The 66,327-nt window shown below is 42.0% G+C and overlaps 1 long non-coding RNA gene across 1 annotated transcript; it reads left to right on the top strand.

Moving 5' to 3' along the window:
- The first annotated feature begins 31,482 nt into the window (after positions 1 to 31,482).
- Positions 31,483 to 35,634, top strand: LOC143498875 (uncharacterized). The gene is made up of 3 exons (XR_013125973.1): positions 31,483 to 31,579; positions 34,864 to 35,010; positions 35,587 to 35,634. It is a non-coding gene; the product is annotated as an uncharacterized LOC143498875 (long non-coding RNA).
- The last annotated feature ends 30,693 nt before the right edge of the window (positions 35,635 to 66,327 follow it).

Raw genomic sequence — 66,327 nt, 5'->3', positions numbered from 1 at the left:
CCGTGCACCACAAAACCTAGTGGCACCCTCTACAGCCACCTACTTCTGAACAGGAAATGTTTTCTTACCCAAGACTGGAGCTCACGCGAGGCCGTTCACAGGAGAAAGCCATTTCCTGTCCTTAAACAACAATGTGGCTTTAGGTTAGCAAACATGACACGAGCAGGCTTCGGGGCTAGCATTCCATGGAGCAAAGGGGGGAAGCCTGTGTATGATGCATGTGTGTGAGGGCCCAGGTGTGGCGCTTTACCTGGCCAGGCGGCTGCGGTACGCTGGCGGGGTGAACTCAGGGCCCAGATTCCTGGGAGCTGCTAGATGGCACTATTGGTCTTTCAGATCTTTTAGTGGAACAAGATGAAATCTTTTTAGGCTGTGCAGAGCATTGCTGCTCCACACTGCATGCACATACGGCCTTGGGGCTTTATTCTCTCACACTGGACATGTCATAATATCCTAAACCATTAAAAAAAAATAGGTCTGCTTGCCTTAGTGCTTTAAGGCTTTACTTAGGTAGTCAGTACATGCATATGTTATGTTTATACATAAACATAGTTTCACTTCATTTTGTAAATCCATAAAGCTGAGGTAATTTGAGGCAAAGCTATAAATTTGAGTGTGTGAAACACACTGTTCTTAAACTCGGACACCCCAGTGCTATAGAATTTGACAGGGCCTTGAACACTGTGGGCTGGACAAATATTTCGCATCAGTCTGAGCAGCTACTGATGAAAAGGGTTTTTAGAACTAATCATTTTTCATGCTAATGAAAGAAGTCTGTCTGTCTGTCTGTCTGTCTGTCTGTCTCTCTCTCTCTCTCTCTCTCTCTCTCTCTCTCTCTCTCTCTCACATGCTCTCTCTATGAATCTGCCTGTCTGTCTGACTGTTTCTCTCACTAAGTCCTTCATGTCTCCCAGCTGAGAGTTACTTCAGCATGCGTTGGCCTGCTCTGCCTCATCAGTACTTCATGTCTTAATCAGACAGTACAGGAGATTGCAATTTAATTCACAGTCACATAATCACTAAGGTCAAATGTTCATGTTGACTGGCGTGTTTTACTAAAAAAAAAACAATGACAGTACCTGCCTGCATAGAGCAGACGCACACACGAGATTGGTCAAACGAATTTGGAAACTACATATGCTTGAAGCATTTACAATTTACAATAACACTTCAATGAAGCTAAATATTCAATTTTAAACAAACTAAATAGCTTCATTAATGAATAAAGATGATGTAAAATAATTATATTAACATAATAGCCTAAACACTGATGAATATTTACCATATATTTGACATTTTTTGCATAATTGGATGATACATCCCATTTTTTCAGCAAATTAATAAGTTAATATTAATATTCAACATTAACTTTATGTTCCCTAAGTTAGTTAAAAAAATAATTCATGAATTATATGAATTATGCACAAACATAAACATTTCACTCAGGGCTCATACACCTGTGGCTTTGGTACGATCGGGTTCATGTATTCAATTATAATTGTTTTATTTTATTGATTTAATTTATTTGATTGTAAATGTAATTGTTATATGCATGTGAGCCCATTATATGCATGGTTGAATGAAATGCTCGTCCTGATCAATTTGTGGAACATGGACTTCCTGTCACATGACTGAGTGCTCTAATCCATCCACTCACTAGCTGACTTACCTAGCTACTCTCAAAACAGTATAAGCCTTCAAACAGGTAAAGGTTTACTCAACCTGACATTACTTGTGCTATTTACGCTATCTAGATTGTTTAGTTAGTCTGTTTTCGATATCATGGTTAATTTATATTTAGAAACCAAAAGAAGAAACTGCGTATTATGTTTGCACCAGTTTGATGGGGTTTTTTGTTTGTTTGTTTGTTTGTTTCACTCTCTGAGGTTAGGAAAGACAAGAAACTGTCATGCATTTGAAACTCAGCTCAGTGAGTGTGTAGCATTTAATTCTGGTAAATATATAGTATCAATGTGAAAAGCATTATTTACCTGACTATTCATCAAAAGGCTTTCTGAAATATCACTATTAATCATATCTATTACAGTCTTAAACTCTTATAACTCTCTACATAACTCGGTATAACCCTTGCATTAACTATTACGGACATGATTAATATTAAGGCATACACTTTTATTAGCTATGTCCAGAGTATATTCTTTAATAGTTCTCTTTACAGCAAGGCTTGGTGAACAGTAATAAATATAATATGGACATATTTAAGTACCACATGGTTGAGCTTCCCTTTGTTCCCTGAGAATAAAATGTGAATGTTTTAAAATATTAAAATATTAAATATTAATAAAATATTAAAATTAAAAAAAGTATAGACGAACCATCACCGAGTTGTGTGTTTAATGCATAATATGACAGAATATGTCTGCATTAATAAAGATATTTAATGAAAATGTAGTAATTCTGAAATGTTCCAGTTACCATATTCTACTCGTATTAACGAAAGTTACTAATGAAGCTTTTTTGTGTGATTGTGACAGGATAACTGCTGGTCACATTGCTTTCATTCTGAATCAAGACATCAGAAGTGCTTGAAAGATATTGTTCCATTTTAAGCACACTTACAGAAATAGACACAAAATACAGGGGGTATGTTTTCACATCCTCATTCTTCATGTGATGACAACAACAGCAAAAATAATAATATGTGTAATTTTTATAATGCTTATCAATACCTTAAAGTTGCTTACAAAATTACAAATAAACAATGCATAGGGCATCATAAGGCCAAAATGAACGAGGCAGGAGTAGACAATGTTAAATAAGGAAAGACCACAGCAGACAAACACAGATTAGGCTTGAGGAATGTAGGCTATGTAAAAATTGGTTATGCGATTATATAGAGAACAGCAGACGTGAGGCGAGAGGGGTCTTCTGAGGCATGAAGCAAGTCTGGGGAACACAGGATCACTGCAGCATATGAAGTTGGGCTGTCGAAACACAGAGGAGCCCTGCTGAAGAAGACCTGAGAGAGCAAGTGGGTTAGTGGTGAAGAAGAAGATCAGGCAGATAAGGAGAAGGTGTGAGACTGTCGAGAGCTTCGCATGCGGATTTGGAAATGCATGTGGTACCTAACAGGAAGCCAGCGAAGATTTTGAAAAGTCGGTATAATGCGCTGGTCTGTCCACGCATGTGTGAGAAGAACAGCGCCAGAAGACCACCTGAAGCTTGTGAGGGAGAGGAGAGCTGATGAAGGCAAGCACGACAGGAGTCCAGGCAGTTCAAGATGAAAGCATGAATGAGAGATTCAGAATCAGATTGAGAGAGGCGTAGTTCGGTTTTAGTAGTAAGCACAAAAAAAAAGAAGAAAAGAAGAATCTTGAACAATAGAACAGGCATGGGTGTCAAAGCAGGAGTTGCGTCAGAGTCGATGTCTGGAATCCACCACGGCAATGGTGTTCTCTTTTCAGGTTTCTGCTCAGGTGCTGAACAGGTTGCAGTATGTGCAGAATTCAGCTGATATGGTTCTTACCCAAAGCAGACCATAGGAACATATGAGATGAACCTTCATGCTCATTCACTGGTTTCTTTTCCTGCCGATGTTCTTGTGGTCCTGCGTTTCTGCTGGTTTTCCTGACCCATGCGTGGTGTGACTGCTCACCCACTGTCCATCATACAGCCCGACGGCCCAGTTGCACTGGCTGGTCTTGACACCCACATGCTTTTTTCTTTTGTGTCTGGACCATGGACAGAGGGTGAGGGACCTTACTCATTCTTCCAGTAACAGTGTTCCTGCCTCTTCTAAATCTCACCTTAACCACACCCCCACCCGCCCCTTCTTATCAGAATCAGAATCACTTTATTTCGCCAACTATGTTGCACATACAATTTATTTACTACTTTACTACTGATTGACTGTCATTATACAGTGTTTCACATATATGTAGTGTAGACCTGGCCACTGAGCTGCCGCTACTCATGACAAACTGTGAACCTAATAACAAAGCTTTGTTTCATTGTCATAGTGCAGATGAAGGACCATCTAAAGGCAGGACAGAGCTGCTTACAATCTCTTCCTTCTCATTGTCTGCAGTAGAATAGGTCCATGCGAGTGTAGTGTGTATGTGTGTGTGTGTGTGTGAGTGTTTGCAGGCATGTACATAGCTCATTGTGGGCATCAAATGTACCTATGATGATAGGAAATGGATTTCCGTCTTGTGGGCACCTTTGGCAGGTCACGAGATTGTCTTCCAGATTGAATTAGTGAGGCAGGATAAGAGTAATGGTTAGCATTTTTAGCTACAGTAATCCATTTCAGTGGAAATGCCCCCAAAAGAAAGTAATACAAGAATGTGTGTGGATATCAGAATGAAAGACTGTCTCACTGACAGAGGCACTGCCTCACTTTCAGGAATGAAAGACACCATGTTCCCAGACAGCCTGTGTAGCAACTGTACAATAACGTTCAAGGGTAACGCAGATGTCTGCACCTCATACTGGAACTATGGCTGAGGGGGATATGGCTACACACAAGGTATTGCTTGCTCATTTGTGACAAGACGATAGCTGACATATCTTTAAAAAAGTACCCACATTTAGCGTCTATATTCACAACATGGCTCATATAACGGCTATTATTTGAAGTCAGGCCCTCGGTACACAAATCAGATTAAGATTTTCTAAGAAAATTAGGCCCCTTTGCATGTTGCCAGGTAGTTCCACGATCAGCTGTGGGAGTAACTGTACTGACATATTAATGTGATCCAAAACTAAACCAACCAAATGCAAATGGAGGATTTGGCTGTCTGGTCATCCAGAAGACCAGCAGGCACATCCAATGTGGAGAACATTGTCATTGTTCTAATATGGAGGTTGTGAGGGGGGCGGTGTAGTCCACACACGCCACCAGAATTGTGCTTCCTCTCTTTTCTATCCTACAGTCTTTCATTACACAGAGCATTCTGGGATAGGGGACTTCGCCAAACGCCACATGACACTTTCCAGTGTTCCCGAGAGCTTTTAAAGAGATCGATGTGCGCGCTGGATGGTGATCGTGAGTGGTTCATAAGGCGAGCGGCTACTGCAGGCAGGACATTACCCAGCCATGATGTGCACCACGGTGAGCGTCTTATTGGATTCATTTTCTAAGAAATTAAATGTCAATATGATGTCCAACAAAGCAGGAAACAGCAGCAGGTGGATTGTGGGTAATGTCTTTTAAAGCAGGTCTCTGATCGTCCTTCGCTTTTATTCGCGCTTTTGTATTAGTCTGAACCAGAGAGGAGGCCACGAGAGAAGACCGCAGGTCCACAAATGCAGTTTGGGAGTGAACAGGCAAGAAGCAAGACACTGTCTGGATCGGAACCAAAGCGGCTCCATTAAAACGCTGGGGGCAGGAAGACCGTGACGTGTGCCGTGATGCGGCTGGGAAGGTGGCAGCCAATGGCATGTTAATGCATCTCAGTGTGGTGCAATGTAGACAGGGAGTCTGACATTTCAGCAGCACACTTGCTGGTCTCGCTTGTCTACTGGGGCTTTCAGTTGTTACTGGGCTTTACCCCAAAACTTGTTTTATCTCTGTGACTGAATTCTATTATCACTGTTAACACAATATGACTCAGAGTTCAAGGCAGCTACTGTAGGTTCATCATGAGATATTAGGCAGACTTATGCATAGAGCGTATTTCAGTGATACCTTGCTGAACATTAGGACCATTTTGTTTCATCTCAAGTGGACAGGAGAAAATTTCTATACTGAAGCTTGTAGTTTTGTGAGCAGTTTAAATATCAAGATATTTGTCATAATATCCGGATAAATCTTAAGGTGAAACAAAAAATATTCCTTACAAACTCCAAAGCGAGACACATAAAACAAACAATTAATAAGAGCAAAATCAACTCATTGTTTTGTGTACAGGACATAAGTGAAATCTGTGGGCATCCTTCATTCCACAGTTTAATATGGCACTTTTATATATCTCCAGTACTGGCCAGAATTGATGGTCACTGTGGTCATCTCCTCTGAGGGCTACGGGGGGGAGAAGATTCCCGAGGTGTGGGACAGGCAGCAGTCATGTTTCCTTTGGACAGTTATTTCCAAGGTCAGAGCTTTCCTGTCTGCCTGATGAGAAGGAAAGAGAATTACTCCCTGGTGACCCATTCCCCGAATCCACAGAGCCTGCGTTAAGAGCTGGGGACGGTGCAAAGTGGGCCGCTGGGACACGGAGGGGCAGGAGACGACTAGCGTGGTTAACACAGATGATGATGACGCCATTCCAAGCTTAGCATATAACAGATTTGAAATGCATGAGGTCACAGCTGTGAAGGTTTTCTGGTAAGATACTACGACTTTTCTTTGGTTTGTTTTCCTTCACTTGAGTTTAAAGTATTGATTTTTCCATTATCATGACAAAAAGCTCCAGTAATGAGATAAATTCCAGATGTTATTATTTTTTAGCTTGGTATTGATAAAAATCATTAGTCACAACACAACTGACTACATGAAAACGAATTATTTCCTTTTTGTTCCTATTTTTGAAATTAATTCTACTTATTTTACACTGCATGTAAAATAACTTACACCAAATTACACTGATTTCATCATTATTACAGTTATCACTAAACAAAATCATTCCTGCATTTTTAGAGATTTTGTAGAGATATTTTTAGAGTTTTTGGTATCATGTTCTCAGACTTTTAATATGGAACGATACTTTAAATTTGGAATGTCTTAGACAGCCATGCCTTCAAAGTTCCTCTTTAATGTTGATCAGGTGTAGTCTGGTGATTTAAAGGATCTGTGCTACTACAGATGTTCTTCTGATGGGCACGCTGCCTCGTGTGAGTTCCCCGTAGTGACTCACAGTCACTCCCTACTTTGTTACTGCACAACATCAGACCAAACTGTATAGACCAAACTGTACAGGTGAAGCGGAGGAATACATCTGCTTCCTCCGCTTCACCTCTTCACCTTCCTCCGCTTCATCTCTTCACCTTCCTCCGCTTCATCTCTTCACCTTCCTCCGCTTCATCTCTTCACCTTCCTCCGCTTCATCTCTTCACCTTCCTCCGCTTCATCTCTTCACCTTCCTCCGCTTCACCTCCTCACATTCCTACACTTCACCTCCTCACTTTCTTTCGCTTCACCTCTTCACCTTCCTCCACTTCACCTCCTCACTTTCCTCCTCTTCACCTCCTCACTTTCCTTCGCTTCACCTCCTCACTTTCCTTCGCTTCACCTCCTCACCTTCCTCCGCTTCACCTCTTCACCTTCCTCCGCTTCACCTCCTCACCTTCTTCTGCTCCACTTTTCCTCACTAGTGGCAACATGGCAGCTGTCTGAGGTGCAGGCTTCACTGTCCTCTGAAAGGGTGGTCAAGCCAGCCTGGTTTTTACAGCTCTCCAGGCCTTTGACACACAATACGTGGTCGTGGTTTTCCTGAGCAAGCAGGGTGGACTGTGGACTGGGGTTGCTGAAGGAGAAGGAGATGTGAAAAGAGATGACGGTGAAGTCATGAATGCTAGCGGGTTCACAGTGAAGGTCCGGGAGGGGGGGGGGGGGCGTTCTGTATTTAAAGCAATCACACACACGCAGCGGAGATAAGAGGAGACAGAAGGCTGCGTCGCCTTGCCGGCTGGTCTGGGGTTGAGTCACGAGCCGTCTGTGCTCAGCCACACATCACATCGCTTTCTCCTCCCCCATGTGGTCCATCAAAGGAGAATGTCTGGGATAAGGTTGTATAATCTCACACAGCACTCACTGGCTAACACTCTGAATGATAATCAGAACGGTTTTTACCAAGAACACAGGGATGCAATGCCCCATAGTTCTAAATATCAGTGCTACTGTTCTGTGAAGTATACAGTAGGATTTAAACAATTAATTAACAATTAATTTGATATTTGTTTATGTTGATTTGGTATTTTAGTATTACAAAAACATTTAGAATTAATAAATAAACTTAATACATTATTAATGCATTATATTAATTTATATATGTTAAATATATAAAATTCCACTCTAACCTCCTAAAGACACTGAAGTGCTTTTGGTTTTCTGCACTTTTGTATTATGCTGTTCCTCTTACTAATTCAGTGTGACATCATAATTCAGTGTGAGAGCCAAAATCCAAAAAACAAAATGAGACCTTTATTCAACATTATTAATGATGCGTGTGAAAGACAATACAGACAGCACGATGCTTCAAGTGGTCTCTCTTAATGCAGGCATCTGTTACGACGCAAGGCTAAACACAAAGAGCTGGAGGTTGAGTCCTGCTGGCTTAAATACTGTCAGCAAACTAAGAGACAAGTTTGAGTGATTATTGATAAATTAATCATTGATTAATAGTTTTGGTGATTGTGATGGGGAGGTGCGGGGGTGGAGGGTGGGGTATACACACGTGTGTGTGTGAGCGTATGTGGGCGTTATATCTAGTACTCATTCCACCTAAAATGTAAACAAACAAATGGGCATGCAGTATTAAAAAAAGAAGTGTTAAAATGGTCTGTAATTGGTTTCATTTAAGCCCATTAAGTGGATTAGTGGCATTTAAAGGCCGATCTCCCAGTACTCGTTACGGAATTAATAAAAAGTTTTAATCATTATAACCTGAGCCCAACTGGCTTTTATTTATCATATGGCTTATATTTTCTTGACATATTTTTGTAAGCCCTTTTCATAGATGCCAGTTTCCAGCAGTGATTCTATCATCTTTCTCCCACCGTTCCCAAATGATGTCACATTTGACATTTGAGTTCTACACTGTAGAAGTAAAACTGTCAAGTTGGTGTCTGGATAAGAGGAGAAAGGACATGGAGCAGAAAATGTGGAGGGACACAAGGATGAACCACAATAACTACTGACTATTATCTGAATACATAACTAAAAAGGAACAAATATTCGAAGTAACTTACTCACTAAGCTATTGGGATATTGTCAAAAGACATTCCCACTGTCAGGAGCTCCCAGGAGTGAACACACCAGGTTCAGTAATTTGTTTTGTGTGGTTGTAAGCACCATGTGGAAGGACTCATTGTCATAGCTGTAATAATTTGTCTTGACCGTTGAAATTGAAAGAAAAGCATTGAATAATACATCTGCATCTCTGCTTTCCACTGCAATATGAACATATGCGTGAAAGTTACAACCAAAATGTTTCTTGTTCAAATGTTTAATGTAAAAGTATTTCTGCTTTATGTAACTGATACAGCACTGTGCTCAAATTTTTAATTCTAAATCAGTATTTGAATACTGTGTATGGCATCTAATCCTGAATGTGAAGATATGGGTGGATGTAATACCAAGAGATTTGAAATTATTAGTGTAGGAAGGTTTAGATTTATATGCTGTGGTAATTAACAGCAAGTTAAATAAAAGGAGACATTCTGCATTTTTATGTAAACACACACACACACACACACACACACACACAAAATAAAAATAATCACTGACACTCACCCTACTAATGTTTCCACTGTCTTTAAAGAGCCTTTCACTTTCATTTCTGAAAGCTCAGAATATCCAAAATAACAAATCCATACGTATTCGCCTCCAATTTCTGCTCTAGAGAGTTTTTCAAACATTTTCAGATTTATTTTTTTGTAGTTTCAGATACTCATGCAGAAAATATGTCACAGCCACTACAAAGCTAACTATTGTATGCTTGGGTGGTTACAGTTGTGTGACGCTATTGTCTAAAAGACTTTCTCTTGAGTTTAGTCAAATGGCGATTCCATCATGTATGAATCATTTCTAATGCTCTTTGCTTAATTGTGGTGCTCTGCGGAGCGTGATGCGTTACATATCACGCAATAAAATACAGATGATCTACAGGTTATTCAACTAAATTAACACTTCTGACAAATTTTTAAATATTAAAGCAAATTGAGGAAATTTCATTTAATTCATTTGAGTGAACTGGTTTAAAGTAAGATGCTTCAAACAAGAATGTAAGTGTAAATGTAAAGTTTTTGTTATACTGATGTAAAAACGAATTCAACATGGTCTGGGACCATGTGTTCAAAACCTGAAACCCATTCTGTTCTTTGGAATATTACAAAGGGTTTAATGTGCGTACTAGTAGACGTTTGAGTGAAGGACTTTTGTGCACCCGGAGACTAACCACAAATTTGACAGGGACACTTTGCTCCTTACATATATGAACTGACACCAGCTGCTCCAAACCACATTTTATTTCCAGTACACCCCCCGGAGTAGATTACAACCCCCCCCCTCTCCACCAATCGACAATGTGCGGTAAACCTACTTGTAGGAATGAGTCGTGGGCAGAGGAAAAACTATCACTCTTTCTCTACAGTTGTGATAGTGAGATAGGGTAAGTGTCGGTCTGGAGCTGGGTAGAACTTCCAGTATAGTGTAGGCGTCTTTACCATCAGACAGGTGAGTTATGAGTCTCTAATCCTCACATTACTGTACTCTTATCTGTACAAAACATACACTCATTTTCAGACTTTCTGTGACTCAAAATCGAATTAAAATGAGAAAAGAAAACACCAATTACTAAATTATCTAACTAAACCTACCGTACTTGACCTGCAGGGAAAAATCAGAACATTTGTTCCATAGTAAATGCTGAAGTATTGTCTTGAAAGTGTTGGCCAAGTCTTCAGTGCAGTAGGAGCTTCTGTAGGAGGTGTGGCTCAGTCATCTGGTATAGCCAACAAAACCTCCAGTACTCCTGGCATTCTGACTCTCATTTAAAATCACCATCACAAAAAAAGTCCAGCTAATCACCATAAGCTGACAAATCCATCACCTGGTGTCATTCTTTGTTTCAAGTTTCATTGAATACGGCTGGACAAAGTTAGAACACACTTAGATGCACGTATTCACACCTTTTACATGTTTCTCAGTAACAACGCTGGACCTGAAACGCTTATAGCAGTGTAACACTTCAACACTTGTCCTCTGAGCCACAGCCATGCTAGCGGTGGAGCCTTTCATCATTAAAGGGTCTCCATCCTAATATTGGGACCTCGGGTACAGCCATGTGATCATCAGCTGAAGGCTGAGGAATTGGGGAGAAGTCGACATGGAAATAGATCAGCTAATGTATTGTAACCGTCCACCAATAAAATGCACCTACAGGACAGGAGGCCAATGCATGGAACCGCAAAGTAGCTTAGTAAAGTATCTTAGTAAAGTAGCTTAGTAAAGTATCATAGTAAAGTAGCTTAATAAAGTATCTTAGTAAAGTAGTTTAGTAAAGTATCTTAGTAAAGTAGCATTAACTTAAACAAATGCCACACCATTTTAACACTCTATCAAAGCAAGTCACTGTTAGAGTATTAATGAAAGGTTTTACAGAAAGCCCCAAAAACACTGAAGAAATTATTTTTTTAAAGTCTCCTTGAAATTTTCTTTTCATTAGTTTCAACTGATTTGGAAACTATTTGCTGCATCCAAATTTGTAACACTGTAAAACTGAATTTGTGTAAAGTTCATTTTGGTCTTAAGGATGGGTTATGACATCTGACTGCAGCTTTAAGAGTGTTTTAAACAGCATTGCTAATGTAGTTAATCATTTATGCAACCATAGAGAAGCACAGTGCAAATATCGATATGATCATTTGTAGCCTCTAGCTACCTCTAATTTGCAGTGAAAACTATTAATTATTAACTAAAAATTAAGGTGCTATTGCACTGGTGCAATTTGAGACAAACCTTTGAGACAAATATCACAATTTTTGCCATCACCTTCTTTTCTAAATCTTAAATGTCATTTCTGTATCAGACAACATGAAACAAGTGAGTGCTATGTGTCTCCCCCATAAGCACACAGGGCACATTCCCAACTCGCACAAAAACTGCACATCTCATCACTTTTGTGCAATACATTTGACAGCTTGTGTTGGTGTGAGTGTGAGAATGTGCAATACTCCAAAGGTAACTTGAGGGTGGAGTGTGTGTGTGTGTGTGTGTGACATGACTCATTCAGTATTCACACCCTGAAGTGTGGTGCATTATGGAGACAGAGTTCTTATAAGACATCATAGAATTCTTATAAGACATCATAGGGTTCATACACAGATGAAGAATGACATCATGTGCACAAGCCCCCAGCTCTCATTCCTGCATGTTAATCACACCCTCCCCTGTCACAGACCCATTTAAAATCATCACACTGAATTAATCAATGGCTCTCCTATAAAAATACATCATATCTATCCATGCAATGCTATGACATGAATTTGCTACTTGCTCCCTGATATAGAAGTGCAGTTGGGTAAGTATGAAGGTAGGTAAGTAGATAGTTGGGTGGTTAGGTAGGTAAATAGGTTCACACTTACTAAGAGCTTCTGCTTCATGTGTTGCATCTGTGGATCCATCCACTCAAACAGGGAAAGCATGTGATGTAACCTGGATGGTCTCCAGCACTGAAACCTTCTCCACAGTCCAAAGATAAGCCCAATTTGTTGTAGCCCAATTTGTCTACTGCCATAAACAAACAAGTGAACACAGTGACGAACACAGTGATGCAGTGTTTATGTTTACGTGAGCATTAGCGTTAGCTAACAAACACTCGGCAGACACAAAGGCAGACTGGCAGAAGCCACGCAGGTCACACACACACACACTGTTTCCAGTAATCAGATAACACTCGTCTTGCCCAAACAGCTGAGCTGTCATGTCCATAACTTGCTCGAGGCTGAGTGCAGCGTCAGTGCCGAGTCGTCTCCTTTTCTTCAGGTCGGCTACAGTCTATGTGGAGGTTCAAGTACCTGTGAAGTGTAGAAGAGTGATGAGGCCTCCATGTGCTCCTCTGTGTCACAGCTGGGCAGCTCCGCTGAGCAGAGACCGGCTGAGCTGCCAGCTCTCCTGCTGCAGGCTGAGGAAGCAACACGGTTCTGGAGTGACGGAGAGTGACTTTCACAATATCCTTCACCAGCACCCAGGAGGGTGAATGTTCTTTTACACTAATAAGAATGAGAGTGGTGTGCGTTGCCTTCTGTGCATTGGTCTGTCACTTCATAAACTTCAAACTTTTGTACTTTTGTCACTGTGTGTTTCATGACAAACTTGTTGGCATATTAAAGGATCGATTAAAGAGCATGAAAATGCCCTACGGTTGTACTGACCTTGTACTGAGGAGAAGAGCGTGGCTATTACATTATTCTGCATTGAAGTGGTGCCCCCTGCTGGTAGATTAGGCTGTAGCCCTTTGCCCACTGATGCATCACAGTTACAGGAAAGGGTTTAGACGACAGAAATCAGTACAACGACAGCTGTCATCGGTTTCAGAATGTCACATTTGCCTGGTTATTTGAGACATAGTTGTTAGGAAACATTCATCAGGGGTTGTTGATACCTATGAACCATAGAGGGTTACTATAGCTACCCTAAATTGCGTCAAACCTTTGATTAAGTATTAATTAGTATTAATTTAGAATTTATTTATTACATGTAAACATACATAGGCCTATAGTAATTATTATCAGCTGGAAAATCATGTTTTTTTTCTTTTTCGTATCTTTTTATTTTTGCAATTTAAAGCAACTCTGTGGTTTTGTCAGCTGCATTAAAAACAAAACCACAGCATGAACAACGTGGTCCCCGAGTTATAAATCCAAATCTTAAAGTACAGCAGCAGCATCTGGGTAACGATCAGCTGCATTTTAAGCACAGCCAAAGGCAAAGGGGCCTTGTACAGATCATACATAATGCAGCACAAAGAACCTTCATTGGGAATAAGTGTGACTATCGAACAATGTCACTTTACACATGCTGCCATGGTGTTTCGGGGAGAGAGAGGGAGAGAGAGATCCTCCATTTTGGTCGTTTTATAAAGCCAGACACAGGAGTTTTAGCAGAATATGTCGGCAGGTGCTGTGTTCCACGTGGGGCTGTGTGGATGCTGAAAGAAGAATTTATATATCACATGCTTTTCTTTCTCTCAGACACAAGTGAATAGCAAGTCCCTTTGCCTTTGGTCGAATTAGAGTGTCAGGCCCGTTGGGGCGCTGACAGTGATCCATTCGGAGGAGCCGTGAGAGCGGAAGCCCAGTGTAATTGCGGAGGGAAGCCAGTACTGCTGGTGTCTCCTCCCTCAGTACGGACCAGGACATCTGCTGTTAAATTACAATGTCAAAGAAATTAAACCATTAGGAAGAATCCATCCACACACAAAGTTAGGCTAATTATTTTGAGGGTGCCATGTAGTAAAATGTCTTTGAAAGTAAAATGTCTTTGAAATATATATATATATTTTTATTGTGTCATTTGTAGAGAGGGCTGGACTGTTGTTCATCTACAGATACATGTCCCTCTAGAATGTGCGTATTTTGATCAATTGCTTCTTTAATCAATTGCTAGAAGGTACATGGACTATTCTTCAAGAAGCACAGTCCCATTAGCATGATCAATGCTGGAGAGGAAACAGAATGTATGTATTTGTATTTCTGTGTGTCAGAGAGAGAGAGCTTGCTTTGTCTTTCATAATAGACTTTTCAAAAATCAAAAAAAGAAAAATACTTGTATGGTTCAATTGCCTAACTAAATGAACACTTAAATATAATAGATTTAAACAATTGCAGTAAATGCTAAATTGATTCTGAAAATGTTGCAAATAATACATGATATTCCAATTTACCTGTGTGTTGTTATCATGGAACATGTGGTGTTTTGTTGGGAGTGGTAGTGTATGTATGTATGTGTGTGTGTGTGTGTGTGTGTGTGTGTGTGTGTGTGTGTGTGTGTGTGTGTGTCTGTCTGTCTGTCTGTGTGTCTGTGTGTGTGATTTAGTGTTTGTTTGTTATGGGAGTTTACAATGCCTGCAATCATTCATCACATTATGTTAGCCCCACAATTATTTAACAATTCAAATCTTTAAAAACACACACACACATGTGCACACACACAAATTATGTACAGTAAGGTTAGTGTGTAATTTTGTTGTATTCTTAAAGCTTAAGAATTCTTCTATATTGTTATACGCTATTGTATATAATGCAATAAGAAATGTTTATATATAGAACCACTAATGTTTTCAATTAAATTCAATAAAACCCACTTATTACATTTATTCATTTTCAATACTACAAATTCAGTACACCACTCAATAAAGGTGCCTATTGTACCGTATGTGTAGGAGGCAGGGAGAATGCAGAACTGGGTCTCAGTCCTTGAAGCAATTTATGATATGGATGCGTGCCAGTGTCAGAATGTAATATGTATTCCACATAGTGTTGAATTTCAATCAGTGCAAGACATGGTCTATCCTGCAGGAAGTGTCCCAAATGCCAAACCGTGCATCTCCTAATGAAGTATTGACCACTGCACACTCATGTTTAAGGCACTGTCACCCACATACCTCCTGAACCACCAGATGGGAATCCCGTGTTGTCATCCGGGGGTTGGGATGGCATGAGCCAAAATGAACGCCTGCTTCACTGATCACTCAGTTCATGGTTCTGGGCTGTCCCAGCAGGAGAGGCCCGACCAAAGCGCTGCGAGTGTCACAACTTCGCCGTCGCTCACTAATTAGAACTGATGAAGATCAAACCAACAGGCTCTAGCATCCCAGCCCCGTGCACAGAGACAGCTGCATGGTAATCGAGTTAGCTTAGGTGCCTGCACACTGACAGAAGGCCTGAGGCTCTTGCTTGATTAAAAAAAAAAAGAAAGTTGATCCAAGAAGAAAGTTGATACATTCCTTCAAACTCTTGGGGAAAAAAAAGACAGATTAAAAAACAGCCATTATTTACCAAGAACAGTAAGTTATACATACTGTGGTTTAAACGTGTCTCAGGAGAATGATGGAGATCCTATGGTCGAGGTATCTGCCTCTCAATCAACCCTCGCCCGTGTAAGGTTAATCAGAGAAAAGTACTCACTCTACTGTCCATATGTTCAAAGTAAAATAGATGTTCACCTGTTTGTGGATCAGGCATACTTTTTCTTGCTGACCAGTTAATCACATCAACGTAAACCCGCTGTCACTAATAAGTCCTGATTCACCTGGATTCTCAGTGTAGCCACGCGATCTGTATCAGACGCACTGTCATTAAATAGCAATGAGGTTGAATTTGTCTCGCTGCACGCTTCCCAAATTAAGAGTCCCCGTGCTGATAGACTGAGGTTTGTGTAGAATACTGATGAGCAGAGAGAGAGAGAGGGGAAGGGAAATACTGAGAGAGTGAGAGAGAGAGTGAGAGAGAGAGAGAGAGAGAGAGAGAGAGAGAGAGAGTCGGTAAAGCTGTCCTTTCCTCTCTGTGATCCCAATCTTTCCTAATGGACTGGCTGACACTCTACGCATCACTTCCTGTCTGCCTTATAGACATGTATGATAAAGGACACATCTCTTAATCAACAGCATATGTGTCAGCGTCCGTCTAAATCATCTCATTTAACCACTTCATCGTTTGCTGTTTTTTCCCCCCACGCAAACAAAGAAAAACACCCAAAGAACCAAACCTTAAAGTGTACTTTACTTCAGTAGCACTGAACAAGGCTCCAGTCTGCAGCCCCTCTAAATGGCACAAATCCCCCGTCTCCAAGGGTTTTCATGTTAGCGGTATGATGGAGATTCGCAGAGTGTGGCACAGCTAACGATCCGACACCATCGCGTACAAACCAATTAACCTCCATGACCCTGGAGATGGCTCTCACATGGCATCAGTTCTGCAGAGGGGACCGACGTCTTATCTTCAATCAGAGACTCACAGCAGTGCATTATGGGGGCAAGTTAGACGGCGGAGGACACTCGGCACAGGGAGGCGGGGTCAATTAGATAGAATGAGGAGCATGTCTTGTGACACGTTCACCTCCGTGTCACCTGATACTCAGAATGAGCAACACCAATCAGCCCCAACTTTTTTTGAGCTCGTAGCCATGAGACGGCTGACCCCCTTTTCAAAAATAGAAACATTTAAGGACACCAACAGCTGGCCGTGCTTCAGATATTTGGTTTACACTAATAATTGGGTTTCAAAGAACAGAGGAAAGTGTCACTCAGCTCCAGTGTGAAGGATGTTTCACTGCACGGCGTAGCAAATTTATGGCTTAGCCTGTTAGCAAAGGGAAACGCTAAGCTCCTGGGGCTAGTGTCTTCACAGCAAATCGATACGTTCCTGGTGATTCTAGGATACATGCATGTGTGTTTCTTCGAGTGAGACAAAGAGAACAAGTGAAAAAGTTGAGATTTTCCTCTCTGCAGTGCTGCTACATTCCTCCATCTCTCTTAGCTCCATCCCTTTCTCTAGCATCCACTGCTCGACTTATCAAAGCAGCAGAATAAACACATGCACTCCTCTTTCTGTCCACTTTGGGAACTCCCAGCAGTCCCACGGCACACGTGTGTGTGTGTGTGTGTGTGTGTGTGTGTGTGTGTGTGTGTGTGTGTGTGTGTGTGTGTGTGTGTGTGTATACACATACTATATAAATGACAAACATCAATTTCTTCAAATATAATCTGGCTCCTCTTCCTATTAATTCAGAAGAATTTTGCACTTCAATATATATATATATATATATAAAGTGTCTCATAAATCCATGAGCATGAGTCTGGTGTCCTGGGGAGGAGTGACAGTCAATAGTGTCAGTGAAGGACTGAGATGTGTAATAGTGACAATCCTGACATGTGACAATGAGAAGCAGGACGAGGGTGGGGGAGAGGGAGAGAGAGAGAGAGAGAGAGAGAGAGAGAGAGAGGCAGCAGTCCCAGAGCTCCTCCCACATGCCTCTAGTAGGCCTGGGCGGCCCTCGTCATGGTGGGCTTATGGTGAAACAAGAGCGCTCTCGGGCACATTTGCTGTGCCTCTAACAGTATTCATTCATTCATTCATTCATTCATTCATTCATTCATTCTGCCGATGGCAGGTGATATGGGAGACGAGGCACCAGGGGACTTCAGCTGGTCTTTTCCAGAGAAGAGCAGCGAGGTGTGGAGGTGTAGCTGTCCCTCATGAACCTACAGTCTGCAGGGACACAGACTACAGCTCAATGGCATCAGTGTAGGCTGGTAAAGCCCCAACACACACACACACACACACACACACACACACACAGGGTTGCAACTACATACTTTCTGAGGTGTATGCAAACATACTACCGGCGTCCCCCCGCACTCCAACCCCCACCCCCATCAACTCGGCAAATAATTTTCTGGCATCGATTTGGCGCCCCCTCTAGTGCAGCGCCCCTATGCGTCGCATACGCTGCATACCCCCTTTTTGCGCCACTGCACACACACACACACACACACACACACACACACACTTTCCAAAATGAAAAAAATGAAAATATATCATTTCTGATATAGATTTTTCCTTACAAGCTGTATTTTCCTCTAGGCACTAAGTTGGTATATAGCATCTGAGAGGCTCATTAGTTAACCTTGCGTAATTCGGCTTGTTGGCGGCACAGAGAACTTAATGCCTGAGGGGAATTGTGCTCTTTCATATGACCCCATCCCATAATGCATGTGGACCCCATCCCATAATGCAAAGTCTGTTGATCGATGCTGAAGCAGGCACTGATCGGAAAACTAGCAAAACGGTAATTAAGCCTGACTGTAAACGGCATCGTTGTTGGCTCCGCCCCTTCATCGTCGTCTCTAAACTTCCCTAGTAAGGGCTTGATGGATGCTGTGTCTGAGAGTCCAGCACATTCTACACATGCTCTAATGAAGGCTGTCAGAGTTCCTGAGCGGCAGGGGTCGTTATTAAAGCAGCCATGTCAACAAACATCCCTTCTGTCTCCTTATGATAAATCACACTTATCAACTGGCCATCAGCTCTGGAGTTTCGGTGGACACACTCACGAGAGGTGCCACACGTGGTCCCTGCCTGTGCTGCTGCTTTGTGATGTGTTCCGCACTTCTCATAATTCCTACCGAGGATGGAGTCAATAAAGCACGCTGCCTTCATTTCGTCTGGCCGCCCCAGGAAATTTCGCGCCAACTTAAAAGGGTATGCAGATGAAATGCACGGAAGGAGACATTAAGCACTATTTTAGTGCAGTGATTTATTTCTTTCTGCCCGTCAGCTCATTGGCTCAGACTCGTAGTGCATCTGCAGATCTGGGCAATGTCGAACCTTCCCAACACCTGCAACCACGACATGGATACATTCGGCAATTCCCAAAACTCCTTCCAAACGTGGCCCTTTAGAGTAAAAAGAAATGCAAAACGATGTAGCCTGTATGTCATAACACCAAACAGAAAGCCTGCTAACTTTCAACTCCTTTGTTGATTCTATTTCACCATGTGTTACCATATTTTTATTTTGTGGTAGTATGAATTGTAAGACAATTACAAACAAAGTGAATTTTGACAAAGATGTGGTCATGTCAGGTCTTGACAGCTAATTCTCATTGGCAATGTCCAATATATATCAAGATACTGTATTACCGTGTGATCCTGCTGCCCTATTACTAACTTGCACTGCTTACAGGTTGTTGGATAATGAACAGGTATGTGACACCAGATTGAGAGGTATGCCCCATCATGAGCTTTAGGACCTAATGAAAACTCTTAAAACAGTTTTGTGCAAAGTCCGTTTGAGGTCTGACTCTAAATCAGGTGTACTGAGATCCTCCCCAGCTGTGGTGTAGAGCTGGAAGTTCACAGAGCACACTTCGGCTTGCCTGGCATGTAAATCAAGATCATTTGAATAAAGTGTCTACCTAAAAGATCTCTTTCAATTGCTTGTCTTAGTCATCTTCTTTCCTCTGCTGTCACTCTCTCTCTTTTCTCCTCTCTCTCTCTTTTCTCCTCTCTCTCTCTCTCTCTTCTCCTCTCTTGATTCACTGCTTCTCCTCTTCTCCCCTCATTGACATCCCAAACTCACAGACATGTGGGAATGTAGCCGTGTGCCCAGTCGTGTGGGGACTGTTTGCTGGCCAGGCGTCTGCTGTGTTAGCTTGATAAGAGGCCCTGGCAGGAGACAGTGTGCTCTGGGATCAAAGCAGCCAGGAGTTGAAACACAGGGAAACAAGTCAAGACCCACCGCCGTCAATACGCCAAAGCCACGAAGGCTGCTTTCAAAGGCACCGTGACAACGCCCGGACCCTCTCGCAGTCTGCTTATCTATAAACAAACTTTTCCTGGTATGGCGGTGGTCCAAACCTGTGTCTTACAGTCCATCTGCACTGCAGCTTGGATCATTCCTCAACTAAAGAAACTGTGTTCAACTTAAAATCTAATGACCAATATACCTAATTACAGTGTTTTGCTACAGAACACCAAGTGGCACATATTGTCATTAAGACAAGAGTTTCTCCTTAGAACAACATGAACTGTGGAGACAGTGCTTTGGAAGAAAAAGGCCTGATTCCTTTGTTTGTTTGTGAAGACAAGACAGTCGGAAGCCTGAGTCAACACTAGAGAAAAAACGAACTCGCCATTTGCATAGAGAAGGATCCCGCCCACAGTGGGCACAGTTACGTGTTCACTGCACAAGGAGCTCCCAGCTTACAATACATATGGTAATATCTGCTTATTAAAGCACTCCAGTGAGATGCTTTTAGCATAAAGCTTCCATGGCAAAGCTCTCCGGGGTTCATGTGAACAACTGCCTTCAAGTCTTGAGAGTAAAAATACAGAGATCTCCCTCACTTCATCACACTTTCGTAGAACAGTGCACTCGACGGTGTGGTGTTCAAAGAGTACGCTGACCACACACCAGCATGTTTCCATGGTAATGGGGCCCTTCTGTTAGAAGCAGTACAAAAGACTCCGAGCCTTTTTATCTTGTGGAAGACAAGCAGGTAATTTAATAAGAGCCTCGATGAAGATCAGACACGACACGGGAATGTAAGATGACACCGAATGTGGTTTCCAGGGATGGGCACATAAACAAACAAACATGGGAAGAACAAAAGCCAGAGGGCTGTTTACAAGTGTTGTGAAATAATGTGATATTTCGGTGATTGAATTGGAAAAGTGAAGGAGGTGGTGCTGTTTTTGACTCATGCAGTCAGCACAGCACCAGAGGGCAGAGTGGTTTAATCAAAGAGCCACATGTACTGTCTTGCCTTGCAAAGACCAACTACATGTGTAATTTTATATGTATCCAAATTCTAACACTAGATTCTAGGCATCTATAGTGTGTGTCTATATATAGAAAGACTGTTGAGGATAGATTATGTTTTAGTAAAATTTGACCCAACAGTCTTTCTGAATTCTGAATGAGTTATAAATTACAGCAATTCCAACGGTGACAGGTTGCAATTATGTTTCGGATCAGTTTTTCTTTCACATATGACTCGGGTGTGATTTTCAGAGCATGTCTGGATGGTGGAAGGGTCACGGATTGGAGGGGTCACACTGCACTTCAGGTGGAGTGTTGCACAAGCTCATCCAACATCACCTCTAAACTCCAGTCCCCATTATTAAACGGAGGCAAAAAATTTATTATTTGCTGAAACGGCATGCGTATGGTGGGTGGAGTCAATGTGCCGTTACTCTACCATACTGCACAGTGAGCTCTTGTGAGATAGGTGGGTGTTAGTGTAACTATTACATCTGATGGCAGAGAAGGAAGAATATGATTCCTCACCAAACACTGAAAACAGCCCAAAGTTACAATGTCACCTGACAAGCTAGACACTGTAAAGTCTAATTTCAGTTTTTTTTTTTTTTTTGCTGTGTACATAAGGTCATAATTAGATCTATTTTATACAATTTTTTTTTTACAATCTGGTCATTGTGGCCAAATAAACAAAAGCAGGAAAAAGCATGCGGTCTAGATGTCTGGACATCGTTATTAGAAGCAGGTGGCTGGAGTTTAATCTGCAGTTGTAGATTGAATGATGATGATAATTAGCAAGAAATAAAACAGGTTAAGGGAGTTACTGTTCTCTGCAGGGATAACATTGTGCATATATTAGAAAGGGTACCTTTTCTTATATTTGACAGACAAGGACACATGCCCTGCTGTGATGAGGTCTCCCATGGGCGTGGGTTAGCCTATCCCTCACAAGCCTGGTGTCACAGAGCATAGTAAGTAGCTTTATTTTAACTCGACAGGGTTTGTTTAGTGTCATCTTGTTGACACATCACTCAGACAGGGCCGCCACTGACAGTGGGCCCCTGACAGCGAGACTCCCCGTGACAGCATGTGCGCTCACAACGGTTCATCCTCCTACTGTGGGAGAGTAGCGGAGAGTGGAAGTCAGGCTGAGTGTAAAAGCACGCTGCTTGTAGACGAACGTCCATGTGTCAACAGAGATGCAGCACGAAACCAAAGAAACTGTTGTGCAGCAAGTCACATCCTGTATTTGCTATCCTAAAATATCCACCCTGTGCTCGACTGGTTCCAGTAGCCCTTTTCTCAACATGACAAGGGAACATGATGCACACACATAAACAAACACAATAAACACGCATCTCTTTGCAATTGTTTACTGGCCAAAAGACACTTACTTTTGTATGAGGCATCTTCTTTTCATTTAGGATCTATTAGGGTGTATAACTGAATATAAAGGTAGACAGATGTTCTCTGGAGGACTGATGCCAGACTCCCTTGAGAATAAACAGGACATTTTCTCAACTTGTTTTGTTCTCTTTCAAACTGCGTGTTCTGTATTGTGTGTTTTTTTTTTTTTTAAGCAGAAGATGCTTTCTCTGTTTTCCCCACTGTCGCCTTGTCTTGATCTTCTACACTGGAAGCTGAAGTGAAAGTTCATGCATCAGACGCCTTCATCCATCATGCCACATCTGGGTGTGGGCTCCACGTTACCTGGCCATCTTCTGGCATGACAAATGAAGGAGGTCTGGGTGTGTTCACAAGTACTGGGAGACATGAACCACACCGTCAGGAGTTTGCATGCCAGATCTCCATAGGTGGTGCAAATGTAGCATCTCAGTGCAGGAGGGGCTTCAAAACCTCTAGAGGCTGCACGGTCCTCATTATCCTAATGATTGACCTCAGCAGGATTATGACATTACCCCATAATAATATTGTACCATATTAAGTGCTAATAGACCCATTAACATCTGAATCAAAACTCAATGTTGTTGGTAATTTTAAGTAAGGCATTGATTCATAAAAGATTAATTTCATATAAATCTGTTCCAAGACTCAGATTAGCTTCTTTTAGGGACATCCGTAACAGTCTGACGTCTCTGCTGAGTTACACGCAGAGTCGCGCTGCCGAATGACCACAGCTGTCACATTAACTTAATTTTCCTGTTTTACTCAAGGAAATTAGGATTATTAATGAATAGTGCCTTATTATTTCCAGTCTGAGTGTGACATATTAAGCTAATGATCAAGGCCTGATGAACATCTGCTTGGTTGTAGTTGTGGCCAAATCAGTTACTGCCTGTGTACCCTGAGCACTGCTCTGCTCCTCCAGGGACTGGTGACAGAAAAAGAAAATTGACATCACTCTTATCCAGTGTTGCGAATAACGCCGTTAAAAATAACGGCGAACGTAACGTTTTTGTTCGAACAAAAAATGGCGACAGCGGGGTGAGCGGGGTGGGGGTTGTATATCGCGATCGATCGCCAGTGGAGGGCGACATAGATATGGATCGGAGGTAAATAAACTACATTTTTTATTCTCGCCATGTGAAATCGGAAGTGTGGCGTGTGAGCGTGTGAAGACGGTCAAATGTGTGTGTCACACGCTCAATGTGTGAGACTTGAGAGCCCTGGTAACGGGATAATATAATTAGTTACTTTTCCTGTCGTTACAACGCCGTTTACGTTACTGGTCATTAAAAGCGGTGCGTTACGCTATTTTCCATGACAACGCTGGGCAGGGCCATCTTGGTTGACTTTGTGTTGGAACTTCCGGTGCTACGGATACGCTGATACCGATTACAAGCAAAACGACAAAACACAAAATGACTAGCATAATATGTTCAGTTAGAGCAGAGGTGGCCAACCCGTCAGAGACCAAGAGCCACAAGAGGGGGGATGGGGAGTGTAAATTATTAGCGGGGGGATGTAAAATGGACACAAATTAAGTATTAAGTAAAAAACAAGCACAGATTCGATATAAACATAAGTCGTGATATGCTTCAGGACTTTGTCACATTTGGAGCACACTACGAGCTCTGTTATGTACGCATCTGTTGTTTTCTAGGTGAAAAGTGGATAAACTCCGTTATCAACTCTCGTTACAACGCAACTGACCTGCGCTCACCTTTAGGAAGAAGAGAACAGACAGTGTCAGTAGTTTTGAAGCTCCCTCAGTCGTGTGCGGTGCCTTTGCTGCACCTCGTATGTGGTTTATTCCAAACGTGTGACAGAAGAACCGCGTCTCACCAACGAGACTCAAATCACAATCACATTATCACAGATACTTCATACCGCTAGTCTCCCGTTTTCCACTACGCCGGTTTTAAAGGTATTAGCGGCTCGCTAGGCTTGTAAACAAACCGCGCAGCACGAAGATGTAGCAGTGCTTGACCAACAGTGTTACGAACACAGCTCGAAAAGATCTGAGTGTTGCGGGGCACCTTATAACTTATATCCACCGCCTTCCAAAGAAGAGGACCTGCGTCTAAGGCTGAAGGCGCTAAATTTAAAACATCCACCCAAATGTCCATGCGTCTGCTCTTACCAACACCAACACCAGATCATCCTTATCCCGAGAAATGGCTCGGTTATGAAGCTCCGATGAAGCAAACGTGTCGGGTGCTTGTGAGGCTATCAGATAAGTAACTATTTTATCAGTGGCCACATCTTTTCCTTGCATTCATTTTGTAATTTTAAGTAATTAAGTAAAGAAGTAAATAGACAAGAATGCCTATTTTATGAAAAAAAAATCATTAAAATGTAGTAGTGTACACTAATACAAAAATAGCTGACCGGAAGTTCTAACACAAAGGCGGAAGAAACACACACTTGAAAGTGGGCGTGGCGAAATACGGTGAATATATTGATATACTAATGCGAGCGGACCGCTGCCCAGGCTAGTGAGGAGTAACAGATCTCGATAGGTCACAGTTCTCGGTGTAATGCCTGTTTAACTTAACAAGTCAGTAAGCGATTGGCTAAGGCAGCGTTATGATAGACAATCAGAGCCAGTGTTTTTACACGCGCGCCGAAGCACGCGAGTGACACGACACAAACGGAGAAGAGGCCGAAATGGCGTCAGGTGCAAGCCGAAGAAAACTAGAACTTTCAAGGCGATATAAACATTATTTAAGAAAATACTTGAAGTTCCTGAATGTCTACCAGACTGGGTATTTGATTTATTTAATTAAGAATAGAGGTTTTATTGTTAAGTTTACTTCTGTTGTAAACAAACCAGTTGTCTCAGGTTGAGAGAATTTAATTTAATTTCATAGATGTAAATGCACTTTATATAGTGTAACTGTTTACTTTTGCTTTTTTTTTTTTTACAAAGATTTGGGATTTTAAAGGATTTTATCCTGCACTGGTCTGTGGATGTGCAATAAATATCAAAATTTAAACAATTTTCTGATCTACTCATTTCAACTGACTGTGAAAACTGCTTAAAAAAAAACTTAATTAATTGGTATATAACCTTTTTTAATTGTAACGCAAATAGTTACTTTCCCTGGTAACGAGTTACTTTTATTATAGAGTAATTCAGTTACTAACTCAGTTACTTTTTTGAACAAGTAGTGAGTAACTATAACTAATTACTTTTTTAAAGTAACGTTCCCAACACTGCTCTTATCCCACCATTCCCCAAATCTGCACATGTCGCTCGAGGAGGACAGGAGAGGTGGTGGGAGGTTGGAGGTGGGGGAGGGTGTTGGGGTTGGGGGAGCCTCTGTCTGTGGTGAGGAAGCAGCAGTGTGAGAAAAACAATCAAAACAATTTCTCACCCCACAACTGCTTGATTATTTTTTTTTCTGCTTTCTGCCAACAGAACGGTATCACTTCACAGCCAGGTCTCAAATCAGCGAACACAGAATTACACAACGGCACCATGCCAAGCTAATCATATTTGCTGGCTTGTAACGTATGTACAAGATTTCGCAGCTGAACCCTCATTATCCATGCTAGTTTCTCCAAAAAAAAAAAAAGAAAAAAAAGTTAAAACTTAGCATAGTGATGTCCATCCATTCTCTCTCGTGTGTTACTACAGAACATTGGGGTCTTGTTTGAATCTATTACCTTATAAAAATGGATTTGACTCTAAACTTTTCAGTGCAAGTCCAACATAAACTGCAGTGATGCTTTTGACCTTCGGTGTAAAATAAAGAGGCGTGAAGATATATAAGGGGCACAAGACATGTATGGACTTAAGGAATCTTGTATGGTGCTGTTTGAACTAAAAAGACAAACATGGTTCAATTTTTATTTCCCATATGTTTTGGTCTTATTAAAGTCTTTAGTGTAGTAGTTCAGAGTATTTGAATAACTACGGTTGAGGCTGTCTACTACAGTGATTACGGTACTGTGAGAGTGTACGGCAGTGTGTATGAAAAGCGCGTCGGAAGTAAAGGAGTGAAGTTGGAATCTTTGTCTCGGCTCCTCATTTTCTCAAGCGAAATATCCAGTAGCGATACTACAGTGGCGACGAAGGTACTAAGTGAAAGAATCCACGACGGTGAAACGTGCTGAACTCTTTCGTTAGTCGAACTGCATCGGTGTGTGCGTTTTCACGGCAAGTACACAAATATAAGGCTTGCGGAAGCGAACTCACATTGCTTGGCAGGGGGTAGTGCGCCATCTGGGGTCAGCGAAGACTGCATTTTTTTTGTTGTTGCAAAGTGAATGAAACGCAGCAAGAAAAAAAAAAAAAAAACGGAAACGGCGGATTCTGTTGGATTAGAGTAATTCAGAAGCATTGCCTGAAATAAATACCTGATTGAAATGGCGTATATTGGAAGAGTTCCGGAATTTGACTGTAAGAAAGAAGAATTTGACGCATATTTGGAACGATTTGAGAGATGGCTGGCCGCTAATGACATTGATTCCGAAAAGAAGGCTGATGTATTCCTTAGCGTGCTAGGTCCAACGGAATATGGACTGTTGAAAAATTTGATAGCACCACAGAAAGTGGTAGATGAGACATACGAAAATCTCACAAACGCCTTGTCACTGCATTTCAAGCCAAAGCCTATCCTGATAGCAGAACGGTTCCGATTCTATAAGAGACAGCAACAGCAAGGTGAACCTGTTTCTGACTACATACTTGCATTGAAGAAATTAGCAAGCACCTGTGAGTTTGGACAGTTTCTGAGTGATGCACTGCGTGATCAGTTTGTCTGTGGTCTCTCAGGGGAAAAGTATCACAAAAGACTGTTGTCAGAAAAAGACTTAACTTTCAAAAAAGCTTGTGACATTGCTCTGGCATTGGAATTGGCATACAAAGACACAAAAGAAATGAAAGAACATGCTGAAAAGCCCAAGGAAACAGTACACAAAGTCTTCAACACTGCAAAGGAAAAGCGACCATACAAAAAAGGTAAAAGGTCAGGGAACACTCAACAGGATGTTTCAAGAGGTGGACAACGTACTGAGAGGAAACAGCATTGCTATCGATGTGGAAAAGACAATCATCAGCCAAATGACTGCTACTACCGCTCTGAAACCTGCCACAAATGTGGAAAAATGGGACACTTACAAAGAATGTGTAAAGGCAAGCAAATAAGGGATAAAACACACATGGTCACAGACACAAGAAAACAGGATGACTCTGACGATGGTGATGATGTACGACTGTCCTTGTTCACAGTCTACACTGCGCAAGGTAGTACGGACGGTATTTTTGTGACGATGGATTTGTCTGGGATACCAGTGAACATGCAAGTGGATACAGGAGCTTCTGTGTCACTGATTCCAGAATCGCTATATGAAGGACAACTGAAAAATTGCCCTTTGAAACCTACTGCAATTCACCTGTCTTCATACACGGGAGAACCCATACCTGTACGTGGGACGATAGAGGTTCCAGTGAAGTACAACAACAAGGAGTGGAAGCTACCGCTGGTGGTGGTCAAAGGCAGCAACCCATCATTGCTGGGGAGGAATTGGCTGCAGAAAATAAAGCTGAACTGGGGAGAGATCTTCAGTCTGCAGAAAAAGGAACCACTCACACTGGAAGGTATGTTTGAAAACCACAAAGATTTGTTCAAAGATGGTTATGGGAAGATTAAAGATTTCCAGGCAAAGATTAGAGTGCAGAAGGATGCCAAACCTATCTTTCACAAGCCACGTCCTGTACCGTACGCTTTAAGGGAAGCTGTTGATAAAGAGCTTGAACGACTACAGAAAAACGGAATTATCTCACCAGTAAAAAGGAGTGAATGGGCGGCACCCTTGGTAGTGGTACCAAAACGAGATAAAGAAGTGAGGTTATGCGGAGATTACAAAGTGACTGTGAATAGATGCATACTTCCAGAGGAGTATCCCCTCCCAAATGTAGAAGATCTATTCGCTACACTGGCTGGTGGGACAGTTTTTAGTAAATTAGACTTGTCCTTTGCCTACCAACAGCTAACCCTTGATCCTGAGTCAGAACAGTATTTGACGATCAACACTCACAAGGGCCTATTTAGGTACCATCGTCTGGCTTATGGAGTTTCCACGGCTCCAGCTGTGTTTCAACACACGATGGACCAGATACTGCATGGCATGGAGAAAGTTGTGTGCTTCTTGGACGATATTCTAGTCACAGCACCTACCAAAGAAAAACATCTGGAAATATTAGATGAGGTGATGGACAGACTGGAAAAGCATGGAATAAAGATCAAACAAACAAAGTGTGCATTCCTGCAAGACTCAGTGGAGTACCTAGGGTACCGAATTGATGCACAAGGTCTCCATCCAACGAGTAACAAAGTGGAAGCCATAGTAAACGCACCAGCACCACAGAATGTGACTGAGTTAAGGTCATTTCTGGGATTGCTAAACTACTATGGGAAATTTGTGGCAAATCTATCCACACTATTGCACCCACTGCATCAGTTGTTACACGCGGACACACTTTGGACTTGGTCTCAACAGTGTGATGATGCATTTAAGGCATGCAAACAGCGTCTTCTAAACAGCAAGTGTCTTATACACTATGATCCAGAGAAGCCTCTCAGGCTCGCATGTGATGCTAGTCCTTATGGGGTTGGAGCAGTAATTTCACACGTGTTACCCTCCGGGGAGGAACAACCCATCGCTTTCGCATCAAGGACTCTGTCATCGCCTGAGCAGAATTATGCTCAAATTGAAAAGGAAGCATTGAGCATAATCTTTGGCGTCAAGAAATTCCACAAATACCTGTATGGAAGGAAATTTGTGCTTTTGACGGATCACAAACCTCTGTTGACTATATTGGGTCCAAAGTCTGCAGTACCAACACTTGCAGCTCTGCGTATGCAGCGCTGGGCCTTAATCCTGTTGGCCTATGATTACGACATCCAGTACAGACGTTCCAGTGAGCATGCAAATGCAGACGCCTTATCACGTCTTCCTTATGAACGGCACACGCATGATGACACGGATGACAAGGGAGTATTCTGCGTTTCCCATGTGGATGAGTTGCCTATTACTGCTAAGGATATAGCAGAGGAGACTAGACTTGATCCAATCCTTTCCAAAGTTCTGGACCTGACGTTGTCAGGCTGGCCAAGGTACGTACCAAACCCAGACCTGAAACCCTTCTACATGAGAAAGGACCACTTGTCCACGGACCAGGGTTGTGCACTCTGGGGGTCAAGGGTCATCATTCCACCGAAATTCAGAAAACGGCTGTTGTCTGATATTCATGAGGGACACCCTGGCATAACACGTATGAAGGCATTAGCTAGGAATTTCCTATGGTGGCCTGGATTAGATCAGGAGATTGAGGACTATGTTGGTCAGTGCACAGCGTGCGAAATCACTCTTAACAGGCCTGCGGTAGCACCTCTCCATCCATGGTCATGGACAACGGTTCCGTGGGAAAGGATACATGTCGATTTTGCGGAAATCAACAAACAGCACTACCTGGTGGTCGTTGATGTCTATTCCAAATGGTTGGAAGTTCTGCCTACACAGTTGACAACTGCAGAAAAGACCACTAACCTGCTCAGAAACCTTTTTGCAGCCTATGGTTTACCCAAAGTGCTAGTATCGGACAATGGTCCACCTTTCACATCTAGGGAGTTTGAGCAGTTTCTCAAGAGGAATGGTATTCATCATGTACTTACACCACCTTATCACCCTGCGTCAAACGGGGCAGCAGAACGAGCTGTACAGACATTCAAGAAAGCCTGGACACGCCTTGAGGCTCAATCGGTGTTGCCCCAACAACGGCTTGCTCGATTTCTGTTTACATACAGGAATACACCTCACACAGTCACCGAACGCACTCCAGCGGAACTGTTTCTCAACAGACAACCACGCATGCGCCTGTCATTACTGAAGCCTGATCTGTCTCAAGTTGTAGCCAAGCATCAGTTGCAGCAGAAGAAGGCTCATGACAAGCGGACAAGGCCTCTCCGGATGTTTAATCTGGGAGAGAGGGTGTTAGTTAGAGATTTCAGGCATCCGAAGAACCTGTGGGTTCCAGGGACAATTCTAAAATGCAGAGGACCTCTGACTTATGACGTAAAAGTTGGACATCGCAAAGTCAAAGTGCATGTGGATGGCCTGTGCGCATCCAAGGCACCCTGTCCAAATAGAGAGGAGGACAGCGAGTTCCTTGACTATGCAATCACATCTGAAGATCAAGCAGAAAGCGCTGAACCAGCAGATGCTTCTGCTAATCCATTCCAGGAAGTGCAGCCTGAGCGTCGCTATCCTGAAAGACAACGTAGGGCACCAACAAGACTGAATCTGTAAAAGTTATACAGTGAAAAATTCTTAAGTAAATACGGTGGTACTATTACTGTTATGTTCATGAAGTTCTAGTGTATAAAGGAACAGTATAAGAGTACTGTAGTGTTTAAGTTTGGAAAATGTGTTACTACTATCTAGTAGTCGGTTTTGAATGGGTTATTATTTAGAAGGGAGGAGTGTAGTAGTTCAGAGTATTTGAATAACTACGGTTGAGGCTGTCTACTACAGTGATTACGGTACTGTGAGAGTGTACGGCAGTGTGTATGAAAAGCGCGTCGGAAGTAAAGGAGTGAAGTTGGAATCTTTGTCTCGGCTCCTCATTTTCTCAAGCGAAATATCCAGTAGCGATACTACATTTAGCATTGTCCCAGCCAACATGTCCACATGGGCCCCACATGGGATTTAACTGGGCAGTATGGGTTTTATCTGGGCATGGGCTTAGAGTGGGCTTTTTTAAGGGTTTTATTCGGGCCCCAGTTGAGTTACATTTGTGGGCCCCATTGGGGTTATAAATCCCGGCCCCAGTTGGGTTATAGTTGGGACCCACGTGGGCCTGATTTTTAAAACAGCCTAATATTTTAAAAACGGACTTTTAAATACCATTTACAAAACAGACATTTTTACATAGTACACGATTTTATACCTCAGCTCAAGCAAATGATGGTAGAACTGGATATTTCTCTGGCACACAAACAAATAAATTGCATGTTGATATAGTTTAATTTGTGAAGCAGTTATAATAACTAAATTCAATCAAAATATTAACAAAGTTAATGAACCTGCTTCAGATGTATGGAATAAGCCATTGCCTCGCCTCCTCTCGTGCGCGCCCGCCCCCAACGAAAGACTAAACGGTCTCCCGCCTGGCCTGACTGAAAGTGAATTTTTATATCCGTTGGAGATATCATTCACTGAGGTAAGAAATTAACTTTTTATCCGGTTTCTCTAATTTGGTTATCAATGTGTAAAAGAACAAATATACAATGAAAGAAAGAAAAATATCTGAGGATATAATGCCTGACGTTACATTTAATTCAAACCTAGCTACGTTAATTAGCTAGCTTGATAGCTAAAACAACCGTTAGCGTTGAAAGGTAGAACGCAAGCCGTTCATTTGTTATGGCTAAGAGGAATAATCTGTGGGGGGAAATATAGTGTTTAAATGTCTATGTTTACACATTTTCGACGTAACCCACCTAGATTTAGTTAATTAATTTTCCTAGATCAGCTAAGACATAAGTGCAAATTTCGATGTTGCTAGGCTAGCTAACCTAAGATAGTGAGTTAACCTATCTTAGCAAACACTAGAACTAAGTGGTCACCTTGGTTAACTAGCTAGCTAGTTATGTTTAGAGAATGTTTGCTTAACGTTTTGGTAGAAAAGATAATTGTCCTGTTAGTTATTAATTAAGTGATAAACCTTTACAGTTAATAGTAAGTCGTGTCCTGGCATTAAATATACCAAATACAGTGGTACCTCGAGATACGAGCTGCTCTATATACGAGCGATCCAAGATACGAGCACCGAGACGAGCAAAATTTCTGTTCGACACCCGAGTGCACGTTCGAGATACGAGCATGAACCGGTCATCACAGCCATTCGCACGTGTGCTTTGCAACGAGTAACACTACGTACGGTGTATACAGTACAGTATTTCAATACTACAAACGTTTGTTTTGCATTATGGCTCCAAAAAAGGCTCTAGTAGTGGAAAGTCCAGTGAGAAGAGAATGATAACTATAGAAACTAAGCAGGAGATTATTCACCTGCATGAGAAAGGCACTCGTGTAGCCGAACTCGCTCGTCTGTTCGGCCGGAGTACATGTCTTTTTTTCCACATTTACGCTAGTTTTGTGACTTTTTTAAGGACCGGAACCAATTACAATATTTTACATTGTTAAATTGCTTCCAGAACCGAGCAGTTCGAGATACGAGCACGGGTCTGGAACGGATTAAACTCGTATCTCGAGGTACCACTGTACAAATGACTGCATTTCTAAGGTAGAGCTGTGTAGTATTAATCCCAGTATGAGGGGGAAAAACAAATGATCGTAGTCCTAACCTACCATAGACAATCTTGTGTATAGCAGAAAAGAGTATTGTCTTATGTAGAGCTGGGCGATATGGCCCTCCAAAAAAATCTTCGATTAATTTTTTTTTAATCCGATTTTCGATTTTAATAGATTTATTTCCTCTACTAAAAAACTACAGATGATAAAGGAATGGTTAAAAAAAGTTTTAATTTATTTTTCACTTAAATTTCCCCTTTGGGGTTAAAGTGCAACCAGAAACAAGCAAAAAACATTTGTAAACAAGTGAGAACATTCAGTAACTTTTAGAAGGCTTTCTCCAACATAGTTTAAGCACTGACACAATGCAACCTCAAACTTAAAATAAATAAATAAAACACACCCTCAAAAAATAAATAGATATAAATAATTTGGTGCCCTTTTTAATAAAATGGAAAACAAATACAATTTAACAATTGTTGCATGTTGCGTACTGACAGACACGCTGTCTACATTCTGAATAAGAACAGGACTGCCCTCACTTTAGCCTAAATTCCAGCACTTTTCAAACCTAAAACACAATGCAGGCCCGTAGCCAGCATTGTGATGGGGGGGATCTTTTTCCCCCAAAAGTGGGCTTCATTTGCCTCTCTACTCCAGTGCCCCCTAAATACACGAGCGCACTTCAAACCTTTTAATTTACACATATTTTATTCATTATAAGCATGGTTGCCAACTTTTCAAAATCACTAGGAGTGAGATTTGATGCGGGGGGGGGGGGGGGGGGGGGTGTTATGTCTTATATGTTTCCTCTATGTTGCGTCTAAAGCGATCGATCGCCAGTAGTTGGCGCCAGAGCGAACTAGTAACTCATTGAATCATAGATGTAGATCGGAGATAAATAAACTAGATTTTTTCAGCGTGAGAAATCGGATGTATGGCGTGTGAAGACAGTCAAATGCGAGTGTCTCACGCTCATTGCGTGAGAGTTGGCAACACTGTTATAAGTTTGTTGTGAGTCTGTTGTTGCTGTCCTTATTTGTTTGTCTGTATATCCACCGGAGACTAACAATTCATTCGTTGAATAGCCTATCTATCTTGAGGGGGCATGTGTGTTCGGGGGGGGGGGGGGGGGGGGGGATCGAACGAACCCTCCGATCCCCCCTGGCTACGGGCCTGCAATGTAACATTAAAATTCGTCAGGTAAATGTTCCTTCCACTGTTTTTGAGGGGTGTTTCTTTATACTACCACAGTTTATACTTTATACTACCATAGTTGCCAAGTTCGCGTTTTCACGCCAAATTGGGCTTGTTTGTAAATCCAGCCGCGGGTAAAAATTCTGGGGTCGCGAGGTGCGGTTTTTTGGGCTACTTTTGAGTTGGGCTACCGTGGGAGTTACAAGTCAACACTAAGAATGGATCGCGATATAATACTTAATTTGTCTCCATTTTACCCCCCCCCCCCCCGTCGACAACTTTGGTCTTTGGGCTAGTTTAGGCTGCTGAAGGGCGGGTTTTACACTGACTTTGTGCGGGATATTTTTGTAGGACCTGGCAACCCTGCCTCCACCGAGGTGTGCGGAGCCGCGCGCTACGGTCACTCGCGAAAGTTTAATCCATTGAAGCGGGTTCGGTAACCGAGGCAGAAACTGCTTAATCCAAAATATCCTGCGGAGGGAAACTTTATTCACAACGCAACTGAACAAATAGTACTCTTCGCTCTCTCCCTCTATCGGTTTCAAACACACCTTACAGAGGACTTGTTTGGTCTACGTCTGACGCCGGAAAACCGAACCAACTCCATATCACGGAGCTAGTTGCTCTTTTCTTGGGCACAAGCTCCGCCGTCAAGTTTGTGTGTGTTTGTGTGTGTGTGTGTTGAGGGTGGATGGGTGGGAGGTGCTAAACTCACTGAACTACGGGAGCCCACAGTGCAGCGTCGGTGGTGAAAATTAAAACTCAGAAAATCGATTTTCTTAAAAACACATCGTCCTTAACTATAAATTCGAATTAATAGATAATATCGATTAATCGCCCAGCTCTAGTCTTATGGATAAACAGCTACTAATCATTCTTCTAATGGGTCCAAGTTAGGTAGCGGTTTTCTCGTTTTGGTGCTCTGTAAAGTAAAATGTGGTGGTTGTTTTTGCCTCAGTTTATTCTATCTGAATTTTAAATTTTGTTTTGTAGGTGCCCTAAAACAAAATGCTTATCTTCAGAATTAACTAAAGATGTTGAGAGAGCTGTCTCAAAGTGGTTTACCAATGCTCGTGACCATGATGGAAACCGTGCACTGAGAGCGCAGAGAGACTTTCAAAAAAGGAACGCAGAACAGATGTAAGTAATCAATAGTGAGTTACACGTTTGTGATAATGTGACTATGAAGGCATGTGAAAATCAGTCATTTTTACTTTCCAAAACCCTGACAGCTCCTATATTGGAGTTTTTAAATGTTTTATGTACACCTAACTTGTAAACACATCACTTGGCCTTTGTAAAATCTCCCCCAAGAGGTGATTAAAGTGTTAGACATCAGTGTCTTTGGAAATTTTGAGTAACTGCAGCAGCTCAAATTAGTGAATTGTATAGTATATTTGAAGGAGTACTGGTCAGGATTTTATTATACTGTGCAAACTAGAAGCTGGCAAGAGCCTTCATAGAGTTCTGTACAGTGTATTATGGTCAGGACCCAGGTGGTGCAGAAAATGCATGCCCATTAAACAGGCCTAGTGTGCTAATTCAATAGTACAAACAGGATTTTTATGCTTTACCAAGTTTTACATTCACAGAGAAGGATGTTTATCATTGCTAAAAGTGGTTTAGATAATCTGCAGTGTTACTGTTGTGTGCTTTAATTAATACTGTTGTCTGTCTCTCCCTCCCCTCTTCTCTCTCTCTCTCTCTCTCTACAAGATGTGAAACTACACAACTCAGCAACACACAGTAAAGGATTCTAAAGACTCAACATGTTTTATGGACATTTATGGTTAAAATTGTTAGAGTTGTCGTTTTCAATAAAACATTTTTATTAGGATTGATCAAGCATTTGTCGTCATTTAAATGTAAGTTATTATAAACAGCTCATCTCTGATTGAAATTACTTATGATAATACAGTCTTTAGTGCTGTGCTCTTATACAACAGTTTTGCAAAGTAAGAAAAGCAACTGAATATTGCATTAGGTATGTACAGCAGAGACCTCACCTGAAGCCCTCCATGACTCCATAGGGACCCACATTGGATGACACAAGTTAGCATTATAGTAATTGTGCTCCAAATGTGTGATGCAAGCTGACATTCTAGTGAGTGATGGGCTGATATTTGGGCCCCCTTTGCATAACCCATATGGGGCCTATAAAGATTTGCACATGGGCCCCTAATGGGGCTGAAGCGGGTGTCTGCAGTTAACCATAAGGGCCCTACTTGTTGCCCACACTGGCCCCATCATTATCCTACACAAACAAGGGGCCCATGTAGGGCCAGCGAATCATTGCTCATACGGGGCCCACCTGAGGCCCACATTGACCCCAATATTGGCCCACATGGGCTAACACACATGGGGCCCATGTAGGGCCAGTGAATCAATGCTCATACGGGGCCCACCTGAGGCCCACATTGACCCCAATATTGGCCCACATGGGCTAACACACATGGGGCCCATGTGGAGCCGATGGACAAATCTTTGTGGGCCCCAGCTGGGTTGCCCAAAAAGGGCCCATGTGCCAGCTCATTTCAAACCCATGTGGGGCCCGCATGGACATGTTGACTGGGGTGTTTGTCATGTTTACCTGTTTTTTTTTTTTTTTTTACCTGAGGCTCTTGTTTTGTTGTTTTTGTAATATATGTACTCTTTCCTCATTAGATGCAGAACAATTGGTCTGTCATGTCTAGCCCCACCTCCACCTGTCAGTCATGTCTGTTTTATTATTCCATGTGCCTCCTAGTGTTGTAACCCCGCCCATCGTTATTAATCTCACGTGTTCCTTGTTTAGTGTCTTGTATTCAAGTCCTGTGTTTGCATTATTTCTTGACTGATCTTCGTTTTCCCTACAGCCCGGTTGTTGCATGTTTGTCTGTCTGACTCAAGTTAATCTCTATTGGTTCATGTGTGTCATGTTTTGGGTGTTGATTATATGTCTCTTCATAGGACTCCCTTACAGATGTGACCATGGCTGGTTTATACCAACCTGCTTTTGGATTTCCCTTGAATAAATCTGGCTCTTCTCACCGTTTGTGTCCGCCTCCCATTAGCTCCATGACGACAGCAGCATAACATGGTCCATTCCTTTACTTAATCAAGGCTGGATTATTGTAATGGTCTACTAATTGGATGCTATAAAAATTCATTAATTAAACTCTTAACATGTAGAGAATATACATTCAGTCTTTACAACAGCTAGAAAGTTTGACCTTATTAGTCCTGTTCTATCAGCTCTGCACTGGTTCCCATTTAAATAGCCACTTCCCTGCAGAGACCTTCAGTAATGGAATAACCTTCCAGCTTTAATTCAGGACTCAGCTTGCTCATGCTTTTGGTTAGCTTCCTGTATATAAAAACAGATATTGGGGGCCCTGGGCATAGAGTTGGTAATCTGAGGTGTTGATGCCGTCTGGCCACATCAAGCTTTCTCTCAGGTCGTTGACGAAGATGAGGGTGGAGTGTGACCTCTCAGCAAGCCTCCCGCTCTGACCCTTCCCTTTAGTTCTGCCATTACAGGTAAAATGGTCAGATGTGCATGCTGCTCAATCTCATGTGTCTACCATTTATAGACTCTTTGTTTGAACTACATCTTTCTGATTTACCAGCATGATGCCAATGCTGGATTAGACCACTGGAGATGATACCAACAAGCGTGCTGGCATAGGGGTTTCACCTAATCCTTTAAGTAGATAATTTTCTTAATCATTAATCAGTTTCTTTAACTAAAATCATTAATTAGAATCAGTCTCATGCATGTTTCAAATCAAACCAGAATCACAATATTTAGTTCTCAAATAACGAAAGCAATTAATTGTTTGTTATCTGAAAGATTTAAATAATTCTTTTGAGATATTGGCAACAACCACCATCTGAATGAACACACACAACTTGGTGAAACACAGATGCAACAATGAGGATTGGTGTACTTACAGTGAAGACTAAACATCTTGTGTGTGTGTGTGTGTGTGTGTGTGAGAGAGAGAGAGAGAGAGAGAGAGAGAGAGAGAGAGAGAGAGAGAGAGAGAGAGAGAATGTGTAGAAACGGGTAGGAGAGCTAGGTTTATACTTAACGCGTCGCAAATGGCGCAAGGGTCCGCGTGTCAAAAATAACGCAATCGCTGTGGCTCCGCCTATGCGCGGTGGCCACCACACTTTCAAGGTCCATTTTCTATATTTTCTAGCACCTTCAGCTTAAGTTACTTATTTATACAAATACACATTATTTGCTTTTTAATCACATTAAAAGAGATGTTACAGTGTTTGGTAATAAAAGAATAAGTGTATTACATAAGCTTGTTGGCATATTAATGTATACTTAAAATGTAGAAAATGTCAGGTCTCCCGTGGAGAATAAAGTCATCTACTCTAAACAGCAGAGCAGCGTGGTTGTATGAGCTCAGCTGCTTTATTATAACGTGGCTGTATGTTAATGAGCTCAGGTTTATTCTAACGGTCAGAATAAAGGGTAATGGCACTGGCTTAATAACTAAAAATTAAAGTGGCGTGTCAGAGCCTGGAAGACGAGACAATCACGATGTCATGGGTTAGTAACGAAACGGAGAGGTAGAATGCAAAGTGAACAGACCTTTGTATGTACAAATCTTGATGAAGACTAAATAAAGTTGAATAAGCACACATACATTCTGAATGTTTTAATTAAACTTGTAGTTAAGACTACAGTTAAAATATTTACACTCTAACTTGTTGAGGATTTGGGGTGGTTTCGTCATCCTCTCTGAATTCTTCTGGAATTTGGAGGGAATTTCCACCACAGGTTCCTCAAAAGTGACCGTGGCCGTGACAGCAGCTTTAAGTAGTTTGGTGAATCTATTGCCGCGATAACGTTGATCAGTCGGTTGTTTAGATTCCACCATAACTCAGGCTCGTTAATTAAGAAGCACATCATTCAGCTGTTTGCTGTTAATTGTACCTAAGTTCTCGTGCTCTTGATAAAGAAAACCATAAAGTTTGTTAAAAAGGTCTAACCTTAAAGCAGATCAAACGAGAGAGAGAGTTGTTCTGCTGATGAACACCTGAATTCACGTACTTTAGACACACCCTCTTACCTCTGCTGAAGCAAGCTTGTTTTATGTGTTACTTGTGGTGCTGCCACCTGCTGGCTTGGGATGGTACCTACACTGGTATTCCCCCCCCCCCCCCCCCCCCCCCCCCTTGGCTTCTACTGGCTTCATGGGTTATATAAAATAGTGTATGAGGTGTTCAAAAGCTGGACTGCCCAAGGAGGAGGTGTTCCATCTTGAGTCTAGGTTCTCCCACACTTTCTACCTTGTTTTGCCCAGGGAGTTTTTCCTTGCCACTTCCTTGTAACTGTGGTTAAGTTGGTTTCATGTTCGCATATTCGGAATTAGACATGTTATTTTAAATGTACTACTGTCACTGTCTACAAATGACCTTAACATGGACGAAAGTGGCGGTCGTAAAGGCCCCAGAGCACTGCACACTCTGTTTTTTTGCAACAATTTCAATAGTTTTTAAATTATCCTTCATAAGATAAAACAAGTTGTATACATATTAAATGCACATTTTGTCAATTATTTCAATAGCTTTTAAAATGTCCATCATAAGAGCATAAAACAAGTTATAGTACATTAACAACAACCTTGTTTTGTGCACTTATGATGGACCGTTTAAAAGCTATTGAAATATTTGACAAGAACTGACCACCACTAATTGGTGCAAGGTATAAATACCCATCTTTTAGTTGTAGGTTGTTATTTAGAATGCACTTAATGTAATACAACTTCTTTGGTGGTCTTAGATGGGCAGTTTAAAAGCTATTAAAATTATTGTAAAAAACAGAGTGCGCAGTGCTCTGGGGCCTTTACGACCACCACTTGCGTCCGTCATTTGTAGACGGTGCCTTAGTTGTTGCAGCGGTGACAGGAGTATATTTAAAATAACATGTTTTTAAAAATACATCTATTCCTGACGTAAACAAAGTTGTAGATGTTTGTCTTGGTTGCCACGAATAAGAATTTGCATATTTTGGCACTTTTAACTTAAAGGTATTGAAGAAAGAATTCTGAATATGCAAACGTGAAACGAACTTCACGAAGTTTCCTAGTACTATGCATATGTGTGACTTTTGATCCCATTAAAATTAACTTAAAACTATGTACAGTTATAAAGGAGTGTGTCCTCTTGTGGTCCCACAGAGATGTAGACTGTGTGAACAAATCAGATATTTTTGGCTTCACTATTCTCAACAAGCTAACGCTTAGTACTAAAGCTTCAGCTCGGCTCCGCTGTGAGTCACGTGATATGATTCCCGCCTTTGTTGATGGGCAGAGATAAACATGTGAGTGGGAGCTAAAGCATATCAATTAACTTTTAAAATACAAACTCAAAAGAAAATGGTGGATATTTTTCCAATGACAAAAAACCTTCACCCATTAAAAATAATGCTGTTGTATCACCTGTCACCACTTGCGAATGAAATAATTATATAACTAGCAAATTTGTTTTTATGGTCGCAATTGCAACCATTTTAGTTGCAGTCTGGAGCCCTGGCATGTGCCTCTGTCTTTTTTCAAGTTAAAAGACGAGTACAAAATTAGAAGAGTAGCCTATAAAAATTTTTTACAAGCTGTCCATGACCCATTCAGAACGTGTCCTAAACTAAACTAAAACAGTTTTAGTTCATTATCATGGACATTTTTCAGCCAGCTGCAGACTGAAGCTGCTGTCGGTTCAAGGTAAACTGTGGAATCCGGATCACTGGTACGTTTCGTGTTAACGTTATGGCGCATTTATTGTCCAGCTCAAGCTGCGGACTGGAAAATGAATTGGTAAATGGATCGGCCGCATTCACTTGATATCCGATACATTAAATTACGTCAATATCGGCCCTGATACGATATTGTATTGGATCGGTCCCATCTCTAGTACTAAACGATCTCTTAATATCCTCTGATAAAGGACATGTTTCTTTTCTTATACTGCTAGACCTCAGTGCTGCTTTTGACACCATTGATCACAACATTCTTCTAAATAAGCTGGAGGCACTCATTGGCATAAGAGGTCAAGCACTCTCCTGGTTCAGTTCATACCTGACAGATCGTTACCAATTTGTGCTAATAAATAACGAACGTTCAGAACGTACAAATGTAAAATATGGTGTCCCACAAGAATCTGTACAGGGCCCCATATTATTCTCATTGAATATGTTACCACTGGGCCACTATGTACCACTATGTTACCATCATTGGTAGGCATGGTGTTAGCTTCCATTGCTACGCAGCTGATACTCAGTTGTATATATCTTCTAATCCGGATGATATCAATACTACTCTCAAAATTGAGAACTGCGCCCAGGACTTAAAAAACTGGATGGCATCTAATTTTCTTCAACTACATTCCGATAAGACTGAGGTGCTGATTCTTCGGCCCAAAGCTTCTAAAAGCAATTGTGCTGATATTCCCCTCACCCTAGATGGCTTTTCAATAAGACCTAAAACCACCGCAAAAAGCTTAGGTGTCACTATTGATTTGGATCTTTAATTTGACACACATATATGCAATGTCACTAAGGCAGCCTTTTTGCATTTGCGTAATATCACCAAGCTGAGACACTTACTTTCGTTAGCTGATGCAGAGAAGCTGGTCCATGCTTTTGTCTCGTCAAGATTGGAGTACTGTAATGGTCTTCTAATTGGATGCTCTAAACAATCCATAAAGAAACTACAACTTGTACAAAATGCTGCAGCTAGAGTCCTAACTAAGGCTAAAAAATTCAATCATATTAGTCCTATTCTCGCGGCATTACACTGGCTTCCGATTAAATATCGAATTGAGTTAAAAATTCTTTTGTTGACCTATAAGGTATTAAATCGTCTTGCTCCACAATATCTGAGTGAACTCATTGCATACTACAACCCATCTCGCCCTTTGCGCTCCCAGAAAGCTGGATTCCTCTTAGTTCCAAAAATTTGTAAGACTGTATACAGCCGGAGGCAGAGCTTTCTCATTAAAAGCCCCTCAGTTATAGAATAGCCTTCCAGCTCCAATCCAAGATTCTGACACGGTTCCAATCTTTAAATCTAGACTTAAGACTCACCTATTCAATAAAGCTTTCAGTTAATATTCCCCTTGTGAAAGTGTGGGGCTCAGGGCCCCTCAAACGTTGATGACCTCTGGTAATCTGAGATGTCATGACATCACTCTAGTTGTGACAATGACTTGGCTGGAAAGCAATGTCTCAGTGAGCCCTCATGACTGTGGTCACCTCTGAACCTCTCCCTTTAGTTATGCTGCTATAGATTAGCCTGCTGGAGCCACATGTTAATCACTGGCACGTGAGCTATGTATGTCTAAATCAATGGTTGTTTAAATTGATGTCCACACACTCAACCTGTGTTGTATATTTTTTGCATGCTTCTACCTAAGACAATTACCTACAAGCACCTAGGAGATGGTCTGGTTTGACTTTGGATGTGCTGATGCCGGGGTTGAATGTGTCATTGCCACAAGAGGACGTGCTGATGCTAGCTCCTACCTGAGGCTCACCATCTGCACTGAAGGGACTGTGACTAATTGGCCTGGGAGCTAGAACCACAAGTATAACTATAGAACTACTTTTGGACCACAAATACGGACATGTGCTAGAGGGCCGCCCAATGGAGGATGGGTTCCCTTTTGAGTCTTGGTCCTCCTGAGGATTCTTCCTAATCCCCAACATCATAGGGTGTTCATCCTTGCCACTGTCGCCTTTGGCTTGCTCATTAGGGATCTGGACCCAAACAATTGTAAAGCTGCTTTGTGACAACATGTGTTGTACAAAGCGCAATATAAATAAATTTTACTTTGACTTTGACAACATTAACACCCACTTTAACATGCACATTTGCAATGATAAAGATGTCATGGTGATTGTGGCATACTTAATATTTCAAGGTAATGATGCATGTAAAGAACACACCTTTGCTCCTATGAGTATACTATTGTGGATTTTCCACAATCAGAATCTTTACTCGCCAAGTACCAGATATTTGAGGAATGGATGTGTCAAACATAAAATTAGAGGAAATATGTCTAGACGAGGCAGGACCATACAGACAATTACCTCTCACTGTTCTCCTCAATGTGACGTGAATTTTTACAGATCATTTGAATCACTGAAACGCATTACAAATGAAAAGTCCCGAGTTTGTTGCTTTCTGGTTCACTTGTCAGTGATGATCTTGCTTCTTGCAACAAATACCTGTTTATAATGCGTCTTTTGTACATTGAATATAATAGAGAAATGTTTTTGGTTTCTGTATTACTATTGCTGTTATTTTATTGTTTCTATATTTGCTTATATTTGTGTTCCAGTATACATGTATGTAAATTATTAGTATCAAATCAAATCAAAGTTTATTTGTATAGCGCTTTTCACAACACATGTTGTCACAAAGCGCTTAGTACTCATTAATAGTATTAAAAGCAGCAGGAGAGTGGATCCCCTCTTTTTTTGACTAATGTTAGACACTGAAAAGGGATGTTCCAGGGGTCAAACAGGCAAAAGTCATTCACTGTATAAACCCATACAATGTTTATTATAAATGTAAATTTAATGTAATTCCTTTCACTTAAAACCATATATGATATGAATAATAATAATAAAAAAAAACAGATTAAAATCCAGCATAAAAACTATGTTGCTGTCTGGTGTTTCCTTATGGTTCATCTCCACCACACCCCCCCCTCCCCTCACTTCTGTCTGCACTGGACTGCGAAGTCTTTCATCCTGGGCTGTTTGGCTCTTGGAGACAGCTTAGCTCTGGTGCACCTTCATGCACATGAAGCTCTGTCTGCACTTCCTCACTCCTCATTTAAATTAACATATCGAGCTCTCCAGTGTGGCTCTCCCCATATCTCGACTCTAACCTCAATCCTCTCTGACCCAGTTTCATAATCCCTCTCCATGTTTCCAATCCTGATAGATGATAATAAAGTATAATCAGTGGTTTCCAGTAGGAATGTTGTAATTCCACTGTATCTCTGTTTAGAGCAAACGGGCCTCTGAAGACCTGCCACCGTGCAGTTGCCTTCCAAGCACAGACTATGCCACTTGATCCAGGCAATCCAATAGCATCTAACTATTAGGTCCAGATGAAGTGTCGCTACTAAATTTTGCAGGACCGTAAATCTCCATGGCTGAAACGAGGCACCCCTGGTTTTGCCTCCACTCTCAGACAGCATCCAGATGGTAGGTAGGTTCCCCTTTCTGAGTCAGTGTTTCCTAATAATTCTCACGTGTCTTGCCTTTATATGCCATCCTTACTCTTCAGCTGCCCAATTATCTTTGAAATAGTCCTTGAGAAGGAGACTTTGAACCCTGTGCCCCCTCCACTGACACCTTCTCCTCCTCCTCCTCCTCCTTCTCCTCCTTCATTCTCCTGTTTGTGCCTTGCTCTGTGCCTGCTGCCTGTTTGGTGCTGTTATGCAAAGGCGGGATGCCAACAGGAGAAGCTGAGATCAGAATTTGGTGAATTTCAAAAGATTAAAGCTCCACCCCCCGTGCTCTCCATGCAAAGCCCTCAGATACAAGAGCAAGGCCATGGGGGGATGAGAGCGTTATGGATCTATAATTACATTTTGCTTACTTCTATGAACTTATCCCAAGGCTCTAGTTATGAGTCTGTTCAAAAGCATGATGTTCTTCAACATTGAGGCATGAAAGAATTTAGTGGCGTAACATTTAAATCTTTCATGTACTGGTATTCAGGACAGGAGACAAGTCCTGTCATTGCACATTGTTACTATTCAATTAAAACTGATCAAATAAATGAACAACAAACATGCTATAAACATACACACTATAAAACATTTAGCTGCAAACAGGTCTGAATTTAACTGTTGTTAAAGTCTGTATAGTCCATTGTTTCATAAATGAATGATCTACAAAATTTGTGTGTGTTTTAAATTGAACATATGCATATAAATATATAGTAGCACTAATATTCAACTTTAAAGTTTCAGTAACAGTAAGTATTGATAACATAGCCACTTCTAAAACCAACTGGGAGTTCCTGGTACCTGAAGGCACACTTTAATCTTTACTGATAAAAGTCAAAAGTCACAATAAAGTCAAGACTATCTCCACAAAGTAGTTCTGAACACTCAGTGGCTTTTCCATTATGTTACAGCACTGTCTGAATGAACATAGTTTATATTTGTGTCATACTGACTATTCATACTAATAAAAACATCAGATGAGACAGTTTGACTACAGGAAGCTTTTCGTTTCTGATATATCACCATGCTACATGTAACGTACTTTCCAGCAGATAATCACATAGCAGCCGGTAGCCTGTCTACACAGACACACCCAAAAATGCTACTGAAGGGGGTGTAAAGCAACATCGATTTCTTCCTTCACCTTAATACATTCACTTAGTTAGATCACCTCAGGTTTTCATCACCAAAACACACAGCTTCTTCTGCCTAGCTGCCTTCAGATCCTGTAAACTCCCTGAAGAACTGCTGACTGAATGCCAATGAAGAATCACCTCTGAAAGGAAATGAGGTAATTTAGAAATGACTGTCTGTGTGGGACATTTCTCATTAATTGTGCGATTATTCACCTCACAATATCATTTCCCCAATGATAAATGAAAAGCACAGAGCCTATGAGAATAGTTCATGTAAGGTCATAAGGGTTTGGAGACTGCTCTCTAATATTATTTGTGATCAAACATATGCCGTAACCGCACTGTACCTCCCTCCGCCAGCAGAGGGCGCAGTGTAAACTAGGGCTGAAGGTTTATTAGATCAGTTTATTTCAGTACTTCATGCTCGTCTAATCCAAGGTGCAGGATGCTCCACTAAGGCCTCTGAAGAACAATCACAGGACAATAATAATTCCTTATGACTGTACAAACACACACACACACACACACACACACTGTTTATGAGGAGAAAACCATTTTGTGTGTCAAGAGAAAGTTGCAGGATTTGTTGTGAGCACATATGGATACGAACCAGGAGAGATGGCTATGGGTCCATTTAATGACCCTGTTTCTGAGGCAACAAACACGCTGTTGTTTGAAATTTAACACAAGACAAACACCCGGCCCCATTATCAAGCCCCGGGTATGGGCCTTTCATACCAGAACAGAAACGGTTGTGCAGGCACTAGTAGCCATTATTGGTGGCAGTACTGGTGACATCATGCAGCCAGGCCCCGCCCCCTTCAGCTCGTTATGCCGTTTCTCCTGCAGGTCACAGTGCTGCAGTCCGTCAGCCTTTATGCCATCTGCTACAGTATGTGAAACAATCTAAGCTGTGAAGTGTTGTGACAAAGCATAGGGCCTCTGTGCACAAACAAATTTGTTTTGGATCCTGCGGTAAATGCAGTCCGACTGTTGGCCAGATGGTGAAGAAAAAGGACATGTAGCCATGGGGCAGAATAAAGTCAAGTGAGGCGATTCTGATGAGCAGTGTCTCACCTGCTTCTTACACACACACACACACACACACACACACACACACACACACACACACACACACACACACGCCCCATTCTCTTCTATTTACTTAAACTCTGTATCACTGACAAATGACCTAAGCAGTCTCTGAGAGCTTTCATTCCCATATGTCCTTGTTGTGAGGATTCGGAACGGCTCACATGTTTACGGAGATTGAGCTTCACCGAGACTCTTCTTAATGGCTTTCCAACAGACTGAACGCGTGTGCTGTGGTGTGCAAGTAAGATGCTACCCTAGCGCACATCGAATTTGCTCACCATTTAAACTAAGCAACTGACATCACAGGAACAAATGATCCTTGCCTAGGGAGAACACAAGCTGATGACTAAGGAGGACAATGCCAGCAGCAGGAGAAGACACCAGCAGGGGACTGTGGAAGATTACACTCTCATTTATCAGTTTCACTTGCGTGTGACCCAGGGGTGGACAAACTGGGACCTGCAAACCCAGCGTAGCTGGTGCCCGGTCCCTCTTCTCCACACCCGCAGGGAGACTCTGCCTTCCTGTTCTCTTCTTCTTTAGTTCCAGCACGGCTTTTGGTCTGCAGGGCTCTTTACTCCGTCTCTCCCAGCATCCCCAGAACTCCAAATGGACCCGGAACAGCACCCCCCCCCCCCCCCCAATGATCCCCCACCCTGACCCCAACAGCGTTCCCTCTCAGGGTGCTGCTTCCTGCTAGCTTCCTGCTCCTCTCGCGTGCAATTACTCACTCAGTGGATAAATAGATGGTTCCATTATCAGGGTTATTATCGTGTACACAGGCCACAGGCACTGGCCAATTTCGTGTCCCTAGTATTTATCGGCTTTGCCCTCATATACACAGGCGTGTGGAGATCAGTAGGGGCACTGTGGTTATTACTGTAAGAGGGGCAGTGAGAAATTTTTGCTCCGTTCTCCATTAGCGTGTAATTTCTGAAAGAGGTTTAGGTTCAGCTTTAGTGCAAAATGTATCTGTGATTCTTTTAACAACATGCTGAAGTTTGGAGGTGCCTAAATGTATAACTCTGCATGAATAGCTGCTTGGTCTCTTTCATAGTATGATCCAAGGACATAAACACGAACACAAAGCACACAAACACTCACACACACACACACACACACACACACACACACACACACACACACACACACACACACACACACACACTGGACCACATAGACATAGTCTTGTTGAACATTATATATAAATTTATATTTAAATTTATATATAAATGTTTAATCCCATGACCTTGTGTGCGATTAATTTCTGCATTATCTGTAGAGCTCAAGAATGACAAAAGTTTAAATTCTTTAACATTTTAAACTTCAAACTTTTATTTAAAAATACTGCTACTTTAACAAATGGCAATGCAGTACCATTTTGATTACAAAGATGTAGTCCTTTTCAGCAGCAGTATAACATTTTTGGGTGCTCTTCTCTTTCGGTTCACGTGAGCGTGGTAGCAGTTTTAGGTCCACCCACAAGGTCTCATTGGTTGAGACACATGATGACACAGATCCTCAGCCAGCATCCATATATATATATATATATATACAAAAATATACACATTAACATTTGATTTTCTGAATCCTATTTATATGCTCTATGAGGGCTAAACTAAAGTTTAAAAGCCTCTCATTTAGTTTTCCATACTGAATCCTATTCTAATTCAGCTTACAATGTGTGGGAACACGTCAGTCTCCGCATGCGTGCCTAGCAGAATTCTCCTTTTGAACAAAGATAAAAGAATAGAGAGCATTCTAAGCACTTTGGCTAATTGCATTTGACGAACAAGTCCATCTTCCCCAGGTCCGTCCGCCGCCAAGGCTGTATGCAGTTAGACAGAACAAAGCACAGGATTCATAGGCTTACGAAAAAAGAGGAACTTCAATCTCGGAGCAGCGGAGCAAGGCGCCATCGAGAGCATCCCGCTTTGATCCCGGAAGGGGCTGGAGCTGACACCTCCCTTCCTCTTGTCTCTAAAAGTGCTCCGATGATTTTGTGATTCAGGAGCTTGTTTAAAGTTTCCAGAAGACGGTGATAAATTGCACCTCAAGGTGCCTCTTGTGTAGAATACAAAGTTGTGCTGTAATGGTTCACCGTTGGTACGTATCAAAATTGACATTGTTTTGTGCAGAAATGTGGATGGAATCGTGTGGAATTCAGGTAGAACATACATGCTGAAACAGTGCTTAAACTTCACAAGTATGCATGCATTTCTGAAATTATATAAGTCTGTATATTCAGATCAAATCCAACAGCATCCATCCTCAATAGGTTTACTAACTTTAAGAACACACTTCTTAATAATGTATTTCTATTACATGATGAATTATTAAATTACATATTAGATGATTTACAAATCAGATTCACACTGTACCCCACTGAACACACCAATGATCCAGTCATGCCAACACCCTAGTGATGTACGTTCCCTGCAATCAAAACCACAAGCCCCAAACAGTGTGTCTGTGAGTCATACAACTTGCCTGTGCAGTCACAGCTACCTGCTTTGTTCTGTCTGAAAGTATGCCAACCCCACGCAGTGGACCAGAGAAAGGATGAGGAAGAAGACTAAAATGAGGAAGAAACTGAAGCTGAGATAAGGGCTGGGGCATGAGACCACCAGAACAGAGTCCGACCTGCTGGAATCATTAGGACGGTAAATAGTAGTGCATACATATTGACTGTGTTTCAGTAGTGCATACATACTGACTGTGTTTCAGTAGTGCATACATACTGACTGTGTTTCAGTAGTGCATACATACTGACTGTGTTTCAGTAGTGCATACACACAGACTGTGTTTCAGTAGTGCATACATACTGACTGTGTTTCAGTAGTGTATACATATTGACTGTGTTTCAGTTGTGCATACATACTGACAGTGTTTCAGTAGTGCTGACTGTGTTATGGAATTGTACACACATTAACTGTTCCTCAGCACTGTAACCTGATTAAGTCTTTATCCAAAGAATACTTGAGCTTGAAGCGAATGCTAATTGGATCTGCATTGGCTGGATTCAGTTTGGACCAAAGGTGCTGCAGAGGCAGGAACATCTTAGGACGAAGAGCGTGGATGGCGTCCATGGCCAAGGGTGGAGATGAAACAGGATCTGGAGCCATCAGCCAGTGCTCTCCTGTATACAATACCACAGCACAGTCGCAGTAGGTCCATCACTGTAAATAACAATAAATGCAGTGTGGATGTAGTGTTCTTCCCTACAGAATACCAAAAGTTGCAGTAATACAGTAATTGTATTTTTGCATCACCATGGTTGCCCAGTATCACTATTAGAAGGACAGGTGTAGATTCTGAATGCATGATTTGGTTTTGAGGACTGTGCGAAGGAGATTTTTCTTTTAGATTTGATACTGTTGTTTCTGTATACCATTTTTAGGAAACTGCAGTATACTGATAAATATCTGAATTCAATTGGGAGAAGGCAGTGCCCAGTTCAGTGGAAGGGGTGCATGTAAGTAACCTGAGTTAAAGCAGTATAAATCAAAATAGGCCTGCATGCAAGGACACCAGTCCCAAGGCCTGAATGAGCATACCTCATCTACAAACCTCCATGCTGAGCAGTTTTAACTACACAAACAGCTCAAATAAAACTGAATCATGTTTTGGTGCTTTGAAAGTAATGTGAAGCATTTATTGTGTTCTGCGTGTGTGTGCATGCATGTGTGTAATGGGGTTCAAACCCTAGTTCAAATAAACAGTCGCTGTCTAGTAAAAGTAGAATGCGGCCATACATACACTGGCGCTATAATGCCTCGATATAAGCCGATAATCTCTACTGAGGGAAATATGGGTTGTGTAATTACAAGCCCTACAGTAGCAGTGCTCACTCTGCAGGGTGCACTGGGGTTAGCCAAGGCAGCAGGGCAGCATTCCTGCCTCCAACGCTGACAACAGCAGCAATTTGACTCCTGAAAGCCTGTGTGAAAACTCCCAGACTGCCGAATTAAGCCAAAAAATACCCTGTGTGTACCTACAGACTTAATAGATACAGAATGTTCTGTATATCAATAGACATTGCTCACATAGGGCCTGAGATTTAAGGACTGTGATTTTAGAAAAAGGATCAAAGTCGTCATAATCCCCAATAGGTAAATCATTCAGCTGGCGATGAACCCTTGCCAAAATCCTTCACCGAACTCTCTGTAGTGAGGCAAATTAATATTTGTTTCCATTTATTAATTCATGAATTCCAGAGTAATTCTCTTTGCCCCCACCCACTGCTCCATGCCTGAGGGAGGGAGGAGCAGAAAGCTGGATCTCTGCCAGGGGATTCTCTCAGGGGTGGGGGTGGAAGGGGGGGTGTGTATTCATATCTGTGTCTGCATAAACAAACACACACTTCAGCAGGGAGCTGGGGTAGCTGCTTCTATTATGAGTGCAAGAGACTGTCCAGGCATTGAGATACACCAGGGGAGGCATTTATGCAGCAGAACGCAGGGTACACATCGCTCCATCAGTTCAGTCCTGACTTCCACATTAGACGTAAAATAGTCTATCAGAGGACAGGAATAAGATTTCAGCTTGTTTTGATTTGTTAGATGTCTAAATTTGACCTTCAATAATATTGAACGTTATTATTATGATCATTGTTGTAATTGTTATTCCCAGTTCTTATTCCATTTTCTGTTGCCTTTTTGTTGTTATATAGCAACATAATTTGTTTGCATTTATAAATACATGTTGATGTATCTGTTGAAGTCATGAATTTTTCATTTTCTGCCAAGCCTCATATCATTTGAAGATAACCAGTCAGGCTGGGTATTATTATTCTGAAACACTGTTACTAACCAAATCAGCAGAGGTGGGGCGGTGATGGTGGCCCTGGACTAGCTTGTGGACATGAACCTGTTAGGTTTCTCTTAATGGATGTCTGTCTAACCTGGAGACTCAGGCAATGAAGCACTGAGACATGACAAGGAAACGATAGCCTACAATCAGCCTGACACCCATTCTGCTCCCACCCCTCCATCCTGCTCTCACACCTCCATCCTGCTCCCACATCTCCATCCTGCTCTCACACCTCCATCCTGCTCTCACACCTCCATCCTGCTCCCACATCTCCATCCTGCTCTCACACCTCAATCCTTCTCTCACACCTCCATCCATGTGCATATGAATATCCCTCAAGTTCAACCTTGACTGGTTAATATATTAAATCATGACTTCATGGCGAGTTGTCCAGACCCAAATGAAGCCCAATCCATTAGTTCAGCATTAACTCTATCAATGCTGGAAATGCTGTATGTGCAAACACACTGGAACAAATTTAGTTTGGCATTTCTGTTCTGAACTGCAGAGACATATGGTGTCCTTCTACCATACGACTTAATTAGCTTACTAACAAGTTTAGGCAGCCAGATCCCCTACATGCTTTGTCAAACCACATTACTTCTGACGGGAAGAGCGGTGAACGGCTCAGTCTCTTGATGTCTACAATGAAATAAGTGCCTGAAAAAGTAATCATTCAGACTGGAGCAAACATAACAGAAACAGGCAAATGCAATCTTACAAGCCAATGAGTATTAACTGCTCAAAATGACATTCAGAAAGATGGGTGACACCTCTAATGAAAACATATTCCTTCCAAGTGTGACAGGATGTTATGCCATAAAGCAATTTATATCAACACATCTCCCCATATGAGGATATATGGAACAGATTGTCATACGTCACCTACGTCCCTTCCCACCTCTGCTAGGTCGTTTCTCTGAACACTAACTCCTCCCCCTGCATGGCACTCCACCCTTGGCCTCTCACACTAGGAGCCCCTGATCTGTCGGACTTTATCCACATCGGCCTATAGATGTTAATCCTAATTGAAAAGCCTGATGAACAAAGAGAAGTTCTTGATTGGCTGGGTAGACGATACGGTTGCAAGGGCAGGCCCGTTTGACACACCATGCACACTACAGCCACAGGAGGCAACAGTAACACAGTTAGCACCCAGAGGGGCTTTCGGCTTTCCGAGGACAAACCCATCAGGAGGCCTTGTGCTTGCAGACTGCCTCAATCAATGCTGCCCATTAAAAAGTGTTGGCAGACCGTGGTGAACCTGAACTTCACACACTCAGGTGGAAATATTGGGACCTAATCAGTCACCTTGGAGTTCTGTGCAAAACATCCACTGAAAGAAGTCCTGTCTTGCAGACCAAATGACCACAAGGTCCTACTCCCTGTAGTATAGATCCTACTCCCTGTAGTATAGGCAGGACACCCAAAGAACAACTGGGCTGAACCTGAAATAATGGAGAACTTTTTAGAAAGGCAAACCTTGAACCCTTCCAAACTGGTGATCCTGCAGACTCTGGAACATAAAGCTTTGGGAAATGAAATCTCCACAGATTCTACATTAAGGTCGTGCATACATATTCAACCTTGAATGAACAGTGTACCTGACAAAGAGCAGATGTCATTACCAGTTTAGGTTACATTGTCGTATACACCAAAAACACAGTCAGTGCATTTTTACTGCAAGGGAAATCTTGTCTGGATGTATTTAAACAACCCCACCTGAAATGTGGCAGGAACATGCGGTAAAGAGCAAAAATGTCTGCAGTGTCACTACACAAGAGTTCGAGAACTCAGGCTGTGTGGAAGAACAAACACCATCCAGACTCACAGCAAAACACTGTTTTTGACTCAATGCACAATAATAAGTTTTGCCTAAAACTGGAGACACAGCAAAATATGTAAAGATGGCGCCAAAGGAAAGAACTGTATCTTCCCTAGAGTACTCCATTAACTGTCTGGCTAATGAAATACAGGGGGCTGTGCCTGCTTCCTAAGCTAATGTGTAGTCAAAGAAACACCTGTGTGATGACACCTCTCCTAAAGTAGATCCCCAAAGTAAACGCTCCTAACATGCTGCGCATGCACTCAGTTCAGAGAAGCATTTTATCCAGTTTATCCTTAAGGATAAACTAGAACAGGAGAAAGAGAGAAATTAGTGAGAAACGTCAACAAAGCCACAAAAAAATCTACTAAGGGAAGAATACAAATTGACACAAAATAGCCACACTGTCATTAAGCCCGCTTCACAAAAAGCCATCATGCAGGTTTCTGTTTTTTAGAGGCAGAACACCTCTGACAGCACATCACAGTTACAGTCCTCCAGTCAGTCCTCTATTAATCATGTCGTTTCAACAGGTCACCTTCCCAACACCACACGGACTCCTAATGTCGATAATCCTTGCTGCATCCATTTCTATATTCTTTCTAAAATTCATAAGGAAAACAATCCCTAGATGTTCCTATGTATCTGCTCCTTCCTGCCCAACAGAACTTAAAACCCCATTTTCTGGATGATATTCGCAACCAAAGGTTCAGTCCTAACCTAATTAGTGCATGCAGTACAACAGAACCATCCTACAGAACCTATTGCCTTAATCGTTCAGAGATATGTTGATGACAATGTTGGTTCTGCTACAGACACGATTGAAGAGCTCCAACCGTTTATTTCAGTCTTCTCCATGTTCTACCCAGCTCTGATATAGAAATGGAATACACATCATGCCATGAGAACTTCTTGAGGAGTTAGGTAAAGACAAAAACATCAAATAAATGCTTGTCAAGAATGAGATAAATGACCTTTCAGATAATATGTGGTACTGTAGACTGTAACCTCTCTAGATGTGCTACATGCAAATTTATTCACACAACCACTCTAATGCCTAGCACAAAAGCACCGATTGTTATTATCCATCCCTCCACATGCATTACTGTGGGAGTGGACTGTATTTCTTGCAAGAGATGTAATCAGCTCTACACTGGAGAAACCAAGAGAAGGCTTACTGATTGTTTTGCTGAGTGCCTTTGGACCATCAGAATCAAGGATTTATCGCTTCCAGAGAGAAGGCATTTTGATGCTAATGGACAGTGCATTAATAACATATGTTTGCATTGCTAGTTGCTATGGCAGCAATGAATTTATAAAACAAACAAACAAAAAAAGGACTGACCTATTCTCTCAGAGCTTTAGCACCCCGTGGAATGACTGGTACGCTTTAAACATCTTCTTCTCCTGGTGAAGTGAAGAACGTTCATTATCTCTTTCCATCTTCCAAAACTTCAGAAGCACGTTGCTTGCACAGCTGCTGAAGGTATGTGCAAAGCATCCTGTGTCTGTTCTTTCTCTATCAAACCATCTATTTCTCTCTATGTCTGTCTCTCTCTCAATATATATATATATATATATATATATATATATATATATATATATATATATATATAAAGCGCCTTATAAAACCTTACAGTGGTTGGTCATTTATCTTTTTTCTCATACTCAGTGTTTCCAGCACTTTCTAGAGTCCTGGGAGTTTGTGTAGAATTTTGTGCTGTTCCAACGCGGCTGCATTGTTCTGGACTGAGATCGATGTTGTCATTCCTGGGATCTATTAGAATCACTCCTTCAGCTTAAGGGTTGAAGCCGGCCATGCGCCCAACACCACTGGGAAGGCCCACAACGTTAACCTTCCACCTCCTCCCCATCGCTTTAAATAAATGTTTTCTTTGGTTGATTGCATCCTTTGGGAGTACCATGTCTATAACCACGGCTGTTTTCTGCATCTTGTCCACTATTACAATAACGAGTTGGTTTGCCACCACTTGTTTATGTGTCTGGACCTGGTCATACCACAGTTTGCATCTTGACTCTGGTCTGATACGTCACTGCTTCAATCACCCTTGTGCTGCTGTGATTAGTGTGATTCTGTGCTGTCCTTCAATCCTGCCTTTCCAAGCCACTGAATATGTCTTATGTCAGCCACCCCTGCTGTTTGGTGTTGGTATATTCCATGGAGAGACTTAGCCTGCCATGTGACTTCGTCTGCTTCTATGGTTACCATGTCCCCCATCTGACTGAGGCAACACCACATCCCCACAACTCCCAAGTAATTGTAACTCTCCTCTAGGTCTATTATATGGCCCTTGTGGGAGAGTTAGCCCCCTTAATGGTGCATTCACTTTTTAAAACACCCGCACGGGACCGCAAACCCAGAAGTCCAGCCCACTAGGTCCAGTGTCACAGGATCTTCATCAAGCTACACTGGGTCAGGCCAACATGGACAGCTATGGACAGTAGACCCATTTCTAGCAGTTTCCAGAGCTAGCCGTGGTTTTACAGATAGCATTGTCTGGCAGTTTAAAGCTGCAGTCAAGGAAGTCAACAGTGGTGGCAGATGTGGTCTGGGTCTCAGTTTTCTCATGTAGGTTCTTCAGAACCTCAAAGTGTGAAATCTATTCAGACAATCGAGTAGTGAAGGACTGAAGTCAGAGACTCAGGAAGTGTTTAGTTCTAGAGTCTGTGAGTGCTTTTAATATGATGCATTGGGTCATAATGCCTGTCCCCCTCCTAGCCAAGTAGTACCATTGTTTAGTGTACACCATTCCTCCAGTGTAGATCACTTTACATGTGCAATCTCTTATACTCAGCCTCTATGCCAGAACTCAAGGGTAGTGACTCCTTGAGGACAGCCAGCTTGTTTCAACAGCAGATAAATGAATGATGGTATATTTATATAGCACCTTTCAAGGAACACAAGGTCAGTTCACAATTAACATACACTTTTATATTTTTACATCCAGTGACGCTGCAGCTATGAACACACTGCATACTCTCAACCAGAAATCAGGTGCAGGGAGGGGAGAGAAGACACCCAGGGCAGAGCGCCATCCACCACTGGACATACAGACACAGGGACAGGAGAGAGGGCACCCAGGACAGAGCACCATCCACACATACAGAGACAGGGACGGGAGAGAGGGCACCCAGGACAGAGCACCATCCACACATACAGACACAGGGAGGGGAGAGAGTACACACAGGACAGAGCGCCAATCACCACTGGACATACAGACACAGGGACAGGAGAGAGGGCACCCAGGACAGAGCACCATCCACACATACAGAGACAGGGAGGGGAGAGAGGACACACAGGACAGAGCGCCGGACATACAGACACAGGGACGGGAGAGAGGACACCCAGGACAGAGCACCATCCACACATACAGACACAGGGAGGGGACAGAGGACACACAGGACAGAGCACCATCCACACATACAGACACACACTCACACAAGGACAACTTTATTAGCTTCGGCATCACTTGGCATGCAGACACACACAATCATTCACACTCACCAGAGCAATTAAGATAGCCAATTAATCTAACCTCCATGTTTTTGGACTGTGGGAGGAAACAAGAGATCCCACAGGAAACCCACATAGACAGGGAGAACATGGAATCTCCAACCAAATACGGTTTCTAACCCTAATCACTACACCACCATGCTGCCCACTGAGCACAGGACCTAAAAGACCATCTTAACTGAAGAGACTCCCACATGCTTGCTTTTCACCTACTGCCCATTGACAGAAATCATAATATAAAGGCGGAATAGAAAAATAAAAATCTATGTAGGGTTAGGGTTAGGGTCTTTGCTCAGAATTTTAATCTGCTCACCATTCTTCTCACCTCACATTACCCATCCAGGTTGTTTTAGGCAAAATACAAACATTAAAATGGAAAGATTTTTACACTGACAAGTTAACCAGACATGACAAATTTCCAAATATCCACAACAACTGTGATTTGGCCAAATGAGGCTTATGAAATATAAGAACATCAGTACAGAGGATGAGTCTCTTCGGGGGTCATTCACAGTCACACACAGTCCAGCCTCTTTTACCTCTAAATTGATTCAAATGCCCAAATATCTAGCAATAGCAGCTCACTCTGCTCCATGTTTTAAAATAACAAAAAGGAATGGCACAGATCTAACATTACTCTCTCTGTGTAATCAACAGGGTTTGAGCTGTCCTTCCTTTTCATGCTCAGTCCAGTGGGCTCAGGAACGGGAGGACACACATCTCTCTTCTCCACGGATGCAGCACATGTTTCTCTGTTGGGTTGGTGTTCTTCATTTTCTATTTACCTATGTTTACATTTACCTGTAAGCAGGTAAGACTGAACTATTGTGATGTTTTAAATTGTGATGTCATTGTATGTACCTGACCTATGTAACCATGGTCAGAGTAGTCACCATCAGAGTAACCATGGTCAGAGTAGTCACCATCAGAGTATGCATGGTCAGTCACCATCAGAGTAACCATGGTCAGAGTAATCACCATCAGAGTATGCATGGTCAGTCACCATCAGAGTATGCATTGTCAGAGTAATTACCATCAGAGTAAAAATGGTCAGCGTAGTCACCATCAGAGTAACCATGGTCAGAGTAGTTACCATCAGAGCATGCATGGTCAGTCACCATCAGAGTAACCATGGTCAGCGTAGTCACCATCAGAGTAACCATGGTCAGAGTAATCACCATGAGAGTATGCATGGTCAGTCACCATCAGAGTATGCATAGTCAGTCACCATCAGAGTAACCATGGTCAGTGTAGTCACCATCAGAGTAACCATAATCAGAGTTGTCACCATCAGAGTAATCATGGTCAGCGTAGTCACTATCAGAGTAACCATGATCAGAGTAGTCACCATCAGAGTAATCATGGTCAGAGTTGTCACCATCAGAGTAACCATGGTCAGCGTAGTCACTATCAGAGTAACCATGGTCAGTGTAGTCACCATCAGAGTATCCATGGTCAGAGTAGTCACCATCAGAGTAACCATGGTCAGAGTAATCACCATCAGAGCAACCATGGTCAGCATAGTCACCATCAGAGTATGCATGGTCAGTCACCATCAGAGTAACCATGGTCAGAGTAATCACCATCACAGTATGCATGGTCAGTCACCATCAGAGTAACCATGGTCAGAGTAGTCACCATCAGAGTTTGCATGGTCAGTCACCATCAGAGTAACCATGGTCAGAGTAATCACCATCAGAGTAACCATGGTCAGCGTAGTCACCATCAGAGTATGCATGGTCAGTCACCATCAGAGTAACCATGGTCAGAGTAATCACCATCACAGTATGCATGGTCAGTCACCATCAGAGTAACCATGGTCAGAGTATTTACCATCAGAGTAAACATGGTCAGGGTATTCACAATCAGAGTAATCATGGTCAGAGTAATTACCATCAGAGTAACCATGGTCAGAGTAATCACCATCGGAGTATGCACGGTCAGTTACCATCAGAGTATGCATGGTCAGAGTAATAACCATCAGAGTAACCATGGTCAGCATAGTCACCATTAGAGTATCCATGGTCAGAGTAGTCACCATCAGAGTAACCATGGTCAGAGTAGTCACAATCAGAGTAACCATGGTCAGAGTAATCACCATCAGAGTATGCATGGTCTGTCACCATCAGAGTATGCATGGTCAGAGTAGTCACCATCAGAGTAATCATGGTCAGAGTTGTCACCATCAGAGTAACCATGGTCAGCGTAGTCACCATCAGAGCAACCATGGTCAGAGTAGTCACCATCAGAGCATCCATGGTCAGAGTAGTCACCATCAGAGTAACCATGGTCAGAGGAATCATGGTCAGAGTAATCACCATCAGAGTAACCAGGGTACATGTGTAGTCTCAAGAGATATTGAGATCTACTCTGGTCAAACAACTCATCTTTTAAACTATTCTGGTACTGGCACATTAAAATTATAGCTGTATAAATCACAACTATAAAATCCTTTACCCAGCCCTTGCATGGCCACTGCACTGTCTATCATACTTACAGTCAAGTTAATAATTCTCAAGTGGAAGGAACGAAGAATCATAGTATATTTCAGTGTACCATCACTCCTTAAGTCAAAATACCCAGAATCCTTAAATGGACTCAGGAATTATACCTTTACCCCACATATATCTGAGAGGTGCCTTAAACCAAGCATTATGAGCCATAAGGGTCTGAAGTCTGTAGCTTCTAAGGCTATGGAAGAGCCTGTTTCTGGTAAACAAAATCCCATACATACTGACACTCTTTCAACACAATTTCATACATGCTGACAGACACTTTGATGGATCCGTGCTTGTCATGACGATAACTCTGCAGTCTCCTCAGACAGCCCCACTACGGCACCCATCAATCCTCCCTGCACCTGTGATCTCCTTCCAACCATCCATTTGGACTGTGAGGGACAGACCATGCTGACTATTAACAGTATGAACTCACTGTGCAGGATGGTGTATTACATTCTAATGAGTTGAAACCCATTCATCAGTGTCAAGTTCTTGTGTCTCCATAGCACAGGCTGTGGTTGAGTTGAATAGGCAGCTGTAGGTATGGATAACATCTCTATGAATAGAGGCAAACCCCATGAACCTCTGAACCTCTATTGTTCCTACATAAAGCTTTATGAACGAGTCATTTCACCTTTTCAAAACTTTAGTCTCTTCGGGATGTTCTTGCAATGGCCTTGAGATGTCAAAAGCTCTTATGAGTGCCTGGTATTTGCATTCATACTCTGTCTGCATCTAATTTCCAATCATCAAATAGTACTTTGAATGAATCTGTTATCATCTTGGAGGTTTCATCACCTTTTAATCCCACCTCTACTTTGTAAGCACAGCATGGATGAACACGAGCAGGTGAGGAGAAAGCACACAATACACCTCTTTGAGGGCTCATTTTTCGTGACCAGGATGAAATATTTCTCACTTGAAAGATGATGGTGTGATCAGAGTGTCCTTGTTGTAACTACTGCAGAAAAAGGTGCAAAACAGTAATCTTTGCTAACACCAGCTCACAAGCACACACATGTACAGGCACATGCATGCGCACACGCACACACACACACACACACACACACACACACACACACACACACACACACACACACACACACACACACACCTTGAGTGCTACTACTCCATAAGGCTTTCCTGGGAATAACCTCACGATTGAGAGGTTCAAACATGTTTTACAGTACCTCTACCTTGAAATTTTGCTAACATTAAGCATCAACCTCAACACCTTTTCCATTGAAAGGCAGCACAATATAATCATCAGTATTCTATGGATACTTTCAACATTTCCATAATGTTTACTTACCCGTGTATGAGCGTGCTTTGTAAAGTGGATACTGAAAATGACTGATGTCATGAATTAGAGAGCTTAGTGTTTTGAAAGCATTTCTCTATAGGCACAATATCCACCTGCACATTCTTAAATGAGCATGTTGTGCATACTCAAACACATGGCATCTTCATTGTGCTGTAGGACTGGGAGCTTCAGTGGATATCCCCCTCCAGGAAACAACTGTGATAATTGTGGAACTAAAAACTTTTCTTTTATGTGACTTTGCATAGTTTATTGGGATATGTCCCTTTACAACCTTTATGAATTGTTTTGCTTTTCACAAATACCATGGAGACAGCAGATGATCCAAGGTTACAAGCTCATTTTAGGACCCATGATGAAGCACCTATGGTTTTGTGTATAAGCAGGAAAATAAAACACACTCACACACATATGCTGCATCCAGTTAGAGATTTTAGACATAGACATCCTTCATAGACACCTTTCACACACACATCTGCTGTAGGTCTAGTATGTCAGCAGTAGAATAGCAAACACAGGATGGGCTGGTGTTTAGCTGGGCCATTTCATGCATTCGGCCAGTCATTATGACACCATAATGTCCAGACCTGCATGCATGAGTCTGCTGCAGGCTCTGACAAGCCCACATCCCTGATCAGTGCTCCTCTGATCTCAAGGACTCTGTCTATCTGCCTGCTTTGTGTTGTCAATGGCAGCATCGACCCATACATCATATATAAGTTTTCTCATCAGATGGACATCATTAAAGAGGTGGGGATGAATCTGACTATCACACAGCACTTCACGTCATGTTTTCATGCAAGTGGCACGGCTGAGTTTGACAGTTTCTTTTTCTGTCAATCACAAGAAATGTGAAATAAAAAAATAAAATAAAATAAAATCAACAAATGGCATCAACCCGTGACAGTCATCATTCAGTTTGGTTATAGCCACGTGGTTTGGTCTGTGGTGGTTATTGTCAGTGATGGTTGTGGTCAGTTGTGTTTGTGGTCTGTGGTGGTTATTGTCAGTGGTGGTTGTGGTCAGTTGTGTTTGTGGTCTGTGGTGGTTATGGTCAGTGGTGGTTGTGGTCAACAATGGTTCTGGTCAGCGTTGGTGATTGTCAGTGGTGGTTATGGTCAGTGGTGTTTATGGTCAGAACACCAGTGGTCTACAGACGTAACTAAGTGCGGGCAGCCCCATATGGAAGGCCACTGACTAAGTGTTTCCTGTGGCAGGATATTGTCCAGTGCCTTTTTCGTTTTGTCTATGGACAGTGAAACAAAAGGGAAATTAGAACTTGTTGAGTATTGATTTACCTATACACACATCACACAAGAAACATTTTAAACATTGTGCCATGTTTATGCATATAATTTAAGACAGCTGGACTTGTTACTTAACTTCCAATTCTTTGTGATGCATGCTATAATTGAGAATAGTGAACGACACTGGCATCTTAATTATTACTGTAAGAGCATTAAGCTGCAAAGTGGAGATGAAAACGTAATTGAAGACATAATTGAACACAATTGAAGATGCAATTGAAGATGAAATTGAAGATGAAATTGAAGTGATTTGGACTTTCTGGAAAAACATTCAAAGGGAACTGTTGGTCAGTGCTCAGTAGATGAAAGTGAACGTGCAGGCGTTACTTTTCCCTCTCTGTAGCTGTCAAAACAGGGTGACACACGGCCCTATGAACTACTTATGTAAGGATAAGAACTCTACTTGACAGCCACAGGTCCAAAGGATTTTTAGGGACTACATATGTCTTTTCTTTTTCTGTGCGCTTGTATAACACAGATTGCATCACCTTCCCTCCCTTAGTGGTCTGCACACTAGCTCCCTTTGACTCTAATCATTTATTTATCTAACCTGTGGATTCATTCACAGCTCCCGTGGTCTGAATCTAAAGTGCAGAGATCAGAAGCAAAGTCCTGACAGTCAGTCCAACGAGAGGGAATGCCATCACGCTACTCTCAGCCTAGCTATTTACCCATGAAATACATGTGTACTGAGGTGTGTCAGAGGTGTATTGCTTTTGAGGGGCCACTTAACACACTAGTTGACGTGGAGAGCTCTGTCACTCTGACTGAGTCGAATTGAGAGGAACCTGTACTATCAACGTAGGACAAATGTCAAATCCACCAGAACCGATGCGCCGGAATGAAAATAGCAAGGAACCTGAAGTCACACCCAGGTGAAGGTAAAATCACATCTTAAACTGAGATTTACAGCATAGTGTCCTCATCCTCCCTCAATTTCCAAAGGAACTGATGCTAAGGATGTTTTCTGAGGCCTCTTTCTTTTCCTTCAAACTATATCTGCCAGCAATCCCAAGTCTATTAAAGCGCACGTTAAAAACGGCCTCATCGAGTGGCTCTCCACAGGTCATTGCAACGTGGGCAGCTCGAAATCATGCCTTTAGAATTAATAGTCATGGGCTAAAGTTCACAGAATAACTATCCTTCTGTCAGGCTGATCCGCCAGTGATGAGTTTCTGGCAGATGGCCAGGAAGCTATGGGACAGGGCAAAGGTCAAATGGCTGGCGCTGATTTCATCCAGCGGAGGCTGTCTAGGGACTGACTTTTTGGCCCTAATCATCACATCTGCGCATGTTTTATTCATGCTTTACCAGGCCTGGAAATACTGATGGGCTCAGCTAAAAGCTTGTGTGAATTTTTCATGAGTTTCATAATAGGGCCAACATCTAACCTGTGTAGAAAAAAAACTTCATGAGTTTTAGAGCAATGTAAAGATAAAAACCAAAATCTAAACGCTTATGTGAAATAAATTCAAGAATATCCAAATCCTTTTTGGCTTCTAAAAGAAAACTAAAATGTTGAAACCACAAAACAGCTGCTATCCAGCAACCAGAGTTCTTTAATGTGTGTAGGACATTTTGTTGTTAAATACTTGGTTTTAGAGTTACAGAGGATAAAAAATTGGGCCTTTTGCCATGGAGTAATTTATGCAAAGTCATATTTGGTCCCATCTGTAACTAAAAACAACCACAACCTTCATAAACTCTTCTGAATATTAAGAATACATTTCTTTGAGCTTCAGTACTTATAGAGTAATATCATGTCATGTTTGACTTTTTCCATTTCAGTTTATTACATGATATTGATTTAATTGCTTTCAGTGCTGCACACATTGAGAAGGTGTTGAAGTGTGAGCTTCTCTATGGCCCTGTGCCTTCATTCCAGCAGCACTTCCTGACAAGGGTGAAAGACTCCATTAAAATAATCATACTGATTGAGAATTATTGTGGACAGTGATCCTCCCGTGAAGTGGCCCTTGCTACAGTATGGCTTTAAAGGAATCCACACTGGTTCAGCATGGTTAAGAATTGGCGGGAAAATCAGCACTAATGTCATAAAGTCTGGACAGCAATTGGCTGGCAGGTGCTATTAGGCCAAGCACCTTCATCTTCCCTCAAGTTTTGCATTCTATTACACTCCATGTTGAATTTCCCACTTGCAAATATGATTGTTACACTACCTCTCCATGGACAGAGACCATATGATTTATTTGTGTTTTGTTTGAGCTTGGAATAGCTTGGTCTGTCTAGCATTTCTCAGAGCTGCTTATCCATTACACATCAGCCTCACCCATACATACCATATGTACACATACACACTAAGGATGTATATCTTCACCACTAAGGTAGATTCGATACACATCTCGATACACTGTCACCGAAACGATATAACTGCGATACTCTGAAACCCCTTGTCGATACGATGTGATAGAAATCACTCCTGTTCACGATATGATGCAATTCAAAATGATTTGATAACGATATGACTTATTCTATGAGGATTCGGTTTGATAAGTGATCATTCGATACAGTTAGATGAGGTTTGAGGATTATTGGCCTAACCCATCAGTTTGATGGTGTCTAACCCATACAGGGATGTATGCATCTGGGGTGGGTTTCCGTATGAAACGTATGAGGTTAAGAAGTACGTTTCGGGAAACTCACCCCTGGTTGTTTTCAATGGAGCAAAACCAATACATAATATAAAAAAATGCATAATTCAGTATATTCAGACAGAGCATTAATTTATTCAAGTGAATTATTCAGTTATTTTCTCCATCTATATTTATACAAAACGTTTAAAACATAAGATGAACAGTTTTTAAAAGTACTGTATTAACATAGTGAAAATTATGATCTACTGTCTACTGTCTGCTAGACTTACGAGGGGGTAGCAGCCGCAGAGATGTCCACACCGTGCCGTCTTTTCATGTGTGTCGCCAGGTTCGTTGTGCTACTAACGTATTTAGCCCCACGCAGAGCCGGAGTGGCTAATCGGGATATTCGGGAGGATTCCGGATGGGCCAGCTCATGTCAATCTCTAGTTTGGGCCCATTGGGAGGGAAAAATAATTTTGGGCCGGATTTGGGCATGAAACTCCCGGGCTGAAAAAGGGGCCCACTCCGGCCCTGGCCCCACGGCATTGTTTGCAGATTGCGTGCGTCTTGTCAGGTTGACCACCTCGCTTAAAAAACCCAAAATATTGCCACACGTTTGATTTGTGTGTCTTTTTTGGTGCATTAAATATCTTGCTTCCCTCCATCTTTGTTGTGTACGTCTGCGTGTTTGCGTCAGTACCTGAGGACACGATGGTGCATTTATGTTGCCTCGAAAAAAAAAAAGAAATCAATAAAAATAAAAAGTATGTTGCCTCTGTAAATACGTTAGAATAAGGAATAGATACTGGAAAACAAAACACCCGATTTAACCATGGTATTTGCCGATGCAAAAAGGCTAGAGGCGATGCACCGTAAATTCGCCCGCAAATTAAACCCGATGCACGTTGAATCTACCGGTGCTGTCGAATCGCAGACATGTGTGCCGATTCACCGATGTGAATCCCTAATACACACCCATACCACCAGACGCAAACGTACATGCCAAAATCACACATACATGAGGAGCACAAGAATGAATACTTTTATCATTTTATCTACTAGTTTAATGAGTCGTAGTCAGCAGTGTGCACAAACAGCACAAACACTGCCCAAAGGAGTTCACATCAAAGATCATGGCATGGTGCAGAGATATGTGGAGTCTTGGAAGGCTATTTGAGGCCTCTGCTGAAATGTTGATTTCTTATGGGCCTTTAAACCCCAGTTTCACAAGTGTTGCAGGGTCTAAATCATCTTTACTTACTCTGGTATATCATGGAACAAGTTTTATGACACTTGTGGATAAATATATTGAGAGCACACTGGAGCAGTTTCTCCTGTATGCTCTCTGTGCCCTGGTATCAGCACCTCCTTCAGGGACTAATGGGTTTTCACAATGTGATTAAGAGGGAAAACAAAGTATTAGAAAATTATAATACAAACCCTGTTGAAGTTGTAATGGAAAAAATATGGAGTGTTTTCAGAACTCAGAACTTTATCTATTTATCATTTACATTCACCTAAAACACATTAAACATATATTAAATGAAAATCCACCAAAATAACCAAGGTTAACAATTTGAGCACAAAATATTGAATACCATTATTAAATTCTAGAAGCTCTTTTAAGAAAGATTAATTAACTTCATTACCCTGGGAGACTGGTGATGATCGATTGTTGGATGTGTGCCCATATTTAAGCACTTTGGAAAGGCTTGAAAAAAAAAAACCGCTTAATGGATCTCTCTGCTCATTACTTACACGGGGACGAGTCCTCTCCAGCCCATATCAGCCCCGGCTGGTGCGCACAGCGTCACGTCCGTGGGTGGCCACACGAGACACACCAGGCTTGGGCTTCCTTGTCCTTCACAAACAATTGATGGTGCACTTTGTGAGGAAGGAGCAGCACTGCCTGTCTCGCGGGGGAATATCGAGCTCGGAGGGGGTGAGATTGATGTAGTGTCCTCTGGCGCATTTCCTGCTGTAGAAGAGAGAAGAACTGATAGTATATTTCACTGTCTAGGCTACAGCGCCTGGTGAGAGAAGAGAAGCATATGCAGATCCAGGAGAACCAACAGAGGTACCATGG

This window comes from Brachyhypopomus gauderio, unplaced genomic scaffold, assembly GCF_052324685.1.
Source record: "Brachyhypopomus gauderio isolate BG-103 unplaced genomic scaffold, BGAUD_0.2 sc121, whole genome shotgun sequence".
Lineage (NCBI taxonomy): Eukaryota > Metazoa > Chordata > Actinopteri > Gymnotiformes > Hypopomidae > Brachyhypopomus > Brachyhypopomus gauderio.
This window is presented reverse-complemented; position numbering and strand designations above follow the sequence as displayed.